A 62,133-nucleotide genomic window follows, 5' to 3' on the forward strand; every position below is an offset into this window, starting at 1 on the left:
CAGCATCCTGGTGAATCTCCTCTGCACCCTCTCTAATCCAGGCAGAGTCCTGGTCAATCTCCTCTGCACCCTCTCTAATCCAGGCAGCATCCTGGTCAATCCCCTCTGCACCCTCACCAATCCAGACAGTATGCTGGTCAATCTCCTCTGGAACCTCTCTAATCCAGGCAGCATCCCGGTCAATCTCCTCTGCACCCTCTCTAATCCAGACAGCATCCTGGTCAATCTCCTCTGCACCCTCTCTAATCAAGGCAACAACCTGGTCGATCTCATCTGCACTCTCTCTAATCCACTCAGCATCCTGGTCAATCTCCTCTGCACCCTCTCTAATCCAGGCAACATCTTGGTCAATCTTTTCTGCACCCTCTCTAATCCAGGCAGCGTCCTGGTCAATCTGCTCTGCACCCTCTCTAATCCAGGCAGCATCCTGGTCAATCTCCTCTGCACAAGATCTAATCCAGGCAGCATCCTGGCCAATCTCCTCTGCACCATCTCTAATCCAGGTAGCATCCTGGTCACTCTCCTCTGCACCCTCTCTAATCCAGGCAGCATCCTGGTGAATCACCCTTGCACCCTCTCTAATCCAGGCAGCGTCCTGGTCAATCTCCTCTGCACTCTCTCTAATCCAGACAGCATCCTGGTCAATCTCCTCTGCACCCTCTCTAATCCAGACAGCGTCCTGGTCAATCTCCTCTGCACCCTCTATAATCCAGACAGCGTCCTGGTCAATCTCTGCACTGTCTCTAATCCAGGTAGCATCCTGGTCAATCTGCTCTGCACCCTCCCTAATCCAGGCAGCATCCTGGTCAATCTCCTCTGCACAAGATCTAATCCAGGTAGCATCCTGGCCAATCTCCTCTGCACCATCTCTAATCACAGCAGAATCCTGGTCAATCTCCTCTGCACCATCTCTAATCACAGCAGAATCCTGGTCAATCTCCTCTGCACCCTCTCTAATCCAGACAGCATCCTGGTCAATCTCCTCTGCACCCTCTCTAATCCAGGCAGCATCCTGGCCAATCTCCTCTGCACCATCTCTAATCCAGATAGCATCCTGGTCACTCTCCTCTGCACACTCTCTAATCCAGGCAGCATCCTGGTGAATCACCCTTGCACCCTCTCTAATCCAGGCAGCGTCCTGGTCAATCTCCTCTGCACTCTCTCTAATCCAGGCAGCATCCTGGTGAATCTCCTCTGCACCCTCTCTAATCCAGGCAGCATCCCGGTCAATCTACTCTGCACCCTCTCTAATCCAGACAGCATCCTGGTCAATCTCCTCTGCACCCTCTCTAATCCAGTCAGCGTCCTGGTCAATCTCCTCTGCACCCTCTATAATCCAGACAGCGTCCTGGTCAATCTCCTCTGCACCCTCTCTAATCCAGGCAGCATCCTGGTCAATCTCCTCTGCACCCTCTCTAATCCAGGCAGCGTCCTGGTCAATCTCCTCTGGACCCTCTCTAATCCAGGCAACATCTTGGTCAATCTTTTCTGCACCTTCTCTAATCCAGGCAGCATCCTGGTCCATCTCCTCTGCACAAGATCTAATCCAGACAGCATCCTGGTCACTCTCCTCTGCACCCTCTCTAATCCAGGCAGCATCCTGGTCAATCTCCTCTGCACCCTCTCTAATCCAGTCAGCATCCTGGTCAATCCCCTCTGAAACCCTCTCTAATTTAGGCAGCATCCAGGCCAAACTCATCTGCACCCTCTCTAATCCAGGATGCATCCTGGTAAATCTCCCCTGCACCCGCTCTAATCCAGGCAGCGTCCTGGTCAATCTCCTCTGCACCCTCACCAATCCAGACAGAATCCTGGTCAATCTCCTCTGGAACCTCTCTAATCCAGGCAGCATCCCGGTCAATCTCCTCTGCACCCTCTCTAATCCAGGCAGCATCCTGGTCAATATTCTCTGCACCCTCTCTAATCAAGGCAACAACCTGGTCAATCTCATCTGCACCCTCTCTAATCCAGGCAGCACCCCAGTAAATCTCCTCTGCACGCACTCTAATCCAGGCAGCATCCCGGTCAATCTCCTCTGCACACTCTCTAATCAAGGCAACAACCTGGTCAATCTCATCTGCACCCTCTCTAATCCAGGCAGCACCCCAGTAAATCTCCTCTGCACGCTCTCTAATCTAGGCAGCATCCTGGTCAATCTTCTCTGCAACCTCTCTAATCCAGGCAGCATCATGGTCAATCTCCTCTGCACCCTCCCTCATCCAAGCACCATCCTGGTGAATCTCCTCTGCACCCTCTCTAATCCAGGCAGCATCATGGTGAATCTCCTCTGCACCCTCTCTAATCTAGGCCACGTCTTGGTCAATCTCCCTTGCACCCTCTCTAAACCAGACAGCATCCTGGTCAATCTCCCCTGCACACTCTCTAATCCAGGAAGATTCCTGGTCAATCTCCTCTGCACCCTCTCTAATCCAGGCAGCATCCTGGTGAATCTCCTCTACACCCTCTCTTACCCAGGCAGCGTCCTGGTCAATCTCCTCTGTACCCTCTCTAATCCAGGCAGCATCCTGGTCAATCTTCTCTGCACCCTCTCTAATCCAGACAGCGTCCCGGTCAATCTCCTCTGCAACCTCTCTAATCCAGGCAGCATCCTGGACCATCTCCTCTGCACCCTCTCTAATCCAGGCAGCTCCCTGGTCAATCTCCTCTCCACCCTCTCCAATCCAGACAGCATCCTGGTCAATCTCCTCTGAACCCTCTCTAATCCAGGCAGCATCCTGGTGAATCTCCTCTGCACCCTCTCTAATCCAGGCAGAGTCCTGGTCAATCTCCTCTGCACCCTCTCTAATCCAGGCAGCATCCTGGTCAATCTCCTCTGCACCGTCTCTTATCCAGGCAGCGTCCTGGTCAATCTCCTCTGTACCCTCTAATCCAGGCAGACCCTGGTCAATCTTCTCTGCACTCTTTCTAATCCAGACAGCGTCCCGGTCAATCTCCTCTGCACCCTCTCTAATCCAGGCAGCATCCTGGTCCATCTCCTCTGCACCCTCTCTAATCCAGGCAGCTTCCTGGTCAATCTCCTCTGCACCCTATCAAATCCAGGCAACATCCTGGTCAATCTCCTCTGCACCCTCTCCAATCCAGGCAGCATCCTGGAGAATCTCCTCTGCACCCTCTCTAATCCAGGCAGCATCCTGGTCAATCTCCTCTGCACCCTCTCTAATCCAGGCAGCATCCTGGTGAATCTCCTCTGCACCCTCTCGAATCCAGGCAGCATCCTGGTGAATCTCCTCTGCACCCTCTCTAATCCAGACAGCATCCTGGTGAATCTCCCCTGCACACTCTCTAATCCAGGCAGAGTCCTGGACAATCTCCTCTGCACCCTCTCTAATCCAGGCAACATCTTGGTCAATCTTTTCTGCACCCTCTCTAATCCAGGCAGCGTCCTGGTCAATCTGCTCTGCACCCTCTCTAAGCCAGGCAGCATCCTGGTCAATCTCCTCTGCACAAGATCTAATCCAGGCAGCATCCTGGTCACTCTCCTCTGCACCCTCTCTAATCCAGGCAGCGTCCTGGTCAATCTCCACTGCACCCTCTCTAATCCAGGCAGCATCCTGGTCCATCTCCTCTGCACCCTCTCTAATCCAGACAGCTTCCTGGTCAATCTCCTCTGCACCCTCTCTAATCCAGACAGCGTCCCGGACAATCTCCTCTGCACCCTCTCTAATTCAGGCAGCATCCTGGTCCATCTCCTCTGCACCCTCTCTAATCCAGGCAGCTTCCTGGTCAATCTCCTCTGCACCCTCTCTAATCCAGGCAGCATCCTGGTCCATCTCCTCTGCACCCTCTCTAATCCAGGCAGCTTCCTGGTCAATCTCCTCTGCACCCTCTCTAATCCAGGCAACATCCTGGTCAATCTCCTCTGCACCCTCTCTAATCCAGGCAACATCCTGGTCAATCTCCTCTGCACCCTCTCCAATCCAGGCAGCATCCTGGTGAATCTCCTCTGCACCCTCTCCAATCCAGGCAGCATCCCGGTCAATCTCCTCTGCACCCTCTCTAATCCAGACAGCATCCTGGTCAATCTCCTCTGCACCCTCTCTAATCCAGGCAACATCTTGGTCAATCTTTTCTGCACCCTCTCTAATCCAGGCAGCATCCTGGTCAATCTGCTCTGCACCCTCTCTAATCCAGGCAGCATCCTGGTCAATCTCCTCTGCACCCTCTCTAATCCAGGCAGCATCCTGGTCCATCTCCTCTGCACCCTCTCTAATCCAGGCAGATTCCTGGTCAATCTCCTCTGCACCCTCACCAATCCAGACAGAATGCTGGTCAATCTCCTCTGGAACCTCTCTAATCCAGGCAGCATCCCGGTCAATCTCCTCTGCACCCTCTCTAATCCAGACAGCATCCTGGTCAATCTCCTCTGCACCCTCTCTAATCCAGGCAACATCTTGGTCAATCTTTTCTGCACCCTCTCTAATCCAGGCAGCATCCTGGTCAATCTGCTCTGCACCCTCTCTAATCCAGGCAGCATCCTGGTCAATCTCCTCTGCACCCTCTCCAATCCAGGCAGCATCCTGGTCAATCTCCTCTGCACCCTCTCTAATCCAGGAAGCATCCTCGTGAATCTCCTCTGCACCCTCTCTTATCCAGGCAGCGTCCTGGTCAATCTCCACTGTACACTCTCTAATCCAGGCAGCATCCTGGTCAATCTTCTCTGCACCCTCTCTAATCCAGACAGCGTCCCGGTCAATCTCCTCTGCACCCTCTCTAATCCAGGCAGCATCCTGGTCCATCTCCTCTGCACCCTCACTAATCCAGGCAGCTTCCTGGTCAATCTCCTCTGCACCCTCACCAATCCAGACAGAATGCTGGTCAATCTCCTCTGCACCCTCTCTAATCCAGGCAGCATCCTGGTCAATCTCCTCTGCACCCTCTCTAATCCAGGCAGCATCCTGGTGAATCTCCTCTGCACCCTCTCGAATCCAGGCAGCATCCTGGTGAATCTCCTCTGCACCCTCTCTAATCCAGACAGCATCCTGGTGAATCTCCCCTGCACACTCTCTAATCCAGGCAGAGTCCTGGACAATCTCCTCTGCACCCTCTCTAATCCAGGCAACATCTTGGTCAATCTTTTCTGCACCCTCTCTAATCCAGGCAGCGTCCTGGTCAATCTGCTCTGCACCCTCTCTAAGCCAGGCAGCATCCTGGTCAATCTCCTCTGCACAAGATCTAATCCAGGCAGCATCCTGGTCACTCTCCTCTGCACCCTCTCTAATCCAGGCAGCGTCCTGGTCAATCTCCACTGCACCCTCTCTAATCCAGGCAGCATCCTGGTCCATCTCCTCTGCACCCTCTCTAATCCAGACAGCTTCCTGGTCAATCTCCTCTGCACCCTCTCTAATCCAGACAGCGTCCCGGACAATCTCCTCTGCACCCTCTCTAATTCAGGCAGCATCCTGGTCCATCTCCTCTGCACCCTCTCTAATCCAGGCAGCTTCCTGGTCAATCTCCTCTGCACCCTCTCTAATCCAGGCAGCATCCTGGTCCATCTCCTCTGCACCCTCTCTAATCCAGGCAGCTTCCTGGTCAATCTCCTCTGCACCCTCTCTAATCCAGGCAACATCCTGGTCAATCTCCTCTGCACCCTCTCTAATCCAGGCAACATCCTGGTCAATCTCCTCTGCACCCTCTCCAATCCAGGCAGCATCCTGGTGAATCTCCTCTGCACCCTCTCCAATCCAGGCAGCATCCCGGTCAATCTCCTCTGCACCCTCTCTAATCCAGACAGCATCCTGGTCAATCTCCTCTGCACCCTCTCTAATCCAGGCAACATCTTGGTCAATCTTTTCTGCACCCTCTCTAATCCAGGCAGCATCCTGGTCAATCTGCTCTGCACCCTCTCTAATCCAGGCAGCATCCTGGTCAATCTCCTCTGCACCCTCTCTAATCCAGGCAGCATCCTGGTCCATCTCCTCTGCACCCTCTCTAATCCAGGCAGATTCCTGGTCAATCTCCTCTGCACCCTCACCAATCCAGACAGAATGCTGGTCAATCTCCTCTGGAACCTCTCTAATCCAGGCAGCATCCCGGTCAATCTCCTCTGCACCCTCTCTAATCCAGACAGCATCCTGGTCAATCTCCTCTGCACCCTCTCTAATCCAGGCAACATCTTGGTCAATCTTTTCTGCACCCTCTCTAATCCAGGCAGCATCCTGGTCAATCTGCTCTGCACCCTCTCTAATCCAGGCAGCATCCTGGTCAATCTCCTCTGCACCCTCTCCAATCCAGGCAGCATCCTGGTCAATCTCCTCTGCACCCTCTCTAATCCAGGAAGCATCCTCGTGAATCTCCTCTGCACCCTCTCTTATCCAGGCAGCGTCCTGGTCAATCTCCACTGTACACTCTCTAATCCAGGCAGCATCCTGGTCAATCTTCTCTGCACCCTCTCTAATCCAGACAGCGTCCCGGTCAATCTCCTCTGCACCCTCTCTAATCCAGGCAGCATCCTGGTCCATCTCCTCTGCACCCTCACTAATCCAGGCAGCTTCCTGGTCAATCTCCTCTGCACCCTCACCAATCCAGACAGAATGCTGGTCAATCTCCTCTGGAACCTCTCTAATCCAGGCAGCATCCCGGTCAATCTCCTCTGCACCCTCTCTAATCCAGACAGCATCCTGGTCAATCTCCTCTGCACCCTCTGTAATCCAGGCAATATCTTGGTCAATCTTTTCTGCACCCTCTCTAATCCAGGCAGCATCCTGGTCAATCTGCTCTTCACCCTCTCTAATCCAGGCAGCATCCTGGTCAATCTCCTCTGCACAAGATCTAATCCAGGCAGCATCCTGGCCAATCTCCTCTGCACCATCTCTAATCCAGGTAGCATCCTGGTCACTCTCCTCTGCACCCTCTCTAATCCAGGCAGCATCCTGGTGAATCACCCTTGCACCCTCTCTAATCCAGGCAGCGTCCTGGTCAATCTCCTCTGCACCCTCTCTAATCCAGGCAGCGTCCTGGTGAATCTCCTCTGCACCTTCTCTAATCCAGGCAGCATCCCGGTCAATCTGCTCTGCACCCTCTCTAATCCAGACAGCATCCTGGTCAATCTCCTCTGCACCCTCTCTAATCCAGTCAGCGTCCTGGTCAATCTCCTCTGCACCCTCTATAATCCAGACAGCGTCCTGGTCAATCTCCTCTGCACCCTCTCTAATCCAGGCAGCGTCCTGGTGAATCTCCTCTGCACCCTCTCTAATCCAGGCAGCATCCTGGTCAATCTCCTCTGCACCCTCTCTAATCCAGGCAGCATCCTGGTCCATCTCTTCTGCAAAAGATCTAATCCAGGCAGCATCCTGGTCACTCTCCCCTGCACCCTCTCTAATCCAGGCAGCGTCCTGGTCAATCTCCTCTGGACCCTCTCTAATCCAGGCAACATCTTGGTCAATCTTTTCTGCACCCTCTCTAATCCAGGCAGCATCCTGGTCCATCTCTTCTGCACAAGATCTAATCCAGGCAGCATCCTGGTCACTCTCCCCTGCACCCGCTCTAATCCAGGCAGCTTCCTGGTCAATCTCATCTGCACTCACTCTAATCCACTCAGTATCCTGGTCAATCTCCTCTGCACCCTCACCAATCCAGACAGAATCCTGGTCAATCACCTCTGGAACCTCTCTAATCAAGGCAACAACCTGGTCAATCTCATCTGCACCCTCTCTAATCCAGGCAGCACCCCAGTAAATCTCCTCTGCACGCTCTCTAATCCAGGCAGCATCCCGGTCAATCTCCTCTGCACCCTCTCTAATCCAGGCAGCTTCCTGGTCAATCTCCTCTGCACCCTCTCTAATCCAGGCAGCATCCTGGTGAATCTCCTCTGCACCCTCTCGAATCCAGGCAGCATCCTGGTGAATCTCCTCTGCACCCTCTCTAATCCAGGCAGCACCCCAGTAAATCTCCTCTGCACCCTCTCTAATCTAGGCAGCATCCTGGTCCATCTCCTCTGCACCCTCTCTAATCCAGGCAGCATCCTGGTCAATCTCCTCTGCACCCTCCCTCATCCAAGCACCATCCTGGTGAATCTCCTCTGCACCCTCTCTAATCCAGGCAGCATCATGGTGAATCTCCTCTGCACCCTCTCTAATCTAGGCCACGTCTTGGTCAATCTCCCTTGCACCCTATCTAATCCAGACAGCATCCTGGTCAATCTCCCCTGCACACTCTCTAATCCAGGCAGAGTCCTGGTCAATCTCCTCTGCACCCTCTCTAATCCAGGCAGCATCCTGGTGAATCTCCTCTACACCCTCTCTTACCCAGGCAGCGTCCTGGTCAATCTCCTCTGTACCCTCTCTAATCCAGACAGCGTCCCGGTCAATCTCCTCTGCAACCTCTCTAATCCAGGCAGCATCCTGGACCATCTCCTCTGCACCCTCTCTAATCCAGGCAGAGTCCTGGTCAATCTCCTCTGCACCCTCTCTAATCCAGGCAGCATCCTGGTGAATCTCCTCTGCACCCTCTCTTATCCAGGCAGCGTCCTGGTCAATCTCCTCTGTACCCTCTCTAATCCAGGCAGACCCTGGTCAATCTTCTCTGCACTCTTTCTAATCCAGACAGCGTCCCGGTCAATCTCCTCTGCACCCTCTCTAATCCAGGCAGCATCCTGGTCCATCTCCTCTGCACCCTCTCTAATCCAGGCAGCTTCCTGGTTAATCTCCTCTGCACCCTATCTAATCCAGGCAACATCCTGCTCAATCTCCTCTGCACCCTCTCCAATCCAGGCAGCATCCTGGAGAATCTCCTCTGCACCCTCTCTAATCCAGGCAGCATCCTGGTCAATCTCCTCTGCACCCTCTCTAATCCAGGCAGCATCCTGGTGAATCTCCTCTGCACCCTCTCGAATCCAGGCAGCATCCTGGTGAATCTCCTCTGCACCCTCTCTAATCCAGACAGCATCCTGGTGAATCTCCCCTGCACACTCTCCAATCCAGGCAGAGTCCTGGACAATCTCCTCTGCACCCTCTCTAATCCAGGCAACATCTTGGTCAATCTTTTCTGCACCCTCTCTAATCCAGGCAGCGTCCTGGTCAATCTGCTCTGCACCCTCTCTAAGCCAGGCATCATCCTGGTCAATCTCCTCTGCACAAGATCTAATCCAGGCAGCATCCTGGTCACTCTCCTCTGCACCCTCTCTAAACCAGGCAGCATCCTGGTGAATAACCCTTGCACCCTCTCTAATCCAGGCAGCATCCTGGTCCATCTCCTCTGCACCCTCTCTAATCCAGACAGCTTCCTGGTCAATCTCCTCTGCACCCTCTCTAATCCAGACAGCGTCCCGGACAATCTCCTCTGCACCCTCTCTAATTCAGGCAGCGTCCTGGTCCATCTCCTCTGCACCCTCTCTAATCAAGGCAGCTTCCTGGTCAATCTCCTCTGCACCCTCTCTAATCCAGGCAGCATCCTGGTCCATCTCCTCTGCACCCTCTCTAATCCAGGCAGCTTCCTGGTCAATCTCCTCTGCACCCTCTCCAATCCAGGCAGCGTCCTGGTCAATCTCCTCTGCACCCTCTCTAATCTAGGCCACGTCTTGGTCAATCTCCCTTGCACCCTCTCTAATCCAGACAGCATCCTGGTCAATCTCCTCTGCACACTCTCTAATCCAGGCAGAGTCCTGGTCAATCTCCTCTGCACCCTCTCTAATCCAGGCAGCATCCTGGTGAATCTCCTCTGCACCCTCTCTTATCCAGGCAGCGTCCTGGTCAATCTCCACTGCACCCTCTCTAATCCAGACAGCGTCCCGGTCAATCTCCTCTGCACCCTCTCTAATCCAGGCAGCATCCTGGTCCATCTCTTCTGCACCCTCTCTAATCCAGACAGCGTCCCGGTCAATCTCCTCTGCACCCTCTCTAATCCAGGCAGCATCCTGGTCCATCTCCTCTGCACCCTCTCTAATCCAGGCAGCTTCCTGGTCAATCTCCTCTGCACCCTCTCTAATCCAGGCAACATCCTGGTCAATCTCCTCTGCACCCTCTCCAATCCAGGCAGCATCCTGGTGAATCTCCTCTGCACCCTCTCCAATCCAGGCAGCATCCCGGTCAATCTCCTCTGCAACCTCTCTAATCCAGACAGCATCCTGGTCAATCTCCTCTGCACCCTCTCTAATCCAGGCAACATCTTGGTCAATCTTTTCTGCACCCTCTCTAATCCAGGCAGCATCCTGGTCAATCTGCTCTGCACCCTCTCTAATCCAGGCAGCATCCTGGTCAATCTCCTCTGCACCCTCTCCAATCCAGGCAGCATCCTGGTCAATCTCCTCTGCACCCTCTCTAATCCAGGCAACATCCTGGTCCATCTCCTCTGCACCCTCTCTAATCCAGGCAGCTTCCTGGTCAATCTCCTCTGCACCCTCACCAATCCAGACAGAATGCTGGTCAATCTCCTCTGGAACCTCTCTAATCCAGGCAGCATCCCGGTCAATCTCCTCTGCACCCTCTCTAATCCAGACAGCATCCTGGTCAATCTCCTCTGCACCCTCTCTAATCCAGGCAACATCTTGGTCAATCTTTTCTGCACCCTCTCTAATCCAGGCAGCATCCTGGTCAATCTGCTCTGCACCCTCTCTAATCCAGGCAGCATCCTGGTCAATCTCCTCTGCACCCTCTCCAATCCAAACAGCATCCTGGTCAATCTCCTCTGCACCCTCTCTAATCCAGGAAGCATCCTCGTGAATCTCCTCTGCACCCTCTCTTATCCAGGCAGCTTCCTGGTCAATCTCCACTGTACACTCTCTAATCCAGGCAGCATCCTGGTCAATCTTCTCTGCACCCTCTCTAATCCAGACAGCGTCCCGGTCAATCTCCTCTGCACCCTCTCTAATCCAGGCAGCATCCTGGTCCATCTCCTCTGCACCCTCTCTAATCCAGGCAGCTTCCTGGTCAATCTCCTCTGCACCCTCACCAATCCAGACAGAATGCTGGTCAATCTCCTCTGGAACCTCTCTAATCCAGGCAGCATCCCGGTCAATCTCCTCTGCACCCTCTCTAATCCAGACAGCATCCTGGTCAATCTCCTCTGCACCCTCTCTAATCCAGGCAACATCTTGGTCAATCTTTTCTGCACCCTCTCTAATCCAGGCAGCATCCTGGTCAATCTGCTCTGCACCCTCTCTAATCCAGGCAGCATCCTGGTCAATCTCCTCTGCACAAGATCTAATCCAGGCAGCATCCTGGCCAATCTCCTCTGCACCATCTCTAATCCAGGTAGCATCCTGGTCACTCTCCTCTGCACCCTCTCTAATCCAGGCAGCATCCTGGTGAATCACCCTTGCACCCTCTCTAATCCAGGCAGCGTCCTGGTCAATCTCCTCTGCACCCTCTCTAATCCAGGCAGCATCCTGGTGAATCTCCTCTGCACCCTCTCTAATCCAGGCAGCATCCCGGTCAATCTGCTCTGCACCCTCCCTAATCCAGACAGCATCCTGGTCAATCTCCTCTGCACCCTCTCTAATCCAGTCAGCGTCCTGGTCAATCTCCTCTGCACCCTCTATAATCCAGACAGCGTCCTGGTCAATCTCCTCTGCACCCTCTCTAATCCAGGCAGCGTCCTGGTGAATCTCCTCTGTACCCTCTCTAATCCAGGCAGCATCCTGGTCAATCTCCTCTGCACCCTCTCTAATCCAGGCAGCGTCCTGGTCAATCTCCTCTGGACCCTCTCTAATCCAGGCAACATCTTGGTCAATCTTTTCTGCACCCTCTCTAATCCAGGCAGCATCCTGGTCCATCTCTTCTGCACAAGATCTAATCCAGGCAGCATCCTGGTCACTCTCCCCTGCACCCGCTCTAATCCAGGCAGCGTCCTGGTCAATCTCATCTGCACTCACTCTAATCCACTCAGTATCCTGGTCAATCTTCTCTGCACCCTCACCAATCCAGACAGAATCCTGGTCAATCTCCTCTGGAACCTCTCTAATCCAGGCAGCATCCCGGTCAATCTCCTCTGCACCCTCTCTAATCCAGGCAGCATCCTGGTCAATCTTCTCTGCACCCTCTCTAATCAAGGCAACAACCTGGTCAATCTCATCTGTACCCTCTCTAATCCAGGCAGCACCCCAGTAAATCTCCTCTGCACGCTCTCTAATCCAGGCAGCATCCCGGTCAATCTCCTCTGCACCCTCTCTAATCAAGGCAACAACCTGGTCAATCTCATCTGCACCCTCTCTAATCCAGGCAGCACCCCAGTAAATCTCCTCTGCACGCTCTCTAATCTAGGCAGCATCCTGGTCAATCTTCTCTGCAACCTCTCTAATCCAGGCAGCATCCTGGTCAATCTCCTCTGCACCCTCCCTCATCCAAGCACCATCCTGGTGAATCTCCTCTGCACCCTCTCTAATCCAGGCAGCATCATGGTGAATCTCCTCTGCACCCTCTCTAATCTAGGCCACGTCTTGGTCAATCTCCCTTGCACCCTATCTAATCCAGACAGCATCCTGGTCAATCTCCCCTGCACACTCTCTAATCCAGGCAGAGTCCTGGTCAATCTCCTCTGCACCCTCTCTAATCCAGGCAGCATCCTGGTGAATCTCCTCTACACCCTCTCTTACCCAGGCAGCGTCCTGGTCAATCTCCTCTGTACCCTCTCTAATACAGACAGCGTCCCGGTCAATCTCCTCTGCAACCTCTCTAATCCAGGCAGCATCCTGGACCATCTCCTCTGCACCCTCTCTAATCCAGGCAGCTTCCTGGTCAATCTCCTCTGCACCCTCTCTAATCCAGGCAACATCCTGGTCAATCTCCTCTGCACCCTCTCCAATCCAGGCAGCATCCTGGTGAATCTCCTCTGCACCCTCTCCAATCCAGGCAGCATCCTGGTGAATCTCCTCTGCACCCTCTCTAATCCAGGGAGCATCCTGGTCAATCTCCTCTGCACCCTCTCTAATCTAGGCCACGTCTTGGTCAATCTCCCTTGCACCCTCTCTAATCCAGACAGCATCCTGGTCAATCTCCGCTGCACACTCTCTAATCCAGGCAGAGTCCTGGTCAGTCTCCTCTGCACCCTCTCTAATCCAGGCAGCATCCTGGTGAATCTCCTCTGCACCCTCTCTTATCCAGGCAGCGTACTGGTCAATCTCCTCTGTACCCTCTCTAATCCAGGCAGCATCCTGGTCAATCTTCTCTGCACTCTCTCTAATCCAGACAGCGTCCCGGTCAATCTCCTCTGCACCCTCTCTAATCCAGGCAGCATCCTGGTCCATCTCCTCTGCACCCTCTCTAATCCAGGCAGCTTCCTGGTCAATCTGCTCTGCACCCTCTCTAATCCAGGCAACATCCTGGTCAATCTCCTCTGCACCCTCTCCAATCCAGGCAGCATCCTGGTGAATCTCCTCTGCACCCTATCTAATCCAGGCAGCATCCTGGTCAATCTCCTCTGCACCCTCTCTAATCCAGGCAGCTTCCTGGTCAATCTCCTCTGCACCCTCTCTAATCCAGGCAGCATCCTGGTCCATCTCCTCTGCACCCTCTCTAATCCAGGCAGCTTCCTGGTCAATCTCCTCTGCACCATCTCTAATCCAGGTAGCATCCTGGTCACTCTCCTCTGCACCCTCCCTAATCCAGGCAATATCCTGGTGAATCACCCTTGCACCCTCTCTAATCCAGGCAGCGTCCTGGTCAATCTCCTCTGCACCCTCTCTAATCCAGGCAGCATCCTGGTCCATCTCCTCTGCACCCTCTCTAATCCAGGCAGCTTCCTGGTCAATCTCCTCTGCACCCTCTCTAATCCAGACAGCGTCCCGGACAATCTCCTCTGCACCCTCTCTAATCCAGGCAGCATCCTGGTCCATCTCCTCTGCACCCTCTCTAATCCAGGCAGCATCCTGGTCCATCTCCTCTGCACCCTCTCTAATCCAGGCAGCTTTCTGGTCAATCTCCACTGCACCCTCTCTAATCCAGGCAACATCCTGGTCAATCTCCTCTGCACCCTCTCCAATCCAGGCAGCGTCCTGGTCAATCTCCTCTGCACCCTCTCTAATCTAGGCCACGTCTTGGTCAATCTCCCTTGCACCCTCCCTAATCCAGACAGCATTGTGGTCAATCTCCTCTGCACACTCTCTAATCCAGGCAGAGTCCTGGTCAATCTCCTCTGCACCCTCTCTAATCCAGGCAGCATCCTGGTGAATCTCCTCTGCACCCTCTCTTATCCAGGCAGCGTCCTAGTCAATCTCCTCTGCACCCTCTCTAATCCAGGCAGCGTCCCGGTCAATCTCCTCTGCACCCTCTCTAATCCAGGCAGCATCCTGGTCCATCTCCTCTGCACCCTCTCTAATCCAGGCAGCTTCCTGGTCAATCTCCTCTGCACCCTCTCTAATCCAGGCAGCATCCTGGTCCATCTCCTCTGCACCCTCTCTAATCCAGGCAGCTTCCTGGTCAATCTCCTCTGCACCATCTCTAATCCAGGTAGCATCCTGGTCACTCTCCTCTGCACCCTCTCTAATCCAGGCAATATCCTGGTGAATCACCCTTGCACCCTCTCTAATCCAGGCAGCGTCCTGGTCAATCTCCTCTGCACCCTCTCTAATCCAGGCAGCTTCCTGGTCAATCTCCTCTGCACCCTCTCTAAACCAGACAGCGTCCCGGACAATCTCCTCTGCACCCTCTCTAATCCAGGCAGCATCCTGGTCCATCTCCTCTGCACCCTCTCTAATCCAGGCAGCATCCTGGTCCATCTCCTCTGCACCCTCTCTAATCCAGGCAGCTTTCTGGTCAATCTCCACTGCACCCTCTCTAATCCAGGCAACATCCTGGTCAATCTCCTCTGCACCCTCTCCAATCCAGGCAGCGTCCTGGTCAATCTCCTCTGCACCCTCTCTAATCTAGGCCACGTCTTGGTCAATCTCCCTTGCACCCTCCCTAATCCAGACAGCATTGTGGTCAATCTCCTCTGCACACTCTCTAATCCAGGCAGAGTCCTGGTCAATCTCCTCTGCACCCTCTCTAATCCAGGCAGCATCCTGGTGAATCTCCTCTGCACCCTCTCTTATCCAGGCAGCGTCCTAGTCAATCTCCTCTGCACCCTCTCTAATCCAGGCAGCGTCCCGGTCAATCTCCTCTGCACCCTCTCTAATCCAGGCAGCATCCTGGTCCATCTCCTCTGCACCCTCTCTAATCCAGGCAACATCTTGGTCAATCTTTTCTGCACCCTCTCTAATCCAGGCAGCATCCTGGTCCATCTCTTCTGCACAAGATCTAATCCAGGCAGCATCCTGGTCACTCTCCCCTGCACCCGCTCTAATCCAGGCAGCGTCCTGGTCAATCTCATCTGCACTCACTCTAATCCACTCAGTATCCTGGTCAATCTCCTCTGCACCCTCACCAATCCAGACAGAATCCTGGTCAATCTCCTCTGGAACCTCTCTAATCCAGGCAGCATCCCGGTCAATCTCCTCTGCACCCTCTCTAATCCAGGCAGCATCCTGGTCAATCTTCTCTGCACCCTCTCTAATCAAGGCAACAACCTGGTCAATCTCATCTGCACCCTCTCTAATCCAGGCAGCACCCCAGTAAATCTCCTCTGCACGCTCTCTAATCCAGGCAGCATCCCGGTCAATCTCCTCTGCACCCTCTCTAATCAAGGCAACAACCTGGTCAATCTCATCTGCACCCTCTCTAATCCAGGCAGCACCCCAGTAAATCTCCTCTGCACGCTCTCTAATCTAGGCAGCATCCTGGTCAATCTTCTCTGCAACTTCTCTAATCCAGGCAGCATCCTGGTCAATCTCCTCTGCACCCTCCCTCATCCAAGCACCATCCTGGTGAATCTCCTCTGCACCCTCTCTAATCCAGGCAGCATCATGGTGAATCTCCTCTGCACCCTCTCTAATCTAGGCCACGTCTTGGTCAATCTCCCTTGCACCCTATCTAATCCAGACAGCATCCTGGTCAATCTCCTCTGCACCCTCTCTAATCCAGGCAGCGTCCCGGTCAATCTCCTCTGCACCCTCTCTAATCCAGGCAGCATCCTGGTCCATCTCTTCTGCACCCTCTCTAATCCAGACAGCGTCCCGGTCAATCTCCTCTGCACCCTCTCTAATCCAGGCAGCATCCTGGTCCATCTCCTCTGCACCCTCTCTAATCCAGGCAGCTTCCTGGTCAATCTCCTCTGCACCCTCTCTAATCCAGGCAACATCCTGGTCAATCTCCTCTGCACCCTCTCCAATCCAGGCAGCATCCTGGTGAATCTCCTCTGCACCCTCTCCAATCCAGGCAGCATCCCGGTCAATCTCCTCTGCAACCTCTCTAATCCAGACAGCATCCTGGTCAATCTCCTCTGCACCCTCTCTAATCCAGGCAACATCTTGGTCAATCTTTTCTGCACCCTCTCTAATCCAGGCAGCATCCTGGTCAATCTGCTCTGCACCCTCTCTAATCCAGGCAGCATCCTGGTCAATCTCCTCTGCACCCTCTCCAATCCAGGCAGCATCCTGGTCAATCTCCTCTGCACCCTCTCTAATCCAGGCAGCATCCTGGTCCATCTCCTCTGCACCCTCTCTAATCCAGGCAGCTTCCTGGTCAATCTCCTCTGCACCCTCACCAATCCAGACAGAATGCTGGTCAATCTCCTCTGGAACCTCTCTAATCCAGGCAGCATCCCGGTCAATCTCCTCTGCACCCTCTCTAATCCAGACAGCATCCTGGTCAATCTCCTCTGCACCCTCTCTAATCCAGGCAACATCTTGGTCAATCTTTTCTGCACCCTCTCTAATCCAGGCAGCATCCTGGTCAATCTGCTCTGCACCCTCTCTAATCCAGGCAGCATCCTGGTCAATCTCCTCTGCACCCTCTCCAATCCAAACAGCATCCTGGTCAATCTCCTCTGCACCCTCTCTAATCCAGGAAGCATCCTCGTGAATCTCCTCTGCACCCTCTCTTATCCAGGCAGCTTCCTGGTCAATCTCCACTGTACACTCTCTAATCCAGGCAGCATCCTGGTCAATCTTCTCTGCACCCTCTCTAATCCAGACAGCGTCCCGGTCAATCTCCTCTGCACCCTCTCTAATCCAGGCAGCATCCTGGTCCATCTCCTCTGCACCCTCTCTAATCCAGGAAGCATCCTCGTGAATCTCCTCTGCACCCTCTCTTATCCAGGCAGCTTCCTGGTCAATCTCCACTGTACACTCTCTAATCCAGGCAGCATCCTGGTCAATCTTCTCTGCACCCTCTCTAATCCAGGCAGCATCCTGGTCAATCTCCTCTGCACCCTCTCCAATCCAGGCAGCATCCTGGTCAATCTCCTCTGCACCCTCTCTAATCCAGGCAGCATCCTGGTCCATCTCCTCTGCACCCTCTCTAATCCAGGCAGCTTCCTGGTCAATCTCCTCTGCACCCTCACCAATCCAGACAGAATGCTGGTCAATCTCCTCTGGAACCTCTCTAATCCAGGCAGCATCCCGGTCAATCTCCTCTGCACCCTCTCTAATCCAGACAGCATCCTGGTCAATCTCCTCTGCACCCTCTCTAATCCAGGCAACATCTTGGTCAATCTTTTCTGCACCCTCTCTAATCCAGGCAGCATCCTGGTCAATCTGCTCTGCACCCTCTCTAATCCAGGCAGCATCCTGGTCAATCTCCTCTGCACCCTCTCCAATCCAAACAGCATCCTGGTCAATCTCCTCTGCACCCTCTCTAATCCAGGAAGCATCCTCGTGAATCTCCTCTGCACCCTCTCTTATCCAGGCAGCTTCCTGGTCAATCTCCACTGTACACTCTCTAATCCAGGCAGCATCCTGGTCAATCTTCTCTGCACCCTCTCTAATCCAGACAGCGTCCCGGTCAATCTCCTCTGCACCCTCTCTAATCCAGGCAGCATCCTGGTCCATCTCCTCTGCACCCTCTCTAATCCAGGCAGCTTCCTGGTCAATCTCCTCTGCACCCTCACCAATCCAGACAGAATGCTGGTCAATCTCCTCTGGAACCTCTCTAATCCAGGCAGCATCCCGGTCAATCTCCTCTGCACCCTCTCTAATCCAGACAGCATCCTGGTCAATCTCCTCTGCACCCTCTCTAATCCAGGCAACATCTTGGTCAATCTTTTCTGCACCCTCTCTAATCCAGGCAGCATCCTGGTCAATCTGCTCTGCACCCTCTCTAATCCAGGCAGCATCCTGGTCAATCTCCTCTGCACAAGATCTAATCCAGGCAGCATCCTGGCCAATCTCCTCTGCACCATCTCTAATCCAGGTAGCATCCTGGTCACTCTCCTCTGCACCCTCTCTAATCCAGGCAGCATCCTGGTGAATCACCCTTGCACCCTCTCTAATCCAGGCAGCGTCCTGGTCAATCTCCTCTGCACCCTCTCTAATCCAGGCAGCATCCTGGTGTATCTCCTCTGCACCCTCTCTAATCCAGGCAGCATCCCGGTCAATCTGCTCTGCACCCTCCCTAATCCAGACAGCATCCTGGTCAATCTCCTCTGCACCCTCTCTAATCCAGTCAGCGTCCTGGTCAATCTCCTCTGCACCCTCTATAATCCAGACAGCGTCCTGGTCAATCTCCTCTGCACCCTCTCTAATCCAGGCAGCGTCCTGGTGAATCTCCTCTGTACCCTCTCTAATCCAGGCAGCATCCTGGTCAATCTCCTCTGCACCCTCTCTAATCCAGGCAGCGTCCTGGTCAATCTCCTCTGGACCCTCTCTAATCCAGGCAACATCTTGGTCAATCTTTTCTGCACCCTCTCTAATCCAGGCAGCATCCTGGTCCATCTCTTCTGCACAAGATCTAATCCAGGCAGCATCCTGGTCACTCTCCCCTGCACCCGCTCTAATCCAGGCAGCGTCCTGGTCAATCTCATCTGCACTCACTCTAATCCACTCAGTATCCTGGTCAATCTTCTCTGCACCCTCACCAATCCAGACAGAATCCTGGTCAATCTCCTCTGGAACCTCTCTAATCCAGGCAGCATCCCGGTCAATCTCCTCTGCACCCTCTCTAATCCAGGCAGCATCCTGGTCAATCTTCTCTGCACCCTCTCTAATCAAGGCAACAACCTGGTCAATCTCATCTGTACCCTCTCTAATCCAGGCAGCACCCCAGTAAATCTCCTCTGCACGCTCTCTAATCCAGGCAGCATCCCGGTCAATCTCCTCTGCACCCTCTCTAATCAAGGCAACAACCTGGTCAATCTCATCTGCACCCTCTCTAATCCAGGCAGCACCCCAGTAAATCTCCTCTGCACGCTCTCTAATCTAGGCAGCATCCTGGTCAATCTTCTCTGCAACCTCTCTAATCCAGGCAGCATCCTGGTCAATCTCCTCTGCACCCTCCCTCATCCAAGCACCATCCTGGTGAATCTCCTCTGCACCCTCTCTAATCCAGGCAGCATCATGGTGAATCTCCTCTGCACCCTCTCTAATCTAGGCCACGTCTTGGTCAATCTCCCTTGCACCCTATCTAATCCAGACAGCATCCTGGTCAATCTCCCCTGCACACTCTCTAATCCAGGCAGAGTCCTGGTCAATCTCCTCTGCACCCTCTCTAATCCAGGCAGCATCCTGGTGAATCTCCTCTACACCCTCTCTTACCCAGGCAGCGTCCTGGTCAATCTCCTCTGTACCCTCTCTAATACAGACAGCGTCCCGGTCAATCTCCTCTGCAACCTCTCTAATCCAGGCAGCATCCTGGACCATCTCCTCTGCACCCTCTCTAATCCAGGCAGCTTCCTGGTCAATCTCCTCTGCACCCTCTCTAATCCAGGCAACATCCTGGTCAATCTCCTCTGCACCCTCTCCAATCCAGGCAGCATCCTGGTGAATCTCCTCTGCACCCTCTCCAATCCAGGCAGCATCCTGGTGAATCTCCTCTGCACCCTCTCTAATCCAGGGAGCATCCTGGTCAATCTCCTCTGCACCCTCTCTAATCTAGGCCACGTCTTGGTCAATCTCCCTTGCACCCTCTCTAATCCAGACAGCATCCTGGTCAATCTCCGCTGCACACTCTCTAATCCAGGCAGAGTCCTGGTCAGTCTCCTCTGCACCCTCTCTAATCCAGGCAGCATCCTGGTGAATCTCCTCTGCACCCTCTCTTATCCAGGCAGCGTACTGGTCAATCTCCTCTGTACCCTCTCTAATCCAGGCAGCATCCTGGTCAATCTTCTCTGCACTCTCTCTAATCCAGACAGCGTCCCGGTCAATCTCCTCTGCACCCTCTCTAATCCAGGCAGCATCCTGGTCCATCTCCTCTGCACCCTCTCCAATCCAGGCAGCATCCTGGTGAATCTCCTCTGCACCCTATCTAATCCAGGCAGCATCCTGGTCCATCTCCTCTGCACCCTCTCTAATCCAGGCAGCTTCCTGGTCAATCTCCTCTGCACCATCTCTAATCCAGGCAGCATCCTGGTCCATCTCCTCTGCACCCTCTCTAATCCAGGCAGCTTCCTGGTCAATCTCCTCTGCACCATCTCTAATCCAGGTAGCATCCTGGTCACTCTCCTCTGCACCCTCCCTAATCCAGGCAATATCCTGGTGAATCACCCTTGCACCCTCTCTAATCCAGGCAGCGTCCTGGTCAATCTCCTCTGCACCCTCTCTAATCCAGGCAGCATCCTGGTCCATCTCCTCTGCACCCTCTCTAATCCAGGCAGCTTCCTGGTCAATCTCCTCTGCACCCTCTCTAATCCAGACAGCGTCCCGGACAATCTCCTCTGCACCCTCTCTAATCCAGGCAGCATCCTGGTCCATCTCCTCTGCACCCTCTCTAATCCAGGCAGCATCCTGGTCCATCTCCTCTGCACCCTCTCTAATCCAGGCAGCTTTCTGGTCAATCTCCACTGCACCCTCTCTAATCCAGGCAACATCCTGGTCAATCTCCTCTGCACCCTCTCCAATCCAGGCAGCGTCCTGGTCAATCTCCTCTGCACCCTCTCTAATCTAGGCCACGTCTTGGTCAATCTCCCTTGCACCCTCCCTAATCCAGACAGCATTGTGGTCAATCTCCTCTGCACACTCTCTAATCCAGGCAGAGTCCTGGTCAATCTCCTCTGCACCCTCTCTAATCCAGGCAGCATCCTGGTGAATCTCCTCTGCACCCTCTCTTATCCAGGCAGCGTCCTAGTCAATCTCCTCTGCACCCTCTCTAATCCAGGCAGCGTCCCGGTCAATCTCCTCTGCACCCTCTCTAATCCAGGCAGCATCCTGGTCCATCTCCTCTGCACCCTCTCTAATCCAGGCAGCTTCCTGGTCAATCTCCTCTGCACCCTCTCTAATCCAGGCAGCATCCTGGTCCATCTCCTCTGCACCCTCTCTAATCCAGGCAGCTTCCTGGTCAATCTCCTCTGCACCATCTCTAATCCAGGTAGCATCCTGGTCACTCTCCTCTGCACCCTCTCTAATCCAGGCAATATCCTGGTGAATCACCCTTGCACCCTCTCTAATCCAGGCAGCGTCCTGGTCAATCTCCTCTGCACCCTCTCTAATCCAGGCAGCTTCCTGGTCAATCTCCTCTGCACCCTCTCTAAACCAGACAGCGTCCCGGACAATCTCCTCTGCACCCTCTCTAATCCAGGCAGCATCCTGGTCCATCTCCTCTGCACCCTCTCTAATCCAGGCAGCATCCTGGTCCATCTCCTCTGCACCCTCTCTAATCCAGGCAGCTTTCTGGTCAATCTCCACTGCACCCTCTCTAATCCAGGCAACATCCTGGTCAATCTCCTCTGCACCCTCTCCAATCCAGGCAGCGTCCTGGTCAATCTCCTCTGCACCCTCTCTAATCTAGGCCACGTCTTGGTCAATCTCCCTTGCACCCTCCCTAATCCAGACAGCATTGTGGTCAATCTCCTCTGCACACTCTCTAATCCAGGCAGAGTCCTGGTCAATCTCCTCTGCACCCTCTCTAATCCAGGCAGCATCCTGGTGAATCTCCTCTGCACCCTCTCTTATCCAGGCAGCGTCCTAGTCAATCTCCTCTGCACCCTCTCTAATCCAGGCAGCGTCCCGGTCAATCTCCTCTGCACCCTCTCTAATCCAGGCAGCATCCTGGTCCATCTCCTCTGCACCCTCTCTAATCCAGGCAACATCTTGGTCAATCTTTTCTGCACCCTCTCTAATCCAGGCAGCATCCTGGTCCATCTCTTCTGCACAAGATCTAATCCAGGCAGCATCCTGGTCACTCTCCCCTGCACCCGCTCTAATCCAGGCAGCGTCCTGGTCAATCTCATCTGCACTCACTCTAATCCACTCAGTATCCTGGTCAATCTCCTCTGCACCCTCACCAATCCAGACAGAATCCTGGTCAATCTCCTCTGGAACCTCTCTAATCCAGGCAGCATCCCGGTCAATCTCCTCTGCACCCTCTCTAATCCAGGCAGCATCCTGGTCAATCTTCTCTGCACCCTCTCTAATCAAGGCAACAACCTGGTCAATCTCATCTGCACCCTCTCTAATCCAGGCAGCACCCCAGTAAATCTCCTCTGCACGCTCTCTAATCCAGGCAGCATCCCGGTCAATCTCCTCTGCACCCTCTCTAATCAAGGCAACAACCTGGTCAATCTCATCTGCACCCTCTCTAATCCAGGCAGCACCCCAGTAAATCTCCTCTGCACGCTCTCTAATCTAGGCAGCATCCTGGTCAATCTTCTCTGCAACCTCTCTAATCCAGGCAGCATCCTGGTCAATCTCCTCTGCACCCTCCCTCATCCAAGCACCATCCTGGTGAATCTCCTCTGCACCCTCTCTAATCCAGGCAGCATCATGGTGAATCTCCTCTGCACCCTCTCTAATCTAGGCCACGTCTTGGTCAATCTCCCTTGCACCCTATCTAATCCAGACAGCATCCTGGTCAATCTCCCCTGCACACTCTCTAATCCAGGCAGAGTCCTGGTCAATCTCCTCTGCACCCTCTCTAATCCAGGCAGCATCCTGGTGAATCTCCTCTACACCCTCTCTTACCCAGGCAGCGTCCTGGTCAATCTCCTCTGTACCCTCTCTAATCCAGACAGCGTCCCGGTCAATCTCCTCTGCAACCTCTCTAATCCAGGCAGCATCCTGGACCATCTCCTCTGCACCCTCTCTAATCCAGGCAGCTTCCTGGTCAATCTCCTCTGCACCCTCTCTAATCCAGGCAACATCCTGGTCAATCTCCTCTGCACCCTCTCCAATCCAGGCAGCATCCTGGTGAATCTCCTCTGCACCCTCTCCAATCCAGGCAGCATCCTGGTGAATCTCCTCTGCACCCTCTCTAATCGAGGGAGCATCCTGGTCAATCTCCTCTGCACCCTCTCTAATCTAGGCCACGTCTTGGTCAATCTCCCTTGCACCCTCTCTAATCCAGAGAGCATCCTGGTCAATCTCCGCTGCACACTCTCTAATCCAGGCAGAGTCCTGGTCAATCTCCTCTGCACCCTCTCTAATCCAGGCAGCATCCTGGTGAATCTCCTCTGCACCCTCTCTTATCCAGGCAGCGTACTGGTCAATCTCCTCTGTACCCTCTCTAATCCAGGCAGCATCCTGGTCAATCTTCTCTGCACTCTCTCTAATCCAGACAGCGTCCCGGTCAATCTCCTCTGCACCCTCTCTAATCCAGGCAGCATCCTGGTCCATCTCCTCTGCACCCTCTCTAATCCAGGCAGCTTCCTGGTCAATCTGCTCTGCACCCTCTCTAATCCAGGCAACATCCTGGTCAATCTCCTCTGCACCCTCTCCAATCCAGGCAGCATCCTGGTGAATCTCCTCTGCACCCTATCTAATCCTGGCAGCATCCTGGTCAATCTCCTCTGCACCCTCTCTAATCCAGGCAGCGTCCTGGTCAATCTCCTCTGCACCCTCTCTAATCCAGGCAGCATCCTGGTCCATCTCCTCTGCACCCTCTCTAATCCAGGCAGCTTCCTGGTCAATCTCCTCTGCACCCTCTCTAATCCAGACAGCGTCCCGGACAATCTCCTCTGCACCCTCTCTAATCCAGGCAGCATCCTGGTCCATCTCCTCTGCACCCTCTCTAATCCAGGCAGCATCCTGGTCCATCTCCTCTGCACCCTCTCTAATCCAGGCAGCTTTCTGGTCAATCTCCACTGCACCCTCTCTAATCCAGGCAACATCCTGGTCAATCTCCTCTGCACCCTCTCCAATCCAGGCAGCGTCCTGGTCAATCTCCTCTGCACCCTCTCTAATCTAGGCCACGTCTTGGTCAATCTCCCTTGCACCCTCCCTAATCCAGACAGCATTGTGGTCAATCTCCTCTGCACACTCTCTAATCCAGGCAGAGTCCTGGTCAATCTCCTCTGCACCCTCTCTAATCCAGGCAGCATCCTGGTGAATCTCCTCTGCACCCTCTCTTATCCAGGCAGCGTCCTAGTCAATCTCCTCTGCACCCTCTCTAATCCAGGCAGCGTCCCGGTCAATCTCCTCTGCACCCTCTCTAATCCAGGCAGCATCCTGGTCCATCTCCTCTGCACCCTCTCTAATCCAGACAGCGTCCCGGTCAATCTCCTCTGCACCCTCTAATCCAGGCAGCATCCTGGTCCATCTGCTCTGCACCCTCTCTAATCCAGGCAGCTTCCTGGTCAATCTCCTCTGCACCCTCTCTAATCCAGGCAACATCCTGGTCAATCTCCTCTGCACCCTCTCTAATCCAGGCAGCATCCTGGTCAATCTCCTCTGCACCCTCTCTAATCCAGGCAGCGTCCTGGTCAATCTCCTCTGCACCCTCTCCAATCCAGGCAGCATCCTGGTCAATCTCCTCTGCACCCTCTCTAATCCAGGAAGCATCCTCGTGAATCTCCTCTGCACCCTCTCTTATCCAGGCAGCGTCCTGGTCAATCTCCTCTGTACCCTCTCTAATCCAGGCAGCATCCTGGTCAATCTTCTCTGCACCCTCTCTAATCCAGACAGCGTCCCGGTCAATCTCCTCTGCACCCTCTCTAATCCAGGCAGCATCCTGGTCCATCTCCTCTGCACCCTCTCTAATCCAGGCAGCTTCCTGGTCAATCTCCTCTGCACCCTCTCTAATCCAGGCAGCATCCTGGTCCATCTCCTCTGCACCCTCTCCAATCCAGGCAGCATCCTGGTGAACCTCCTATGCACCCTCTCCAATCCAGGCAGCATCCTGGTGAATCTCCTCTGCACCCTCTCTAATCCAGGGAGCATCCTGGTTAATCTCCTCTGCACCCTCTCTAATCTAGGCCACGTCTTGGTCAATCTCCCTTGCACCCTCTCTAATCCAGACAGCATCCTGGTCAATCTCCCCTGCACACTCTCTAATCCAGGCAGAGTCCTGGTCAATCTCCTCTGCACCCTCTCTAATCCAGGCAGCATCCTGGTGAATCTCCTCTGCACCCTCTCTTATCCAGGCAGCGTCCTGGTCAATCTCCTCTGTACCCTCTCTAATCCAGGCAGCATCCTGGTCAATCTTCTCTGCACCCTCTCTAATCCAGACAGCGTCCCGGACAATCTCCTCTGCACCCTCTCTAATCCAGGCAGCATCCTGGTCCATCTCCTCTGCACCCTCTCTAATCCAGGCAGCATTCCGGTCAATCTGCTCTGTACCCTCCCTAATCCAGACAGCATCCTGGTCAATCTCCTCTGCACCCTCTCTAATCCAGACAGCGTCCCGGTCAATCTCCTCTGCACCCTCTCTAATCCAGGCAGCATCCTGGTCCATCTCCTCTGCACCCTCTCTAATCCAGGCAGCTTCCTGGTCAATCTCCTCTGCACCCTCTCTAATCCAGGCAACATCCTGGTCAATCTCCTCTGCACCCTCTCCAATCCAGGCAGCATCCTGGTGAATCTCCTCTGCACCCTATCTAATCCAGGCAGCATCCTGGTCAATCTCCTCTGCACCCTCTCTAATCCAGGCAGCTTCCTGGTCAATCTCCTCTGCACCCTCTCTAATCCAGGCAGCATCCTGGTCCATCTCCTCTGCACCCTCTCTAATCCAGGCAGCTTCCTGGTCAATCTCCTCTGCAGCCTCTCCAATCCAGGCAGCATCCTGGTGAATCTCCTCTGCACCCTCTCTAATCCAGGCAGCATCCTGTTCAATCTCCTCTGCACCCTCTCTAATCCAGGCAACATCCTGGTCAATCTCCTCTGCACCCTCTCCAATCCAGGCAGAATCCTGGTGAATCTCCTCTGCACCCTCTCCAATCCAGGCAGCATCCTGGTCAATCTCCTCTGCACCCTCTCTTATCCAGGCAGCTTCCTAGTCAATCTCCTCTGTACCCTCTCTAATCCAGGCAGCATCCTGGTCAATCTCCTCTGCACCCTCTCTTATCCAGGCAGCTTCCTGGTCAATCTCCTCTGTACCCTCTCTAATCCAGGCAGCATCCTGGTCAATCTTCTCTGTACCCTCTCTAATCCAGGCAGCATCCTGGTCAATCTTCTCTGCACACTCTCTAATCCAGACAGCGTCCCGGTCAATCTCCTCTGCACCCTCTCTAATCCAGGCAGCATCCTGGTCCATCTCCTCTGCACCCTCTCTAATCCAGGCAGCTTCCTGGTCAATCTCCTCTGCACCCTCTCTAATCCAGGCAGCATCCCGGTCAATCTCCTCTGCACCCTCTCTAATCCAGGCAGCATCCTGGTCAATCTCCTCTGCACCCTCTCTAATCCAGGCAGCATCCTGGTGAATCTCCTCTGCACCCTCTCCAATCCAGGCAGCATCCTGGTCAATCTCCTCTGCACCCTCTCTAATCCAGGCTGCATCCTGGTCAATCTCCTCTGCACCCTCTCCAATCCAGGCAGCATCCTGGTCAATCTCCTCTGCACCTAAATCCTCCACATCCTTATCATAATGAACTGACCAGAACTGAACTCAAAATTCCAATTCTGGGTCTAACCAGGGTTTTATGGATTTGCAACGTTGACTTGCAGTTCTTGGACATAATCATGAAGGCCAATGCACCCAATGCCTTCTTAAACAACCTCTCAACTGGTTGGATTCCCCCGTGACTGACCAAGGCCAACACACCATCAGCCCTCTTCACCACCCTCTGAGCTTGGTGGGATCTCTGTACGTGGAGCCCGAGGTCTCTCTGTTCCTCCACACTGCTGAGAATCCTGCCATTGACCCTGTCCTCTGCCGTCAAATCCAACCTTCCGAAGTCAATCGCTTCCCCGTTTTCCGGGCTGAACGGCCCCCGCCACTCCTCAGCCCTTTCATCACGGCAGCTCCCTGTTCCCCCTCAGCCCCGGTCTCCCTCCTGACCCTGACCAAACCAAGGAGAAGCTGAAGCTCAGGGCAGACCACGGCTCCTGACCCCTCCCTCTGACGCCCCCTGACATGAAACCCCCCCCCCCCCCCCCGTTCTCCGCCCTCCACCCACTCACTTGATGCCAAGGCCATCTTTCTCCTTGAAGATCAGCGGACTGCGGAGTCCGTCTCGCTGGATGTACTGGAAGGTGAAATCTGTTGAGGAGGGAGAGGGGATGGGGTAGGAAAGAGGGAGGGGGAGGGGTGGATGAGAGGGAGGAAAGAGGGAGGGGGAGGAGAATTTGAGAGGAGTTAGAACAGGGAGAGTGTCCTCACGCTCACAGTCTCCCCCCCACCCCCACCACTTTCACTTCTCCCCTCTGCACCGTCGTGGGGAAGTGGGTGTCAGAGAGATAACAAGGAGACGCAGGTGTCCTCCAGGGCAGAGGGGTGGGGCGGCACTGCCTTTTATTTTGGGCATCCAGGGTCACAGAGAACAGAAACGGGCCCTTCGTCCCATCGGGTCTGTGACATCTCAGACTCTCCGTCCGACCCCATCCCATTTGCACGGCCGTATCCCTCTAAACCTTTCCTCTCCGTGTCCCTGTCCGAGTGTCGTTAATGTACCTGCCTCAACCACTTCCTCTGGCAGCTCCTTCCACAGACGGACCACCCGTATCCCTCTAAACCTTTCCTATCTGTGTCCCTGTCCAATTGTCCTTAATGTACCTGCCTCGACCACTTCCTCCGGCAGCTCCTTCCACAGACAGAGCACCCGTATCCCTCTAAACCTTTCCTCTCCGTGTCCCTGTCCGAGTGTCGTTAATGTACCCGCCTCGACCACTTCCTCCGGCAGCTCCTTCCACAGACGGACCACACGTATCCCTCTGAACCTTTCCTATCTGTGTCCCTGTCCAATTGTCGTTAATGTACCTGCCTCGACCACTTCCTCCGGCAGCTCCTTCCACAGACGGACCACCCGTATCCCTCTGAACCTTTCCTATCCGTGTCCCTGTCCGAGTGTCGTTAATGTACCCGCCTCGACCACTTCCTCCGGCAGCTCCTTCCACAGACGGACCACCCGTATCCCTCTAAACCTTTCCTATCCGTGTCCCTGTCCGAGTGTCGTTAATGTACCTGCCTCAACCACTTCCTCCGGCAGCTCCTTCCACAGACGGACCACCCGTATCTCTCTAAACCTTTCCTATCCGTGTCCCTGTCCGAGTGTCGTTAATGTACCTGCCTCGACCACTTCCTCCGGCAGCTCCTTCCACAGACGGACCACCCGTATCCCTCTAAACCTTTCCTATCCGTGTCCCTGTCCGAGTGTCGTTAATGTACCTGCCTCGACCACTTCCTCCGGCAGCTCCTTCCACAGACGGACCACCCGTATCCCTCTGAACCTTTCCTATCCGTGTCCCTGTCCGAGTGTCGTTAATGTACCCGCCTCGACCACTTCCTCCGGCAGCTCCTTCCACAGACGGACCACCCGTATCCCTCTAAACCTTTCCTATCCGTGTCCCTGTCCGAGTGTCGTTAATGTACCTGCCTCAACCACTTCCTCCGGCAGCTCCTTCCACAGACGGACCACCCGTATCTCTCTAAACCTTTCCTATCCGTGTCCCTGTCCGAGTGTCGTTAATGTACCTGCCTCGACCACTTCCTCCGGCAGCTCCTTCCACAGACGGACCACCCGTATCCCTCTAAACCTTTCCTATCCGTGTCCCTGTCCGAGTGTCGTTAATGTACCTGCCTCGACCACTTCCTCCGGCAGCTCCTTCCACAGACGGACCACCCGTATCCCTCTAAACCTTTCCTATCCGTGTCCCTGTCTGAGTGTCGTTAATGTACCCGCCTCGACCACTTCCTCCGGCAGCTCCTTCCACAGACAGACCACCCGTATCCCTCTAAAGCTTTCCTATCCGTGTCCCTGTCCGAGTGTCGTTAATGTACCTGCCTCGACCACTTCCTCCGGCAGCTCCTTCCACAGACGGACCACCCGTATCCCTCTGAACCTTTCCTATCCGTGTCCCTGTCCGAGTGTCGTTAATGTACCTGCCTCGACCACTTCCTCCGGCAGCTCCTTCCACAGAGGGACCACCCGTATCCCTCTAAACCTTTCCTATCCGTGTCCCTGTCTGAGTGTCGTTAATGTACCTGCCTCGACCACTTCCTCCGGCAGCTCCTTCCACAGACAGACCACCCGTATCCCTCTAAACCTTTCCTATCCGTGTCCCTGTCCAAGTGTCGTTAATGTACCTGCCTCTACCACTTCCTCTGGCAGCTCCTTCCACAGACAGACCACCCGTATCCCTCTAAACCTTTCCTACCCGTGTCCCTGTCCGAGTGTCGTTAATGTACCTGCCTCGACCACTTCCTCCGGCAGCTCCTTCCACAGACGGACCACCCGTATCCCTCTAAACCTTTCCTATCCGTGTCCCTGTCCGAGTGTCGTTAATGTACCTGCCTCTACCACTTCCTCTGGCAGCTCCTTCCACAGACGGACCACCCGTATCCCTCTAAACCTTTCCTACCCGTGTCCCTGTCCGAGTGTCGTTAATGTACCTGCCTCGACCACTTCCTCCGGCAGCTCCTTCCATAGACGGACCACCCGTATCCCTCTATACCTTTCCTATCCGTGTCCCTGTCCGAGTGTCGTTAATGTACCTGCCTCGACCACTTCCTCCGGCAGCTCCTTCCATAGACGGACCACCCGTATCCCTCTATACCTTTCCTATCCGTGTCCCTGTCCGAGTGTCGTTAATGTACCTGCCTCGACCACTTCCTCCGGCAGCTCCTTCCATAGACGGACCACCCTCTGGATGAAAAATTTGCCCCTTGGGTACTCTATTAAACCTCTTTCGCTCGCTCACCTTAAACTTGTGTCCTCTAGCTTTCGAGTCCTTGACCCTGGGGGGAAAGTCTGTGCAAATTCACCCTGCCTGGTTTTATCACAAATCTGTAGGGTCACTCATACACTCGAGGAATAAAGACCTGACCTGCCTGACCTCTCTCCCTGCAGTCCCGTAAATCTCCCTCCGCACTCTTTCCTGCTCGATGGCATCTTTCCCACAGCAGGCCGACCAAAACCGAACACAGTACTCCAAGTGCAGCCTCACCGACATCTTCGCTACCACATCAGCACAGCAGAGCAAAACCACGGCTACTGCATACTACAGTGGACTACACCATGGCGGTGGGCGGGACCTGGGCTGTTTCTCCAACCCCGGGGTGGACTGGGCACTGGGCCTCGCTGGATCCCGGGCCGACTGGCCACTGGGCCTCGCTGGATCCCGGGCCGACTGGCCATTGGGCCTCGCTGGATCCCGGGCCGACTGGCCACTGGGCCTCGCTGGATCCCGGGCCGACTGGCCACTGGGCCTCGCTGGATCCCGGGCCGACTGGCCACTGGGCCTCGCTGGATCCCGGGCCGACTGGCCACTGGGCCTCGCTGGATCCCGGGCCGACTGGCCACTGGGCCTCGCTGGATCCCGGGCCGACTGGCCACTGGGCCTCGCTGGATCCCGGGCCGACTGGCCACTGGGCCTCGCTGGGTCCCGGGCCGACTGGCCACTGGGCCTCGCTGGGTCCCGGGCCGACTGGGCACTGGGCCTCGCTGGGTCCCGGGCCGACTGGCCACTGGGCCTCGCTGGGTCCCGGGCCGACTGGCCACTGGGCCTCGCTGGATCCCGGGCCGACTGGCCACTGGGCCTCGCTGGATCCCGGGCCGACTGGCCACTGGGCCTCGCTGGGGAGGGGACCACTATCGGTACCTTTGCCATCCATGAAGCGGACGAAACTTGCGCTGTACACATCACTGGACAGCTTCTCCTCTAAGTCAAACGTCCTCTTGCCTTCGATTTCATCATCAGAGATCCCGTCGTCCTCATACCGGCGCCTCGTCACAGCTCGCTGCCAGGCGGTGGGGGGGAGCGGGGGAGAGAGTTGACAAAGAACAGATAGGTATGAGAGGAATGCAGAGGGGGGAGGGAGACGTGAAGTTACGTGAGAAGAGATATAGAGTCTCACAGACCACCATAGTTGTGGGAGGGATGGGTGTTGGGGAGGAATGAAGTAGGGGAGGGAGGGGTGGTGGGGAGGGAGAGGGTGACTGAGACAGGGTGAGATATAGGGGAAAGAGGGGGTGACGGAGATGGGGAGGGAGGGGGTGACAGAGGCAGCGAGGGTCGGAGGGGAGTGAGGTGACAGATGGGGGGAGTGTAGGAGGGGGGAGTGTAGGAGGGGGTAATGGAGATGGAGAGGGTCCTACAGGGTGACAGAGATGGGTAAGGTTGTAGGGGAGCGAGTGTGTGACAGAGACAGGGAGGGGCTGTAGGGGAAGGAGCAGATGACAGAGACGGGGAGGGTCATAGGGGTTAATGGAGATGGGGAGAGTCTCAGGGGGTGACAGAGATGGATAAGGTTTAGGGGAGGGAGGGCGTGACGGAGACGGAGGGGATGACGGAAATGGGGAGGGGGTGATAGAGGCAGGGAGGGTAGCAGAACAGAGAGGGGGTAATGGAGATGGGGAGGGTCATGTTGGGTGACAGAGATGGATAAAGTTGAAGGGGGGGTGATGGAGATGGGGAGTGGCATGTGGGAAAGAGGGGTTAAAGGAGGCAGGAAGGGGGGGTAGGGGAAGGGAGAGGTGACAGGGATGTGGGGAGGCTCATAGAGACAGAGAGTGTGATGGAAAAAGGGAGAGCATAGGGGTCGGAAGGCGTTGCTGGGAGCCGGAGACGGGGGGGGGGGGGTGCAGTGGGAGGAGAGGGGGGGTAGAATTCCAGCCCCCACCCCTCCGCCCCATCACTCACCAGCCTCCTACTCCTGCACTCTGGTTCTGCCTCCTTGTCCATGTCGTCTCTCCTGGGATCAAAACTCCAGGTGGGTCACAATCCCGGAGGGCTGCAGGTGGGGTGGGGGGGGGGAGAGTATTCCCAGTGGCGGACCGCCTCCCCCCCGAGTAAGCCAGTCCCAGTCCCCTCCTGGGGATTTAAGCCAGACTGGCTTGATGCAGCAGCAGGCCAGAGGGGTGGTGCCACTCCGCTCTCTACGTCAACGTTTCCCTCCCTACCTTTCTGACCAACCCTCCAGCTGTCAGTTCACCTCCCCCTCACCCTGACAACCCCGAGGCTTCAATCAGACCCTCCCCCCTCCTGCCGCAACCAAACACTTTTTCCCTCTCTCCAATACCCCCTCACCCACCAAAAACCCTCCCTCTTCCTTCTATCCTCCCTTGGATAACCTCCCTCCAATAAGCTACCTCTCCCTCCAAAGCCCTCTCCTCCCTTCCAACACCTACTCTCTCCTTCCAAAGCCCCCTCTTCCCCTCCAATAGCCTACCTCTCCTTCCAAAGCCCCCTCTTCCCCTCCAGTGGGTATCCCCTTCCTCCAAAGCCCCCTCCTTCGCTAATGATCCCTTCTTCCCTCCTCGTCCCCTCAAAACCTCCCCCTCTCCCTCCAAAACACCTCAAGCACCGCGACCTTCCCTCCGCAGACCCGTTCCCGCCTCTGTTGCCGCCTCCAATAGTCCCTATCGCCCTCGCTGCCTGCAGTGCACCCCTCCCCGCCCCTATTGCCCCCTCTCTCCCTCCAACGCCTTCTCCCCCTCTCCCTGGTTCGCCCTCTCTCTGCCTCCACTGCCCCAGGCCGCGGGCTGTGCCGAGCGCAGCGACCCGGGGCCGGGCGGTACGTGGCTGGACGTCGGCCGCTGCTGGCTCCCGGACGTGGCTGGAGCCGGAGCCGGAGCCGAAGCCGCGGTCGGCCGCCTGCACTGCCCTCTTCGCCTCCTTCCTTCCTCAGTCGGCCGAGACTCGGGCCCGGATCTGCCCAGCCGCCATCTTCGGGCCTCTTTTACCGTCGCGCCCGCCGATTGGTCGTCGCCCACAGAGGGCGGGACGTGCTGACCAATGAGCGTCTGGATGTCCGGCGGGAGACGGCTGCGATAGGTCTCCGGCCAGCTGACGGACGTGAGGCTAAGGAGGCGGGATCTGCATCGTAGGGCAATCAGAAGCCGAGAGCCGGCGGGAGCCGGAAACGATTGGCCAGAGATGGCTTGATGGACGGGACGGGGAAGAGGGCGGGATGTCAGGCGGCGGGCGGCGATGGCAACCAATCAACGACCGGAGTACCGACGGGAGCAGGCGGCAATTGGCACCGCTTGCTTTGACGGACAGCGACGAAAGGCGGGATTGGTGGCAGCGGGGACAAGCCAATCAGCGGTCTGCGATTTGTCCGGGAGGGTTAACTGACGGGAGACGAAGGGGGCGGGACGTCAATCGGCGGCGTTTGTGCGAAGCGACAGGTCGGTGCCTGTTGACGGACTGGCACCTTCAGCCAATCCACCGGGGGCAGATGGGCAATTGGTTCGGGGCGAGTTGACTGACGTGGAGGGGATCGGGGCGACGTCAGGTGACAGTGATGCCGTCAGCCGCAGTCGGTGCCCGTTGACGTCATGTCGGCGGCAGCCAATAGCTAGCAAGCACAGGGGAAAAACACATGCTGAGACCGGGGATTGGCTAATGAGCTTGGATGGACGTGCCGCCGAAGCAATGGGTGGGGGAATAAGCTTGAACTCGGGGTTGCTGACGCAGTCGGTGGGCGGGTTGGGGAGGAGGTGGTGGGATCTGCGGATGCGGGTGTGTGGCGTCATGTGCATCTCCCACCAATGGGGAGCCGTAAAAGATGAAGCGCGGGCGGGTCGGCAGGCTCCGGGAGTCGATTGGGTGGGTGACGAGCCCGGAGAGTGACTGACAGAAGAGCATGGGTAAGACACTGATTGGTGGGAACGAAAGGCAAGGGCGGGACTTCCTGCCTTTGGGTGAGGGGGCGGAAACTGTCGGCTGATGCACAACCAATGAGGAAGGGAAATTGACACACACCGGGACGAGTCCCAATTGGTTGGGACTGAAGACAGTCTTGTAAAGGACAGATTCTTGGACCAATTAAAAGGTAGAATTTGCGGCGGGTTTGGACAAGTCCTTACCAATGGGAGAGGCTGAAGTCCAATAGGAAAGGAGGAGGTGCTCAGCTATGGCGGGGCTGTCGTTAGATTGACAGAGGTTGGAGCCAATGGTAGGGAGCAAGCAGCGCCGAAGGTGCAAGCGGCCTCGTTGACGGACAGCCTTTCAGGCCAATGGAAAGATGAGAGGGACAGAAAGTGTGAGGTGGGACTCAGGGAAGAGACGGTGTTCATCTCTCCGATTGGCTAAAGCGGAGGACAGACATAATTGATAACCAATAGGGAAGGACTGTGGAAATTTTGATTCGGCCGAATTTCTGCGTCGCGGGGTGGGAGGAGACTTGGCTGACAGACAGCTGTGTTGACCAATTGAGGAGTGGCACAACGCGAATGGCTTAACCCCTCGACAAACAACCTCTGGGACCAATGGGAATGTGGGTAGGTTGCAAGGAGGCCGATTTCCGGCTGACGGACACTTAGACGGGCCAATGAGCGCAGTAAGGGTGCGGCGGGAAGCGCCGTAAATGGCTGGAGCTGGTTGAAAGGCGGCCGCCTAGTGGGCGGGTGGTGCTGACTGACAGCCGGTCTGGCCAATAGAGAAGAGCGGGTGTCGCTCGGATTGTCCGGGAGGCGGGTGGTGCCGATCTGCTGATTGACAGCCGGTCTGGCCAATAGCGAAGGGAGAGAAAAGCGGGTGTCGCTCGGATTGGCCGGGAGGCGGGTGGAGATGGCGATTTGCTGATGGACAGCCTGCCCGACCAATAGAGAAGGGAGGGGGGAGCTGGTTTTGTTCTGATTGGCTGGGTGCGGCGGGCGCCCGTTGTTTGAACCCAACGGATGGGCAACGCGGCGGCTGTGAGGAAAGTCCCGGTGACCGTCAGCCCGCCCTCCCCCCCACCCCAGCTGACCCCTAACCCCGGACCCCGACCTCTCACCCCGGACCCTGTACCCCCAGTCCGACCCCTGACCTCCACCCCGACCTCTCACCCTCAACCACTGGCACAACCTTCACCCTCTGCCCAAAGCCGACCCACGACCCCTGCCCGAACTTCACCCTCTGCCCAAAGCCGACCCACGACCCCTGCCCGAACTTCACCCTCTGCCCAAAGCCGACCCACGACCCCTGCCCGAACTTCACCCTCTGCCCAAAGCCAACCCACGACCCCTGCCCGAACTTCGCCCTCTGCCCAAAGCCAACCCACGACCCCTGCCCGAACTTCGCCCTCTGCCCAAAGCCAACCCACGACCCCTGCCCAAACTTCACCCTCTGCCCAAAGCCAACCCACGACCCCTGTCCAAACTTCGCCCTCTGCCCAAAGCCAACCCACGACCCCTGTCCAAACTTTGCCCTCTGCTCAAAGCCAATCCACGACCCCTGCCCGAACTTCACCCTCTGCTCAAAGCCGACCTACGACCCCTGCCCAAACTTCACCCTCAGCCCTAGTTCAATCCACGACCCCTGCCCGTCCTTTGCCCCCTGCCCATAGCCGACCCACGACCCCTGTCCAAACTTCGCCCTCTGCCCAAAGCCAACCCACGTCCCCTGCCCGAACTTCACCCTCAGCCCTAGTTCAATCCACGACCCCTGCCCGTCCTTTGCCCTCTGCCCAAAGCCAACCCACGACCCCTGCCCGAACTTTGCCCTCTGCCCAAAGCCGACCCACGACCCCTGCCCAAACTTCGCCCTCTGCCCAAAGCCGACCCACGACCCCTGCCCGAACTTCACCCTCGGCCCTAGTTCAACCCTCGACACAAAACCAACGCGTTGCCGATGTCCGCCCTTCACCTTCTGCCCAAACTCAATACTTTATCCCTGCCCGATCTTCACCCTCTTCCCGAGTTCAATCCTTGACCCCTGTCCAACCTTCGCCCTCTGCCCTGATTCAACCCTCAACCCCTCCCCGACCATCACCCTCCGTCAAAATCCAACCCCGGCCTGTCCGACCCAGGTCACGACCCCTGACCTCGCCCCATCCCCACCCCTCCAAGCTGAAGCTGGCCCAGTTCCTGATCCAGTCCCACCGACTGACACTGCGCCTGACTCCACGGCCCCTGACCTCGCCCCTGCCCATCTCCCCCCTCGCCCTCCCGCCCTCTGCCCCTCACACTCTCCCCTCGCAGACCCAGCCATCACCGCCTCCTCCTCAACCCTCACACACTCACCCACCTCCATCTCCTCCACAACACTCACACACTCACCCACCTCCATCTCCTCAACCCTCACACACTCACCCACCTCCATCTCCTCCACAACACTCACACACTCACCCACCTCCATCTCCTCAACCCTCACACACTCACCCACCTCCATCTCCTCCACAACACTCACACACTCACCCACCTCCATCTCCTCCACAACACTCATACACTCACCCACCGTCTCCTCCACAACCTTCACACACTCACCCACCTCCTCCACAACCCTCACACACTCACCCACCTCAATCTCCTCAACACTCGCACACTCACCCACCTCTGTCTCCTCCACAACACTTGCACACTCACCCATCTCCATCATTTCCACAACCTTCACACACTCACCCACCTCCTCCACAACCCTCACACACTCACTTGTCTCCTCCCCAGCCCTCGCACACTCATCCATCTCCATATCCGCAACACTCGCACACTCACCCACCTCTGTCTCCCCCACAACCCTTGCACACTCACGCATCTCCATCACTTCCACAATCTTCACACACTCACCCACCTCCTCCACAGCCCTCGCACACTCATCCATCTCCACAACACTCACACACTCACCCATCTCCATCACATCTACAACCTTTGCACACTCATCTGTCTCCTCCACAATCCTTGCACACTCATCCAGCTCCATCTCCTGCACAACCGTCACACACCCACCCATCTCCATCTCCACAATCCTTGAACACGCATCCATCTCCATCTCTCCCACAATCCTCGCACGCTCACCCAAATCCACGTCCTCCACAACCCTTACACGCTCACCCTCCCCACAATCAGCCATCTCCATCTCCTGCACAACTCCCGCACACTCACCCTACCCATGCTCACCCATCTCCACAATCGCACACTCATCCATCTCCCTTTCCTCCAGAACCCTGGCACACTCGACCTGCACCTACCCCCCTGCCCTCCACGATGTCTCAGTCCTCTCACGCTCCACCTAAACCTGGACCCAGTCACCCCTCTCCCTCGCACGCTCAGCTGGCAGCACCACAGCATTGGCACACTCACCCATCCATCGCACACCCACATCCTGCACACGCTCACCCGTCAACACCACAACCGGGGCACACTCACCCACCAATGCCACACTCCTCACACACTCACCAACCGTCCTCGCCTCCACATCCCTCACACCTACCTCCCTCTATGTCGTAGCCCTCGCGTCCTCACCTCTCCCCCTCTTTCCCTCACTCCTGGCACACTCACTCCACCCCCTTGACGAGCACGGGCCGAAATGCCCTCGCACGCTCACACGTCCCTTTGCTTGCGCCCTCCCCAACCCCGATCCAATGACTCCGCCACAGTTCCAGCCCTCTTCACTCCCGGTGACACCATCCCTCTCCCCCAAACAGGGCCCCGGAAGTCCCTCTCCGCCCTCCCCCTCCCACAGGACGCCGGTGCCCCTCTCTGCTCTCCCTCCACAAGATCTCAGGGAATCGGGGCCTGAAACAAGGTTTGTTGACCTTCTTCTCTGGGGAACTGGGCCGTGGCCGTGTCAGAGTGTGTGTGTGTGATTTTCTGTACGTGTCTTCAAAGTGAATTTATAATCAAAGTACATACACGTACAACCTGGAGATGCACCTTCTTGTGGGCAAACGCAATAAATCAACAAGAGAATCATAACCGTAGCAGAACAAATCAAAGACCGGACGTTCAACCGGAGTGGAAAGGACAACAGACCGTGCGAAATCAAAAAAAAAAGCAATAAATATCGAGAACGTGAGATGAAGAGTCCTTGAAAGTAAGTTCATGGGTTGTGGGAACATTTCAGTGATGGGGCGAGTGAAGTTCTCCCCTCTGGTTCAGGAGCCTGATGGTTGAGGGGTAATAACTGTCCCTGAACCTGGTGGTGTGGGTCCTGAGGCTCCTGTACCTTCTTCCTGATGGTTGAGGGGTAGTAACTGTCCCTGAACCTGGTGGTGTGGGTCCTTAGGCTCCTGTACCTCCTTCCTGATGGTTGAGGGGTGATAACTGTTCCTGAACCTGGCGGTGTGGGTCCTGAGGCTCCTGTACCTCCCTCCTGATGGTTGTGGGGTGATAACTGTCCCTGAACCTGGTGGTGTGGGTCCTGAGGCTCCTGTTCCTCCTTCCTGATGGTTGAGGGGTGATAACTGTCCCTGAACCTGGTGGTGTGGGTCCTGAGGCTCCTGTACCTCCTCCCTGATGTCAGAAGCAAGAAGAGATCCTGTCCTGGGTGGTGGGGGTCCCTGATGATGGACGCTGCTTTCCTGTGACAACGCTCCGTGTCGATGTGCTGAGTGGTGGGGAGGGCTTCACCCGTGACGGACTGGGTCGTATCCAATACTTTTTGTAGGATTTTCCATTTGAGGGCGTTGGTGTTTCCATCCCGGGCCGTGATGCAGCCGGTCGATATACTCCCCACCACACATCTGCAGAAGTTTGTCAACGTTTTAGACTTTGTGCCGAATCTCCTGAGGAAGCAGAGATGCTGCCGTGCTTTCTTCGTAATTGCCCATGTGTCCTGGACCCAGGACGGGTCTCTGAAACGATCGCACCGAGGAATTTAAAGCCACTGACCCTGTCCAGATTCCTGAAGGTTGTTCTGGCTGGGGGGAGGTAACAGGAGCGACCCAGACAGCCTCTGACAACCCGGCCCCCTGGTATGGCTTAAACGACCAAACCCAGTGGAACCGTTTCTACCGGCAGGTCACCAGCGCCTCTGATCCCCCGAGAGACCTCCAGTTTCCTCTTCCTGACGTCAGCAATCAGCTCCTTGGTCCCATCAGCCAGGTTTTCGGTCTCCCTGCTGGTTCATCACCAGCTCAGATCCAGGCCACGAGAGTGGTGTCGTCAGCAAGCTTAGACATGGCATTCAATTGTCTTCATTTCCTACATCCTTCACGGACGTAGGGAGGCAAGGTCTTCACGTTACTGAGCAATTCATAGTGATTTGTAATAACCGTACAACCATATAACAATTACAGCACGGGAACAGGCCGTCTCGGCCCTTCCAGTCCGTGCCGAACGCTGACTCTCACCTAGTCCCACTGGCCCATATAACCATATCACAATTTCAGCCCGGAAACAGGCCGTCTCGGCCCTTCTAGTCCGTGCCGATCGCTTACTCTCACCTAGTCCCACCGACCCATATAACCATATCACAATCACACACGGAAACAGGCCGTCTCGGCCCTTCTAGTCCGTGCCGAACGCTGACTCTCACCTAGTCCCACTGGCCCATATAACCATATCACAATCACACACGGAAACAGGCCGTCTCGGCCCTTCTAGTCCGTGCCGAACGCTGACTCTCACCTCGTCCCACTGGCCCATATAACCATATCACAATTACAGCACGGAAACAGGCCGTCTCGGCCCTTCTAGTCCGTGCCGAACGCTTACTCTCACCTAGTCCCACTGGCCCATATAACCATATCACAATCACACACGGAAACAGGCCGTCTCGGCCCTTCTAGTCCGTGCCGAACACTTACTCTCACCTAGTCCCACCGACCCACACTCAGCCCATAACCCTCCACTCCTTTCCTGTCCATATACCTATCCAATTTTACTTTAAATGACAATACCGAACCTGCCTCCACCACTTCTACTGGAAGCTCGTTCCACACAGCTACCACTCTCTGAGTAAAGAAATTCCCCCTCGTGTTACCCTTAAACTTTTGCCCCCCAACTCTCAAATCAAGTCCTCATGTTTGAATCTCCCCTACTCTCAATGAAAAAAATTATAATAAATATTATGTACAGTCAATATACTGATACAGTGTGTCAGTGTGAATTAATCAGTCTGATGGCCTGGTGGAAGAAGCTGTCCCAGAGCACGTACAGAGGAGATTTCCCAGGATGCTGCCTGGTTTAGAGAGTATGCATTACGATCAGAGATTAAGGGAGCTAGGGCTTTACTCTTTGGAGAGAAGGAGGATGAGAGGAGACATGATAGAGGTGTACAAGATATTAAGAGGAATAGACAGAGTGGACAGCCAGCGCCTCTTCCCCAGGGCACCACTGCTCAGTACAAGAGGACATGGCTTTAAGGTGAGGGGAGGGAAGTTCAAGGGGGATATTAGAGGAAGGTTTTTCACTCAGAGAGTGGTTGGTACGTGGAATGCACTGCCTGAGTCAGTGGTGGAGGCAGATACACTAGTGAAGTTTAGGAGATACTAGACAGGTATATGGAGGAATTTAAGGTGGGGGGGGGTTATATGGGAGGCAGGGTTTGAGGGTCGGCACAACATTGTGGGCCGAAGGGCCTGTAATGTGCTGTACTGTTCTATGTTCTATAATTATATATACCATCTCTAAGAATACTTTCCATTAATTTACCCACCACTGACGTCAAACTGACAGGCCTATAATTGCTAGGTTTACTCTTGGAAACCCTGTACCGTGCTGTACTGTTCTATGTTCTATATGTAATATCCCCCTTGAAGGCCAGTGACGTTGTGGGGGTGGAACTGGACTCTGACGGTGGTGTCTGAAAAGAGGGGGCTGTCCAAGTTGCATGTCATCTTGGACAATGTCTCCCATCCACTCCATAATGTACTGGTTAGGCACAGGAGTACATTCCACCGAGATGTAACACTGAGCGTCACAGGGAGTCATTCCTGCCTGTGGCCATCAAACTTCACAACTCCTCCCTCCGAGTGTCAGTCACCCTGAGCCAATAAGCTGGTCCTGGACTTATTACCACTTGGCACGATTAACTTATTTATTATTTAATAATTTATGGTTTTATATTGCTATATTTCTTCACTATTCTTGGTTGGTGTGGCTGTAACGAAACCCAATTTCCCTCAGGATCAATGAAGTATGTCTGTCTGTCAGAACATACAAGGTAAATGGTCGGCCTGTACTGTTCTATGTTTAACACACTGCGTCTCCGTGTGGCATCTCGGTTGTGCGGCAGCTGATGGGAAAGCACTTCAGCGGGTCGTCTCCAGCGCACAGAAGATCGTCAGGACGTGGCTCCCGGTCCTGGAGGACACCTACAGCTCACGCTGCCTAAGGGAAACTCCAAGCATCTGTCAGGACAATACACACCCTCGCAATCATCTGCTTGATCTTCTTCCATCTGGCAGACGTTACAAGATTTTCTCTGCCCGCACTTCCAGACTGAAAAATAGCTTTTCCCCAGAGCTATAATTGCTCTGAACCAATCGATCAAGCCTCGTCCATAAATTTGTCATATTGCTACTCTTAATACTGGTTTTATGCCTGTCATGCATCTGGGTTGCACTTTTTTTCTGCTGGACATCGTTTCTACTGGCTGATCATTGACTTTATTTATTGTCTGTTTATTTTATTTGTTGTTTTATAGCATTGAGTACGAGAGTTGCAAACTCATTCCCGCTGTATTGGTGCATAACAAAATTGTACTATGCAATGAAAATAAAAATAATTCAATTTCCATTTTCATTCATTTCACATTTTCATTTCATTCATTTTTCATCTCCTTTGCAATCTCTCTAATCCAGGCAGCGCCCTGGTCAATCTCCTCTGCACCCTCTCCAATCCAGGCAGCGTCCTGGTCAATCTCCTCTGCACCCTCTCTAATCCAGGCAGCATCCTGGTCAATCTCCTCTGCACCCTCTCTAATCCAGGCAGCATCCTGGTCAATCTCCTCTGCACCCTCTCTAATCCAGGCAGCATCCTGGTCAATCTCCTCTGCACCCTCTCTAATCCAGGCAGCGTCCTGGAGAATCTCCTCTGCACCCTCTCTAATCCAGGCAGTGTCCTGGTCAATCTCCTCTGCACCCTCTCTAATCCAGGCAACATCCTGGTCAATCTCCTCTGCACCCTCTCTAATCCAGTCAGCATCCTGGTCAATCTCCTCTGTACCCTCTCTAATCCAGGCAGCATCCTGGTCAATCTCCTCTGAACCCTCTCTAATCCAGGCAGCATCCTGGAGAATCTCCTCTGCACCCTCTCTAATCCAGGCAGCATCCTGGTCAATCTCCTCTGCACCCTCTCTAATCCAGGCAGCATCCTGGTCAATCTCCTCTGCACCCTCTCTAATCCAGGCAGCATCCTGGTCAATCTCCTCTGCACCCTCTCTAATCCAGGCAGCATCCTGGTGAATCTCCTCTGCACCTTCTCTAATCCAGGCAGCATCCTGGTCAATCTCCTCTGCACCCTCTCTAATCCAGGCAGCATCCTGGAGAATCTCCTCTGCACCCTCTCTAATCCAGGCAGCGTCCTGGTCAATCTTCTCTGCACCCTCTCTAATCCAGGCAGCGTCCTGGTCAATCTCCTCTGCACCCTCTCTAATCCAGGCAGCATCCTGGTCAATCTCCTCTGCACCCTCTCTAATCCAGGCAGCATCCTGGTCAATCTCCTCTGCACCCTCTCTAATCCAGGCAGCATCCTGATCAATCTCCTCTAAACCCTCTCTAATCCAGGCAGCATCCTGGACAATCTCCTCTGCACCCTCTCTAATCCAGGCAGCATCCTGGTGAATCTCCTCTGCACCCTCTCTAATCCAGGCAGCATCCTGGTGAATCTCCTCTGCACCCTCTCTAATCCAGGCAGCATCCTGGTGAATCTCCTCTGCACCCTCTCTAATCCAGGCAGCGTCCTGGTGAATCTCCTCTGCACCCTCTCTAATCCAGGCAGCGACCTGGTGAATCTCCTCTGCACCCTCTCTAATCCAGGCAGCGTCCTGGTCAATCTCCTCTGCACCCTCTCTAATCCAGGCAGCGTCCTGGTCAATCTCCTCTGCACCCTCTCTAATCCAGGCAGCGTCCTGGTGAATCTCCTCTGCACCCTCTCTAATCCAGGCAGCGTCCTGGTGAATCTCCTCTGCACCCTCTCTAATCCAGGCAGCGTCCTGGTGAATCTCCTCTGCACCCTCTCTAATCCAGGCAGCGTCCTGGAGAATCTCCTCTGCACCCTCTCTAATCCAGGCAGCGTCCTGGAGAATCTCCTCTGCACCCTCTCTAATCCAGGCAGCATCCTGGTCAATCTCCTCTGCACCCTCTCTAATCCAGGCAGCATCCTGGAGAATCTCCTCTGCACCCTCTCTAATCCAGGCAGCATCCTGGTCAATCTCCTCTGCACCCTCTCTAATCCAGGCAGCATCCTGGAGAATCTCCTCTGCACCCTCTCTAATCCAGGCAGAATCCTGGTCAATCTCCTCTGCACCCTCTCTAATCCAGACAGCATCCTGGTCAATCTCCTCTGCACCCTCTCTAATCCAGGCAGCATCCTGGTCAATCTTCTCTGCACCCTCTCTAATCCAGGCAGCATCCTGGACAATCTCCTCTGCACCCTCTCTAATCCAGGCAGCATTCCGGTCAATCTGCTCTGTACCCTCTCTAATCCAGACAGCATCCTGGTCAATCTCCTCTGCACCCTCTCTAATCCAGTCAGTGTCCTGGTCAATCTCCTCTGCACCCCCTCTAATCCAGGCAGCATCCTGGTGGATCTCCTCTGCACCCTCTCTAATCCAGGCAGCATCCTGTTCAATCCCCTCTGCACCCTCTCTAATCCAGGCAGCATCCTGGAGAATCTCCTCTGCACCCTCTCTAATCCAGGCAGCATCCTGGTAAATCTCCTCTGCACCCTCTCTAATCCAGGCAGCATCCTGGTCAATCTCCTCTGCACCCTCTCTAATCCAGGCAGCATCCTGGTCAATCTCCTCTGCACCCTCTCTAATCCAGGCAGCGTCCTGGTGAATCTCCTCTGCACCCTCTCTAATCCAGGCAGCGTCCTGGAGAATCTCCTCTGCACCCTCTCTAATCCAGGCAGCATCCTGGTCAATCTCCTCTGCACCCTCTCTAATCCAGGCAGGGTCCTGGTGAATCTCCTCTGCACCCTCTCTAATCCAGGCAGCGTCCTGGAGAATCTCCTCTGCACCCTCTCTAATCCAGGCAGCATCCTGGTCAATCTCCTCTGCACCCTCTCTAATCCAGGCAGCATCCTGGAGAATCTCCTCTGCACCCTCTCTAATCCAGGCAGCATCCTGGTCAATCTCCTCTGCACCCTCTCTAATCCAGGCAGCGTCCTGGTGAATCTCCTCTGCACCCTCTCTATTCCAGGCAGCATCCTGGAGAATCTCCTCTGCACCCTCTCTAATCCAGGCAGCATCCTGGTCAATCTCCTCTGCACCCTCTCTAATCCAGGCAGCGTCCTGGTGAATCTCCTCTGCACCCTCTCTAATCCAGGCAGCATCCTGGTCAATCTCCTCTGCACCCTCTCTCTAATCCAGGCAGCGTCCTGGTCAATCTCCTCTGCACCCTCTCCATAGCTTCCACATCCTTCCTATAATGAGGTGACCAGAACTGCACACAATACTCACAAACCCTGTCCACACACTATCGCTCATTCACACACCCTCTCATCCGATCTCTCTCTCTCTCTCTCTCTCTCTCTCTCTCTCTCTCTCGCTCTTCCCCCCACCACCACCACCAGAATCAAATGGTCATTCCCCATGTCGTCAGCAGCCGTCGATCCATCCCGGGATATCGTTGGTCTGTAGTCAGCAGCCGCCGATCGATCCCGGGATATCATGGGTCTGTCGTCAGCAGCCGTCGATCGATCCCGGGATATCGTGGGTCTGTCGTCAGCAGCCGCCGATCCATCCCGGGATATCGTGGGTCTGTCGTCAGCAGCCGCCGATCGATCCCGGGATATCGTGGGTCTGTCGTCAGCAGCCGCCGATCGATCCCGGGATATCGTGGGTCTGTCGTCAGCAGCCGCCGATCGATCCCGGGATATCGTGGGTCTGTCGTCAGCAGCCGCCGATCGATCCCGGGATATCGTGGGTCTGTCGTCAGCAGCCGCCGATCGATCCCGGGATATCGTGGGTCTGTCGTCAGCAGCCGCCGATCGATCCCGGGATATCGTGGGTCTGTCGTCAGCAGCCGTCGATCGATCCCGGGATATCGTGGGTCTGTCGTCAGCAGCCGCCGATCGATCCCGGGATATCGTGGGTCTGTCGTCAGCAGCCGCCGATCGATCCCGGGATATCGTGGGTCTGTCATCAGCAGCCGCCGATCCATCCCGGGATATCGTGGGTCTGTGCCTCTGGTGGACGGTGTCCTCTCTGGGGTGCAAGGCTGGGAGGGAAGGTTTGATGACTGCAGTCCTATCCTGGTCCCACCATTGCAGGTGGGACACGTATATGTGGCTGCATTTCTCCTGGCTGTCTTCTGGTTGTTCTTTCCATCTCCAGAATACGAACCCCATCCCTACACAGCTGTCACCAAGTGTTACGGTCAGCAGCAACATCCTCCAGGTCCTCGGGTCTGAACTCGCGCTTCCTTAAAGCATTCCTCATCTGATCATTATAGCGCTTCTTCGGCCCTCCGGCTGAGCATCGACCATGATGTCGCTGGCCGTATAACACTCTGCGGGGTAGCCGACGTGGGGGCATCCTTATCACCTGCCCCGACCACTGCAGCTGACGCTGGGTGATCATGGCCTCAATACTTCTGCAATTGGTCTTTACGAGTATTTCAGTGTGAGGCACCCGCTCACGCCAGGTAATTCCCAGGATGCGCTGAAGGCAGCTGACGTGGAAGTGCTCCAAGGACTTGATGTGGCGGCTGTAGGTTACCCAAGCTTCACAGCCATAAAGGAGGGTGGTGACACAGACCGCTTGGTGTACGGCGACCTTTGTGGAGGGACGAAGGCTCCTGTTCTGAAAGACTCTACACCAACGTCTCCCAAAGGCAGCTGATGCCTGTTTAATGCGGCTCTGGATGTCGTTGAAACATATAAGATTATGAAGGGATTGGACACGCTGGGGGCAGGAATCATGTTCCCGCTGATGGGTGAGTCCAGAACCAGAGGCCGCAGTTTAAGAATAAGCGGTGGGCCATTTAGAACTGAGATGCGGAAAAACGTTTTCACCCAGAGAGTGGTGGATATGTGGAATGCTCTGCCCCAGAAGGCAGCAGAGGCCAAGACTCTGGATGCATTCAAGAGAGAGTTAGATAGAGCTCTTATAGATAGCGGGGTCGAGGGATATGGGGAGAGGGCAGGATCAGGGTACTGATTGTGGACGGTCAGCCGTGATCACAGTGAATGGCGGTGCTGGCTCGAAGGGCCGAATGGCCTACTCCTGCACCTGCTGTCTGTTGAAACCCCTCCCCTCTCTGGTTTTGCCTCGTTTCTCCTCCTTTGGGTCAACTCATGACTTAAAGACTTTCAGCCTCGCTCGGAGATTCTGTCCTCTCTGCCATTGTCACGGGAAACACCAGTCACCTCTGAGGGGGTGACACGGCTAAATCTCACTCCTCAAAAGCCCCAGCCCTGTGGCTGCCACTGGGGACACGGCACGGCTCCTCCATCGCGTTTCCCTCCTCCCCAACTTCTCCGAGTGAGACCCGGTAAAAGGTGGAGGAGGGCGCGTCATTGCTGGTCGTTCGAGGACATAGGGAGCAGCTTGTCGTTGGGCCTACTGGGGGGGGGGGTGTCGTCTCTACTCTCTGCGAAGGCTGAGGAAAGTCCATCTCCCACCCCCCATCTTCAACACATTCTACAGGGGTTGTATCGAGAGCATCCTGAGCAGCTGCATCACTGCCCGGTTCGGGAATTGCACCGTCTCGGATCGCAAGACCCTGCAGCGGATAGTGAGGTCAGCTGAGAAGATCATCGGGGTCTCTCTCCCCGCCATCACGGACATTTGCACCAAACGCTGCATCCGCAAAGCAAACAGCATTATGAAGGACCCCACGCACCCCTCATACAAACTCTTCTCCCTCCTGCCGTCTGGGAAAAGGCTCCGAAGCATTTGGGCTCTCACGACCAGACTGTGTAACAGTTTCTTCCCCCAAGCTATCAGACTCCTCAATACCCAGAGTCTAGACTGACACCTTACTGCCCTATTGTCCTGTTAATTATTAATTGTAATGCCTGCACTGTTTTGTGCACTTTATGCAGTCCTGGGTAGGTCTGCAGTCTAGTGTAGCTTTCTCTGTGTTGTTTTTAGTTCAGTCTAGTTTTTGTACTGGGTCATGGTTCTGAAAAACGTTGTCTCGTTTTTACTGTGTACTGTACCAGCAGTTATGGTCAAAATGACAATAGAAGTGACTTGATTTCTTCAGCCAGAGGGAGGTGAATTTCTACAATTCATTGCACACAGTTGGCTGTAGAAACCAGGTCACTGGGCGTGTTTACGGCAGAGGTAGACAAATACCTGGTTAGTCCGGGAGTGCAATTTTACAGGGCGAAGGCAGGAAATGGGGTTGACAAAGAAATGGATCAGCCAATAAAATATATTCCAATGGAACTCCGCCAATGGTCTAGTGTAGTTATTGTGTTGTTTTTTTACTTGACTTGACTGGACCTGAAGTTGTGGGATGGATGTAAGATTTAAATAAATCCTAAATCATCTCACGTTCTCGATAGTCATTGCTTATTTATCGATTATTATTAATATGATTTTTTTTTCTTTTGGTGCTGTTTGCTCGGTTTGTTATCTTCTGCGCGCTGGCTGGGCAACCGTTGGCGGGCCTTTCATTGCTCGGAAGGGTGGGAGGCAGCAGAAAGGAAACTAGAGACATGTTAGCCTGACATCAGCGGCTGGGAAGTTGTTGGAATCGATTGTCAGGGATGAGATTAGGGAGTGCCTTGGAGGCCCACGACAAGATAGGCCACAGCCAGCGTGGTTTCCTGAAAGGAAAATCCTGGCCAGGGAAACCGACTGCAATTCTTTGAGGAAATTACAAGCAGAGTAGACAAAGGAGCTGCGGTAGACATGGTGAACTTGGATTTTCACGTGCCACACGTGAGGCTGCTTAGCAAGAGCCGATGGAATTACAGGGGAGTTTCTAGCGTGGGTGGAGCATTGGCTGATCGGCAGAAAACAGAGAAAGGGAATAAAGGGATCCTATTCTGGCTGGCTACCGGTTACCAGTGGAGCCCCACTGGGGTCGGTGTTGGGACCGCTGCTTTTTACGATGCGGCTCAATGATTTGGACTATTAGATTAAAGGATTTGTGGCTAAATTTGCTTGTGATACACAGATAGGTGGAGGGGCAGGTAGTGTTGAGGAAACAGTGAGTCTGCAGAGAGACTTAGGGGGATGGGCAAAGAAGCGGCAAATGAAATACAAGGTTGGAAAGTGTATGGTCGTGCACTTTGGTGGAAGAAATAAACGGGCAGACTATTATTTAGATGGGGAGAGAATTGAAAATGCAGAGATGCAAAGGGACTTGGGGGTCCTTGCGCAGGATACCCTAAAGATTAACCTCCAGGCTGTGCAGAAGGCAAATGCAATGTTGGCATTCATTTCTAGAGGAATAGACTATAAGAGCAGGGATGTGATGTTGAGGCTCCATAAGGCACTCGTGAGACCACACTTGGGAGTACTGTGTGCAGTTTTGGGCTCCTTATTTCAGAAAGGATATACTGACACTGGAGGGGGTTCAGAGAAGATTCACGAGAATGATTCCAGTAATGAAAGGGTTTCCGTATGAGGAACGTCTGGGCTGCATTCCCTGGAGTTCAGGAGAATGAGGGAGGGATCTCATAGAAACATTCTGAATGTTAAAAGGCCTGAACAGATTAGATATGGCAAAGTTATTTCCCATGGTAGGGGATTCTAGGACAAGAGGGCACGATTTCAGGATTGAAGGACGCCCATTTGGAACAGAGATGCTGGGAAATTACTTCAGTCAGGGGGTGGTAAATCTGTGGAATTTGTTGCCACGGGAGGCTGTGGAGGCCGGGTCACTGGGTGTGTTTAAGGCAGAGACAGACAGGTTCTGATTAGCCGGGGCGTCAAAGGGTCTGGGGTGAAAGCAGGGGAGTGGGGATGACAGGAGGAATTGGATCAGCCCATGATTGAATGCCAGAGCAGACTCGATGGGCCGAATGGCCTATTCTGGTCTTATAAGATTATGAGAGGCATTGATAGAGGGGACAGGGAGTATCTGTTTCGCAGGGTCTAATCCCAGAGGGCTGGCATTGAACATGAGAGGGGGGATGTGAGGGGTATGTTTTTTTAACTCCGGGAGTGGTGTTGAAAGTAAATACATTGGAGGCTTGTAAGAGACGTTTGGAGAGGCAGATGGAGGGATAGGGACAGGGTGTAGGGAGGGGGGGGATCGGTGTTTGGGGTGTTTCTCATTTGATTTTTATCCGGGTCAGCACAGCCTTGTGGGCCGAACGGCCTGCTCCTGGGCTGTGCTCTCCTATGGAGCAGGGAAACGCGCGCAAGTGTGACCTCTTGCCCGACGGGAGGCTGAGGGGTTCTCTGACGGTGTACGTTGCCCTCCTGCAGGTCCTCCGGGTGGCGGCGAGGGGACGTGGCCGCGGTTCTCCACCGGTTGGTCCTGGATTCCGATTGCCGTGCCGGACGCCACCGGTCGGGGCACCTTCCGCAGAAGTTTGCGAGAGTGTTGGGTGACGAGCTGGCCCACTCCGTTCACTGGACAGCGAGGAGGTCCCTCGGGCTCCAGGCAGAGAGAAGCTGTCCTCCCCGATCGGCTTGGGGCTCCCTCCCTCCCCCTCAGCTCAGGATCGATAGCCAGCTTCTTGTGTGGGGAGTGATGGCTGATTTAATTGGGAGTGCATTACAGATCTCTCTCCTCCGATTGTATTAGCCAGGAGGCCCCCGGGAGGATTGAGGGCAGATTCTCCCAGAAGTGCCTTATCTCTCCACCGCCGTAATGACGTGTTCGCTGGCGGCAATCGCATTTCACAGCACTCTCTAGACGATAATGCTCTTGCGGCTTCTTCCCCGCCTCGCCAGTGAGTCGCTGCTGCCTGCGCGCTGGCACGGTCTCCCCGACCCTTCCCGACCCGCAGCGAGAGAGGTGAGCGGGCTGCTCCCTGTCACTGCCCCGGTGAGAGAGGGGAACTGTGGGAGAGTGAGATTAATTGGAAAGAGAGAGCGTCTGGGGCAGAGAGGGGCGGGTGCTGAGTGAAAGTTTGGGAGGGGGAGAGTGAGAGGGATGGGGAAAGAGAAAAGGGGAGAGTGCCTGGGGCAGAGAGAGATGGGGGGGTGAGAGAGGGGGGAGGGAGAGGGAGGTGGTGTGACAGAGAGATAGGGGAGAGAGGGAGGGAAGGGGGAGAGAGAAAGAGGGAGAGAGAGAGGGGGAGTGAGAGAGGGAGGGAAGGGGGAGAGAGAAAGAGGGAGAGAGAGAGGGGGAGTGAGAGAGGGAGGGAAGGGGGAGAGAAAAAGAGGGAGAGAGAGAGGGGGAGTGAGAGAGGGAGGGAGAGGGAGAGAGAAAGAGGGAGAGAGAGAGGGGGAGTGAGAGAGGGAGGGAGAGGGAGAGAGAAAGAGGGAGAGAGAGAGGGGGAGTGAGAGAGGGAGGGAGAGGGAGAGAGAAAGAGGGAGAGAGAGAGGGGGAGTGAGAGAGGGAGGGAGAGGGAGAGAGAAAGAGGGAGAGAGAGAGGGGGAGTGAGAGAGGGAGGGAAGGGGGAGAGAGAAAGAGGGAGAGAGAGAGGGGGAGTGAGAGAGGGAGGGAAGGGGGAGAGAGAGAGGGGGAGTGAGAGAGGGAGGGAGAGGGAGAGAGAATGGAATGAGAGGGACTGAGGCTGTGGGCTTTGGAGGCAGAGAGACGATCACAGTGGCATCCCCACTGAGGGCAGTAGGGCAGGAATGAAGGGACCCAGGCAGGCAGAGGGTGTAAACCCTGCGGAGGGAAGGTGTGGACGGGGGAGACTGATGAGCTTCTCCTCGTTCCCCTTCGCACATCGCCCTCTGCCTCCTTCCCAGTGCTGTTCTACCCCTCACCTTGCCCCCTTCCCCTTCCCTCCCTCTCCCCTCCTCTCTCTCTGTCGCCACCTGCCCCTCCCCCTATCTCCGTCCCTCCCTCCTCCCAGCTCCCCACCCCCCCCACACACAGATGCTGGTTCCGGGAAGGGCTGTCTGATTTCCCCGTGGAGGGAGGGGGCCTGGTTCACTCCTACAGCCAGTGACGTGTCTGTGTGCAAGTGCAGCCCCTCGACAACACCCTCCCTCTGGGCACGTGGGTAACTCCCTCTCCCTCCAGAACGTGGGAGACCAGCCTCTCACTCTCCTTCCCTCCCTCTTTCTCCAAGTGGGAGGGTGGGAGGACCCTCCTCCTCTCTCTCTCTTTCCCTCTCATTTTCTCTCTCACTCTCTCTCTCTCTCACACAAACATTCCCTCTCTCTCCTCTCTCTCCCCCCTCTCCCTCCCCCTTCTCCCTCCCTCTCTCTCTCCTCTCTCTCCTCTCTCTCCCCCCTCTCCCTCCCCCTTCTCCCTCCCTCTCTCCCTCCCCCTTCTCTCTCTCTCTCTCTCTCTCTCTCTCCCTCTCCCTCTCCCTCTCTCTCTCCCTCTCCCTCTCCCTCTCTCTCTCCTCTCTCTCTATCTCTCTCTCTCTCTCTTTCTTTCTCTCTCTCTCCCCCTCTCTCCCTCCCCCTTCTCCCTCCCTCTCTCTCTCTCTCTCTCCCCCCTCTCCAGGCGCAGGGACCAGACTACCACCCCTTCCCTCTCTCTCTCCAGGCGTGCAGACCCTCCCCCTCCCCTGCCATGGGCTTCCTGGAGAATTTCTTCACCTACGAGACCCCCAAGTCGGTGGTAGTGAAGAGCTGGACCGTCGGCATACTGAACCGTCTGATGCAGCTCCTGATCATCGTCTACTTCGTGGGGTAAGGGCCGAGGGTCAGGGAGGGGAGTGGGGAGGGAGAGAAAGAGGGAGAGAGATGGAGGGAGAGAGGGGGAGGGGGAGAGATGGAGGGAGGAAGAGAGGGGGAGAGAGAGAGAGGGGAGGAGAGAGAGAGAGGGAGAGGGGGGAGAGAGAGAGAGGGAGAGAGAGAGGGGGGAGAGGGAGAGAGAGAGAGGGGGGAGGGAGAGAGAGGGGAGGAGGGAGAGAGAGAGGGGAGAGAGGGGGGAGGGAAGGGGGAGAGAGAGAGGGGAGGGAGAGAGAGGAGGAGAGAGATAAGGAGGGAGGGGGAGAGCGAGGAGGGAGAGAGAGATGAGGGAGGGAAGAGGGGAGAGAGAGAGAGATGAGGAGGGAGGGAGAGGGAGAGAAGGAGGGAGGGAGAGGGAGAGAAGGAGGGAGGGAGGGGGGAGAGGAGGGAGGAGAGAGATGAGGGAAGGGAGGGGGAGAGAGAGATGAGGAGGGAAGGGGGAGAGGAGGGAGGAGAAGATGAGGAGGGAGGGAGAGGAGGGAGAGAAAGAGATGAGGGAGGGAGAGGGAGGGGGAGAGAGAGATGAGGAGGGAGGGAAGGGGGAGAGGAGGAGAGAGAGATGAGGGAGGGGAGGAGGGAGAGGGGAGAGAGAGAGATGAGGAGGGAGGGAGAGGGAGAGAAGGAGGGAGAGAAAGAGATGAGGGAGGGGGGCTGAGGGATGAGTCAGGAGAGAGAAGGGAGAAGGCAGGCCTCACCCTCCCACCCTTTGCCCACAGCTGGGTATTTCTGCACGAGAAGGCTTATCAAACGAAGGAGACAAACATTGAATCCTCAGTTATTACAAAGGTGAAAGGATTTGGGAGAGCACATTTCGAAAACGATTCTGAACGTGTCCTCGATGTGGCTGACTATGTCATCCCACCACAGGTACAAACTCATCCTCGTGAACGGCGGGCGGGGAGGGATGGAGGGCCCTCGGAGTCTGCGAGTAGGAAGCACACCGTGAATGGTGGGGAGTGTCGAGGGACGGGGGGACCTCGGCGTACGAGGGTAGGACACGCACCGTGAACGGTGGGGAGTGTCGAGGGACGGGAGGACCTCGGCATACGAGGGTAGGACACGCACCGTGAACGGTGGGGAGTGTGGAGGGACGGGGGGACCTCGGCGTACGGGGGTAGGACACGCACCGTGAACGGTGGGGAGTGTCGAGGGACGGGGGGACCTCGGCGTACGAGGGTAGGACACGCACCGTGAACGGAGGGGAGTGTCGAGGGACAAGGGGACCTCGGCGTACGAGGGTCGGACACGCACCGTGAACGGTGGGGAGTGTGGAGGGACGGGGGGACCTCGGCGTATGAGGGTCGGACACACACCGTGAACGGTGGGGAGTGTCGAGGGACGGGGGGACCTCGGCGTACGAGGGTAGGACACGCACCGTGAACGGTGGGGAGTGTCGAGGGACGGGAGGACCTCGGCGTACGAGGGTAGGACACGCACCGTGAACGGTGGGGAGTGTCGAGGGAGGGGAGGACCTCGGCGTACGAGGGTCGGACACGCACCGTGAACGGTGGGGAGTGTGGACGGACGGGGGGACCTCGGCGTATGAGGGTCAGACACACACCGTGAACGGTGGGGAGTGTCGAGGGACGGGGGGACCTCGGCGTACGAGGGTAGGACACGCACCGTGAACGGAGGGGAGTGTCGAGGGACAAGGGGACCTCGGCGTACGAGGGTAGGACACGCACCGTGAACGGAGGGGAGTGTCGAGGGACAGGGGGACCTCGGCGTACGAGGGTAGGACACGCACCGTGAATGGTGGGGAGTGTCGAGGGACGGGGGGACCTCGGTGTACGAGGGTCGGACACGCACCGTGAACGGTGGGGAGTGTCGGGGGACGGGGGGAACTTGATGTTCGGGTTGAAGTTTATTGTCTGACTGTACATTTATACAACCAAATGAAACATCGTTCCTCTGGGCCACAGTGGACTCCAGCTCTAGACTTTTCCCTCGGGGTTCGCCCCCGAAGCCTCCCCCGCCAGTGGGTCCGGCCGCTGGGCAGCGGGGGTTTGAGATCAGAGTTTCCCTTCTCCCAGACGAGCTGCTGACGAGCCCCGTCTGCCCGGAGCGAGCGGCTTTGAGGCTTACCGCCTCTGTCCATAGAAACGGTTCTGCCGGGTTTAGGAGCCTGACTTGGTTGTCCGAGGCCGTTTGAGACGTACGCCGTCGGGAGCATTTAATAGATAGCGGGAGCTCGTCCGCACTGCCTCCCCTGGCTCTGGCAATCTCCAGGAGCCTATTATCACAAATAACTTCATAAATATCATTCAAATCTGCCTGTAGAGTGAACGTCTCCCTGCCCCGGTGCCAGGGTATCGCAGCCGGGGGAAGAAACAGTTACCCAGTCTGACAGAGCTGGCCCCGGTGCTCCTGTACCTCTTTCCTGACGGACGTGGGTCAAAGAGAGTGGGAGATGGGGCCCACTTTCACGGACTCTGCATCTCACTGTCTCGATATTTATCGATTATTTATTTATTATTTCTTTCTTTCTGTATTCGCGCAGTCTGTTGTCCGAGTTGGCCGGTCTGTCATTGATTCTGTTACAGTGATTATGCTGTAGATTTATCGAGAATGGCTGCAGGAATGTGAATCTCTGGCGACAAATTTGCTAATAGATTTACTTTGAACTTTGAATCTCGAGCCTGCATCTCCTCGTCTCACCCGACAAAAAGACGTTCCTGCCTCTAATTATCCATCACTCTCCCCTTTCCCCTCCCCATCCCCCTCTCCCCACCTCACCCCTCATTCCCCTCCACCCTTCGCTTCCCCTCCCCATCCCCCTCTCCCCACCTCACCCCTCATTCCCCTCCACTCTTCGCTTCCCCTCCCCATCCCCTCTCCCCACCTCACCCCTCATTCCCCTCCACCCTTCGCTTCCCCTCCCCATCCCCCTCTCCCCACCACATTCCCCTCCACCCTTCGCTTCCCCTCCCCATCCCCCTCTCCCCACCACATTCCCCTCCACCCTTCGCTTCCCCTCCCCATCCCCCTCTCCCCACCACATTCCCCTCCACCCTTCGCTTCCCCCCCCATCCCCCCTTCCCACCTCACCCCTCATTCTCCCCATCCTTCTCTTCCCCTCCCCCACTCCCCTGTCTCCTTCCCCACCCCTCTCCCCATCTTCCCCCCTCTCCCCTCCACCCACCATTCCATCTCTACCCCCTCTCTCCACTCCTCCGCTCCCCTCCCCCTCTCCACCACCTCCTCCTCCACCCCTCCTCCACTCCCCTCCCCCCTCTCCACCACCTCCCCTGCTTTCCCCTGTCCCCCTCCCCTTCTTCCCCCCCGTCCCCCTCCCCTCCCCCCACCTTCCCTCTCCCCTTCTCCACCCCTTCCCACCTCCCACTCTCACACCCCTCTCTCTCTGCCCATCCCCCTCTCCCTTCCTCTCCTTTTCTCCTTACCCGACCATCTCTTTCCTCTCTCTGCCTTTTCTCCCTTTCTCTATCCCCCCTTGGGTGTCTCCCTCTCTGCCCCTCTCCCTCATCCCTCTCCCCTCTCCCCATCTCTCTCTCTCTCCCCCTCCCCATTTCTCTCTCTCCCTTCTCCCCATCCCTCTCTCTCTCTTTCCCCCCATCCCTCTCCCCCCTCTCTCCCTTCTCCCCATCCCTCTCTCTCTCTTTCTCCCCTCTCCCTCCCGACACTGTGACAGGGGTCGTCAGTGTTCTGCATCATCACCGCAATGCGAATCACCGACAACCAGCTTCAAGACGTCTGTCCTGAGGTCAGTCGTGTGTGTGTGAGTGTGTGTGTGTGTGTGTGTGTGTGTGTGTGTGTGTGTGTCTGTGTGTGAGTGTGTGTGTGTGTGTGTGTGTGTCTGTGTCTGTGTGAGTGTGTGTGTCTGTGTCTGTGTGTGAGTGTGTGTGTGTGTGTGTGTGTGTGTGTGTGTGTGTCTGTGTGTGTGTGTGTGTCTGTGTGAGTGTGTGTGTCTGTGTGTGTGTGTGTGTGTGTGTGTGTGTGTGTGTGTCTGTGTGTGTGTGTGTGTCTGTGTGTGTGTGTGTGTGTGTGTGTGTGTGTGTGTGTGTGTGTGTGTGTCTGTGTGAGTGTGTGTGTCTGTGTGTGAGTGTGTGTGTGTGTGTGTGTGTGTGTGTGTGTGTGTCTGTGTGTGTGTGTGTGTCTGTGTGTGTGTGTGTGTGTGTGTGTGTGTGTGTGTGTGTGTCTGTGTGAGTGTGTGTGTCTGTGTGTGAGTGTGTGTGTGTGTGTGTGTGTGTGTGTGTGTGTGTGTGTGTGTGTGTGTCTGTGTGTGTGTGTGTGTGTGTGTGTGTGTGTGTGTGTGTGTGTGTGTCTGTGTGAGTGTGTGTGTGTCTGTGTGAGTGTGTGTGTCTGTGTGTGAGTGTGTGTGTGTGTGTGTGTGTGTGTGTGTGTCTGTGTGTGTGTGTGTCTGTGTGAGTGTGTGTGTGTCTGTGTGAGTGTGTGTGTCTGTGTGTGAGTGTGTGTGTGTGTGTGTGTGTGTGTGTGTGTGTGTGTGTGTGTGTGTGTGTCTGTGTGAGTGTGTGTGTCTGTGTGTGTGTGTGTGTGTGTGTGTGTGTGTGTGTGTCTGTGTGTGTGTGTGTGTCTGTGTGTGTGTGTGTGTGTGTGTGTGTGTGTGTGTGTCTGTGTGAGTGTGTGTGTCTGTGTGTGAGTGTGTGTGTGTGTGTGTGTGTGTGTGTGTGTGTGTCTGTGTGTGTGTGTGTGTCTGTGTGTGTGTGTGTGTGTGTGTGTGTGTGTGTGTGTGTGTGTGTGTCTGTGTGAGTGTGTGTGTCTGTGTGTGAGTGTGTGTGTGTGTGTGTGTGTGTGTGTGTGTGTCTGTGTGTGTGTGTGTGTGTGTGTGTGTGTGTGTGTGTGTGTGTGTGTGTCTGTGTGAGTGTGTGTGTGTCTGTGTGAGTGTGTGTGTCTGTGTGTGAGTGTGTGTGTGTGTGTGTGTGTGTGTGTGTGTGTGTCTGTGTGTGTGTGTGTCTGTGTGAGTGTGTGTGTCTGTGTGTGAGTCTGTGTGTCTGTGTGTGAGTGTGTGTGTGTGTGTGTGTGTGTGTGTGAGAGAGTCTGTGTGAGTGTGTGTGTCTGTGTGAGTTTGTGTGTGTGTGTGAGTGTGTGAGAGAGTCTGTGTGAGTTTGTGTGTGTGTGTGAGTGTGTGACAGAGTCTGTGTGTGTGTCTCTCTCTCTCTCTCCCCCCCACCCCACCTCGGGGTCACACCTCACCATAACGTGTGTGTGTGTGCGTGTGTGAGACTGTGAAGCGTAGGGGCAGAACGAGGCCACTCAGCCCATCGACTCTGCTGCGGCTGATCCCGGATCCCACTCGACCCCCACAAGCCTGCCTTCACCCCGTGTCCTCTGATGCCCCGACCGGGCGGGAAACGATCAACTTCCGCCTTCAATGTCCCCGCGGACTGCGGCCGAGCAGAGCTGCCCTCTTGGCGAAAAGAATTCCTCCTTACCCCTTTTCTGAAAGGTCACCCCTTAACTTTCAGCTGTGCCCGCCAGTTCAGCATTCGCCCACCGTAGGAAACGTCTCTCTCTCTCGCATCCACCCTATCTCGTCCTTTCAACATTCGGTCGGTTTCAGTGAGATCCCCCGGCATTCTTCTAGATTCCCGTGAGTCCAGGCCCAAAGCTGCCAAACGCTCCTGATATGTTAACCCCTTCGTTCCCGGGAATCCCCTGGACCCTCCCCGATGACGACACACCCTCTCGGAGATACGGGGCCCAGAACCGTTGACCATACTCCGACAGCTGGCCTGACAAGTCCCACACAAAGTTTGCCGAACAGAAAAGGCTCCTTTCATTTCCCCCCACTCGCTGCCTCCTGCCTGTCAGCCATTCCTCTCTCCGTGCCAGTTTCTTGCCTGTAACGGCACAGGATTTTACCCTGTTGATCAGCCTCATGTGTGGCACCTTATCAAGTCCCTCCCCGATGGCGACACACCCTCTCTGAGATACGGGGCCCAGAACCGTTGACCATACTCCCGAGTGCGGCCTGACTGGAGTCTCGCAAGGGATCGGCATCATCTCCTTACTTTTGTATTCTACTCCCCTCGAAATAAATGCCAGCATTGCATTTGCCTTCGTTTCCAGAGACCCGACCTCTTGAATTAACCCCCGGGGAGTCCTGCACGAGGACCCCCAAGTCCCTCCGCCCCTCTGATCTTCCAGGCCGTGGAAGAATCTCCTCCTGAGGTCAAAGGTCAGTCGGCGCAGACGTCGGAAAGAAAAATGAGAGGGGACGTTGGAGGGAGCAGCGGTGAGAGAGATGCACGCACGCAAAGGCAGGAACAGACGTTAACACACACTCACAGAGAACACACCGTCCTGAAATCGGACGTTCCTAAAGCCCACCACCCAGAATTGAGGTGTGTGGCCACAGGGAGATCCCGCCACGGCTGGAGGACCGAGCGCCGGTGTTCGGCAAAACGGTCTCCCAGTCTGCGGCGGGTCTCCCCAGTGTATAATGTTCCACAGACCACTCCCACTCCGACATGTCTGTCCGTGGCCTCCTCTACCGTCAAGATGAGGCCACACGCAGGTGAATGGAGCAATCCCTTATCTGCCGCCTCGGTAGCCTCCTACCTGCCGGCGTGAACATTCAACTCACAGACCTCCGTTGATACCCCCTGCCCCCCCCACCACATCCCTATCTATAATTTTAGTCTGTTTCTCTTTCTCTCTCTTCCCCCCTCACTATAATCTCTCCCCCCAGCCCCAACTTTCTTTCTCTTTTATTTCCCATCATTCTCCACCTTCCCCCCCCCAGCCCATTTCCCTCCAGCCTGTCACTTCCCAGCTCTCAACTTCATCCCTCCCCCGACTTCTTATCCCCCCTTGACCATCCCATGTTACTTCACTCCTGATGAAGGGTTTTGGCCCGAAACATCGTCACTACCTCCTCCCGTAGACGCTGTCTGGCCTGCTGTGTTCTGCCAGCATTTTGTGTTTTTATTTATTTCCAGCATCTGCAGATTAACTCGTGTTATATTTAAGACGAGGTTGGGTAGATCTTTGGCATCGGAGGGGAATGAAGGGTGATGGGGAGGGGGAGATGAGTTTACGGAGAGATCAGCCGCGATCTTATCGGACGGCGGGGCAGGATCGACGGGCCGGATGGCCGACTCCGGCTCCCGTTTCTCATGTTCTTCTGTGGGACTATCTATCCTGCGCCTTGTGAACTATTCCCAGAAACTTCAGCCATCCCCGCCACTATACCCGCCCCCCCAATCCGCCCGGGCAGGCTCCTCTCTCGCGCCTCTGTGATCCCCTTCATTCCGTTGCGAGACTGGTCCGTGTGAGCTATGCTTCTCTCTCTCAAATCGCAGTGTGAGTCCCATCATATTCTGATCGCTGGCCCCTCAGGGTTCCTCTACGTTAAGCTCCCCAATAAGATATGGGTCACTACACAACACCTAGTCTTTCCCCATGATGCACCATCAATAACTCTCGGAGACGGGAGGCGAACGATAGGCTTTTCTTAGCAGCAGGAGACCACCACACAATGTCCTGGAGACTGAGGGGGGAGCAGTGCCTCCACTCTCCTTTATAGAGGGGTAACAGGAGCAGTCAGCAGAGGGGCGTGTCCAGACAGGTATATGCAGTTCACCACACACAAGCTGCTCGAAAAAGCCATCTTGTACGCCCAACAAATCCCCTCCCTTGCGATCCGACACCAGCCTGATTCTCCCAATCCCCTTACCTGCTGAACAAATCCCCTCCCTTGCGATCCGACACCAGCCTGATTCTCCCAATCCCCTTACCTGCTGAACAAATCCCCTCCCTTGCGATCCGACACCAGCCTGATTCTCCCAATCCCCTTACCTGCTGAACAAATCCCCTCCCTTGCGATCCGACACCAGCCTGATTCTCCCAATCCCCTTACCTGCTGAACAAATCCCCTCCCTTGCGATCCGACACCAGCCTGATTCTCCCAATCCCCTTACCTGCTGAACAAATCCCCTCCCTTGCGATCCGACACCAGCCTGATTCTCCCAATCCCCTTACCTGCTGAACAAATCCCCTCCCTTGCGATCCGACACCAGCCTGATTCTCCCAATCCCCTTACCTGCTGAACAAATCCCCTCCCTTGCGATCCGACACCAGCCTGATTCTCCCAATCCCCTTACCTGCTGAACAAATCCCCTCCCTTGCGATCCGACACCAGCCTGATTCTCCCAATCCCCTTACCTGCTGAACAAATCCCCTCCCTTGCGATCCGACACCAGCCTGGTTCTCCCAATCCCCTTACCTGCTGAACAAATCCCCTCCCTTGCGATCCGACACCAGCCTGATTCTCCCAATCCCCTTACCTGCTGAACAAATCCCCTCCCTTGCGATCCGACACCAGCCTGATTCTCCCAATCCCCTTACCTGCTGAACAAATCCCCTCCCTTGCGATCCGACACCAGCCTGGTTCTCCCAATCCCCTTACCTGCTGAACAAATCCCCTCCCTTGCGATCCGACACCAGCCGGATTCTCCCAATCCCCTTACCTGCTGAACAAATCCCCTCCCTTGCGATCCGACACCAGCCTGATTCTCCCAATCCCCTTACCTGCTGAACAAATCCCCTCCCTTGCGATCCGACACCAGCCTGATTCTCCCAATCCCCTTACCTGCTGAACAAATCCCCTCCCTTGCGATCCGACACCAGCCTGATTCTCCCAATCCCCTTACCTGCTGAACAAATCCCCTCCCTTGCGATCCGACACCAGCCTGATTCTCCCAATCCCCTTACCTGCTGAACAAATCCCCTCCCTTGCGATCCGACACCAGCCTGATTCTCCCAATCCCCTTACCTGCTGAACAAATCCCCTCCCTTGCGATCCGACACCAGCCTGATTCTCCCAATCCCCTTACCTGCTGAACAAATCTCCTCCCTTGCGATCCGACACCAGCCTGATTCTCCCAATCCCCTTACCTGCTGAACAAATCCCCTCCCTTGCGATCCGACACCAGCCTGATTCTCCCAATCCCCTTACCTGCTGAACAAATCCCCTCCCTTGCGATCCGACACCAGCCTGATTCTCCCAATCCCCTTACCTGCTGAACAAATCCCCTCCCTTTGCGATCCGACACCAGCCTGATTCTCCCAATCCCCTTACCTGCTGAACAAATCCCCTCCCTTGCGATCCGACACCAGCCTGATTCTCCAATCCCCTTACCTGCTGAACAAATCCCCTCCCTTGCGATCCGACACCAGCCTGATTCTCCCAATCCCCTTACCTGCTGAACAAATCCCCTCCCTTGCGATCCGACACCAGCCTGATTCTCCCAATCCCCTTACCTGCTGAACAAATCCCCTCCCTTGCGATCCGACACCAGCCTGATTCTCCCAATCCCCTTACCTGCTGAAGTCCCCCATCACAACTGTCACTTCCCATATCGCACGCCCTTTCCAGCTCCCTGTGCAATCTCTTTTTTTCTTTTTTTTAAACAAACATAAATGAAACATGAATACAAAGTGTTTGAGAGTACATAATTAATAGTTTAAATAAACATTCAGATATATAATAATAAAAGTATATAACCTCTCAAACTCAGAACATTAATGAACAAAGAAGCAAAAAGAAAAAAATAAAAACCCCCAAAAAAGAGAGAAAAAAACCCCAAAAAAAACACGAACCAACACGGGCCATTGAATAATATTAAGTACATATACAGTAGTGCCAATAACTCCGAACCTGATTAAGGATAATATAAGTAAGGTTTAGGAAAAGACAATTCAACTCATGTGAAAACGTTGAATAAAAGGTCTCCAAGTTCCTTCAAATTTAACTGAAGGATCAAAAACCACACTTCTAATTTTTTCTAAACTCAAACAAGAAATAGTTTGAGAAAACCACTGAAATACAGTTGGAGGATTAATTTCTTTCCAATTCAATAAAATAGATCTTCTAGCCATTAATGTAACAAATGCAATCATTCATTGAGATGAAGCAGATAAACGATTATTATCCGTCATTGGTAAACCGAAAATTGCAGTAAGAGGATGCGGTTGAAAATTAATATTTAAAACTCTTGAAATAATACTGAAAATATCTTTCCAATAATTTTGTAAACAAGGACAAGACCAGAACATATGAGTCAATGAAGCAACATCAGAATGACATCTATCGCAGGTTGAGTTAAGATGAGAATAAAATCGAGCCAGTTTATCCTTAGACATATGAGCTCTATGTACAACCTTAAATTGTATTAGGGCATGTTTAGCACAAATAGAGGACGAATTTACCAATGATAAAATTTTTTCCCATTGCTTAGTAGATATAGGACACTGCAACTCTTCTTGCCATTCCTTCTTAA

The 62,133-nt window shown here is 55.1% G+C and overlaps 2 protein-coding genes across 4 annotated transcripts; both read left to right on the forward strand.

Moving 5' to 3' along the window:
- Positions 1 to 33,705: 33,705 nt before the first annotated feature.
- Positions 33,706 to 55,672, forward strand: LOC132386924 (P2X purinoceptor 3-like). 3 transcript variants are annotated; one of them, XM_059959279.1, is made up of 5 exons: positions 33,706 to 33,879; positions 49,493 to 50,027; positions 51,684 to 51,829; positions 52,588 to 52,738; positions 55,521 to 55,672. In XM_059959279.1, exons 2-5 carry the CDS (start codon positions 49,932 to 49,934, stop codon positions 55,659 to 55,661), a joined length of 534 nt encoding a protein of 177 aa, XP_059815262.1. In that variant the 5' UTR covers positions 33,706 to 33,879; positions 49,493 to 49,931; the 3' UTR covers positions 55,662 to 55,672. The 3 variants fall into 3 exon arrangements, 2 of the variants coding, with proteins under 2 accessions (XP_059815262.1, XP_059815261.1); XR_009509712.1 differs by lacking the exon at positions 33,706 to 33,879 and adding an exon at positions 33,887 to 34,064 and having other exon boundaries at positions 49,493 to 49,962; XM_059959278.1 differs by lacking the exon at positions 33,706 to 33,879 and adding an exon at positions 33,888 to 34,064.
- On the forward strand, positions 34,060 to 37,590 carry LOC132386923 (uncharacterized). The gene has a single exon (XM_059959277.1). The coding sequence runs from the start codon at positions 34,912 to 34,914 to the stop codon at positions 37,438 to 37,440; it is 2,529 nt and encodes an 842-aa protein (XP_059815260.1). The 5' UTR covers positions 34,060 to 34,911; the 3' UTR covers positions 37,441 to 37,590.
- Positions 55,673 to 62,133: the final 6,461 nt, after the last annotated feature.

This window comes from Hypanus sabinus, unplaced genomic scaffold (genome assembly GCF_030144855.1).
Source record: "Hypanus sabinus isolate sHypSab1 unplaced genomic scaffold, sHypSab1.hap1 scaffold_1396, whole genome shotgun sequence".
Lineage (NCBI taxonomy): Eukaryota > Metazoa > Chordata > Chondrichthyes > Myliobatiformes > Dasyatidae > Hypanus > Hypanus sabinus.

Coding starts and splice junctions, on each gene's coding strand:
- LOC132386923 (XM_059959277.1), top strand. CDS start 34,912: ATGGGCAACGCGGCGGCTGTGAGGAAAGTCCCGGTGACCGTCAGCCCG.
- LOC132386924 (XM_059959279.1), top strand. CDS start 49,932: ATGCTCTTGCGGCTTCTTCCCCGCCTCGCCAGTGAGTCGCTGCTGCCT. Junction 50,028..51,683: donor CCCGACCCGCAGCGAGAGAG/GTGAGCGGGCTG, acceptor CTCTCTCTCCAG/GCGTGCAGACCCTCCCCCTC. Junction 52,739..55,520: donor ACTATGTCATCCCACCACAG/GTACAAACTCAT, acceptor ACACTGTGACAG/GGGTCGTCAGTGTTCTGCAT.